General features: G+C 33.2%; 1 protein-coding gene across 2 annotated transcripts; it reads left to right on the forward strand.

The window, feature by feature from the left end:
- The first annotated feature begins 13,756 nt into the window (after positions 1–13,756).
- LOC149158512 (bidirectional sugar transporter SWEET3b-like) lies at positions 13,757–15,812 on the forward strand. Of its 2 annotated transcripts, XM_089437756.1 has the most exons (6): positions 13,757–13,868; positions 14,001–14,037; positions 14,136–14,358; positions 14,745–14,906; positions 14,996–15,115; positions 15,351–15,812. In XM_089437756.1, the coding sequence occupies exons 1-6, from the start codon at positions 13,832–13,834 to the stop codon at positions 15,546–15,548; spliced, it is 777 nt and encodes a 258-aa protein (XP_089293882.1). In that variant the 5' UTR covers positions 13,757–13,831; the 3' UTR covers positions 15,549–15,812. The 2 variants fall into 2 exon arrangements, with proteins under 2 accessions (XP_089293882.1, XP_089293883.1); XM_089437757.1 differs by lacking the exon at positions 14,996–15,115.
- Positions 15,813–72,089: the final 56,277 nt, after the last annotated feature.

Here is a 72,089-nt window from a genome sequence, read left to right on the forward strand (position 1 = left end):
TGCCTAAATTTCTTCCGAACATTCTTTTTCTTTCATGTCTTTGTTTATTAAAATATCCCTAAATGGTGACATTAACATCATGATTAATCTTCTTTTTGACATTACCACTCTAGTTAGAATTGCCCTCGAATCTACTTTATTTTTTCTTTAATAATAAAATTGATTAACCAGGTTGAAAATACATCCCAACCGAGTCTCATTTATGTTGTGAAATTGTAATAAACAATTTTCAACAAATCTTTGGCTTTAGCCCCATAAGAGACACTTCTTATTAGAACCATAAGGTTTTTAAGGATCCACGTCAAAGTCAAACAAATCTCAAATCTCACCTTACCAATACTTTGAGAATTAATGGTTATAACTCTAAGTACATCCAAATGACTTTCTATATAATTTCTCATCCTCAACCCTAACAACCCTCCTTTTAACTTTAGGTTATGGATATTTTTTCTCCATATTAATGGTGTTATTTGTAAAATTACTAGAGTTATGAGGGAAAATGACATTAGGATAGTCGTTGAGCTTTCAAATATGATAAGATGATTATTAAAATATACTAACGATTTTATCAATTTTCTCCAAATCTAAAGCATTTACAAGATTATTTAATTTTGTGGATGGTCTTGTATAAGAAAAATTGGTTTTAATTTACTTCAATCACGCTAAAATAACACATAATATATACTAGTATTTGTATCAGATGTTGCAAAAGAAACATTGTAAGTCGGTAACGCATATGGAAAAAAACATAAATGAAAAAAGATGTGATAATTTATATGATCTAACTATAGCCTAACATGAGCGAAAAATAAATGTTAATGTTAATTGTAATACAATCAAATAATCTACTCAAAACGGAGGCATGTGCAACTTCCTTGCCAAGTGCTCAATCCAAGAGCTTATTTTCATTGACAATTGCATCCTAGAATGAACCCTTTTCTCTCATAATCTCAGCCAGACTAAACAATTCACCCTCATATGGTAATGGTTCGAGATCAAATTTCTCGGTGAGTATCTAGGTGTTTCCATATATACACACCTCCATTAGCTTAATTAAAGGCCTGGTTCTTTGGATAAGGATTTGTGGAAGCCCCAATTTCTTGTTCTACAATCAATTCTACATCAGATCCATCCAAAAAATGTTCCCACAAAATATTGTTGCCTAGGTACTTGAAAGCGAACCCCTCGTGTTTACAAATGCCAGTGTAAACACAGTGTGCCTAAAAAATTCATCAACCTCTGAGAAGAGAATCCAACTATGTGTCAGATGGTGAATGGACCGAGTTAATCCTTCTTTCTTCCTTGCATCCTCAAATACAATATCCTCAAGAGTGTAGTCTCTTCATGAAAGGGTACCTCATGGGGCTTATATTTATAATTCTTTGCCACTACATGAAATGGACCAATGCAATATTTCCCCCAGTCTAAAGACATATGTGTTGTAAATTATCTGCATTAAGCAGGAGGACATCTATCACTTTACTCAACATTCTTCCATTATCTGCACAATTTTGCACCTATGTCTCTTTTCTAACCTAAACAACCCAAAAGAGACGAGTGACATCCTCCAACGGTGAGATCTCTTCTAAATTTTGGTCTCTATCTAAAACATCACATTGAACATATTTCACTTTAATATCTCGAGACCAATCTAGCTTAGCCCTCCTAGAAACCCCATAAAATTCCAAAGTCAGCCAAGCATATTAGACAAAGGAAATAATTATGCCAAGCAATTTCAAACAATTTGTGTTACCCCCGTAACCAAAACCACTCCCTTATGCTTCATGGATTTCTCTCTCGAGCTTTCACTAATGGTTTGGAATTTTATCTACATTGAAAAAGGTGTGAGTTACCCAAATAGAAATCAACAATGCAATATAATGAAGCAAAAACATAAATTCCAAATGAAGTAAGATGCTTTCATTTAACCCATCCAAATACCAATTTGACAAGCACATTAAGATTATGAAGCCTAAGTATGCATTATCAGGTTTCACACATGAATCATTTCTATGTTGTTAAAATACATAGTCGAGATTCACAACCCAAAAATACATATCATACCAAGTTTAAATGGATCTATGTTAATATTCATATTGAGTGCAACGTACATTCAATTAGCCTATAAAGACAAAAAGTGTTTAAATCATTTAATGTCAACCAATAGAGAACCTCAATTTGTGTTCAAGTTTAGATAGATCTCCGTTGATGTTAGTATTCAATGCATTCTACTTTCAATCCACCCACCCATAAATACAGCAAGTGTTTATGAATCCTTCACCCTCACCTTATCGAGCACCTCAAATTGTGTGACCTCAACATATGCAACCTGGACTTGATATTGAACTTGGAGTACATGGGTCTCTCCTAATTTCATTATTCAATGGACCCTAGATTCATTGAACCCAACCCCCACAATGTACAATACATGGATCTCCCAATACAATAACCTAACCCTAAAATCATAAATAATTACAAGAGAAAAGGAAGAGAACATAATACTTTCATTAGTGAACTATGTAACGGTGCAATAAACCTAAACAAGGAATCGTAAGAAATTATAGGATAGAAGCACATTACCATTGGTAAATATTTTTTTCTCTAACTGTGTGAGAGATATTTTAATTCTACCTTTCTCAAAACCTTTCATGGATCATCAAGAAGCCAATAAGAAATAAAGTGGTGTTTGTTTATAAGAAATAAAGTGGTGTTTGTTTGTAGAACTTTATCTGCAATCTAGGTAATTTAACAATAAAAGTATGAAGAATGATTCACAAACACAAAACAAAAAGAAAGATTATTGTAATGACACTCTTCATTGATTTCCCCAAAGTGATCAATCATATTATAATGAAAAATGAATATTGAGACATCAATGAACCACTCACCCCAAGTTTACCAGAGTTTCAAGGACCAATATATTGACTTAGAAATAGATGTGCAACTATAAACTAAAACACTTACCCCATGAGGGCCAAGGGAACTTGTCCAACAGGAATACTAGTTCATTGTGAAGCAGGATGGATGGTAACTTCATGTTTAGATGTTATTTAATAGGTTGAAATTTGAAAAGAATTAACATAAAGACTAATGAGGGACTTATCTCACCTTTTGAAAATAAATCTCATAACATACAAATTTTTTAGTGTCTTAAAGATGCAAAGACAAGTGAAGATCGAAATTTTCAATCTGAAGGAAGGTTTCAATATCTACTAATATTCTCAACCCTTACAAGTATGTTCTATCCTCTTATCTATATTAATTTAGGAGAATACTCATAAGCATCAAAACGAACTAAGAAGCTTCATACATGAGATTTTCAATTTCATAAACAAATACTTGGAACTTGATAATTTTGATTGAATATGATTTTTAACATGAGAGAATAGGCCTTGACACATATTCTCCAAGTTAGGTCTCAATTGATGATAAAAAGATAGTAATAATAACCCTTTTATTGTTTTTTGATTATCCTATAAACCCATGATTTTGTTTCTAATGGTTTGCATATCGATTAAACTTTACTTTTGATTATGAGAGAATATGTTCCATAAATCAAGCTAGGTTTCATCATATGATAAAAATAAAATGATAACAATAGTCGAACATTGTTTTGCCAATATTATACAACTCCATGATTTTGCTTCTTTTGTTTGTAGATTATTGATGTTAATCCATCTCATAGCACTTTTTCCTTCCTCATATGGCATATTCACCATTCCAATAATGATGCAATCTAGTTATGGGGATTGTCAGTTCACGGGTTCTCGATCAACTCCCCAAGCTTTGTCCTATAAATAAAATGACCTATTTGAATGTTCTCAGGGTGAGATTTGAGCATCCAATCCCTTAGAACCCAAGGGGGAAATGTGATCTTCTAGGAATTGAGATGTGTTTGTCTCTGCTGTTGATCCATACAAGGAGCCTCCTCTTGTTACTTCCAATACTATTCTTTCTGTTCTTGCAACTAATTATTATGTAGAGAATCTCCTTAGCGACTTATCTAATGATGGTGGGTCTCTTCTCACATTTGAAGCTCTTACAAAAGATGCAAGACTTTCCAAAATCTTGGCTCCTTTCTGTGGAAAGCATAGAATAAAGTCCCACAATCATATTTTTGCATTGGATAAACACATGTAATTAATAACCCAAAACTTCATGATATTTTGCAATGACCGTCAAGTGATTGACATGTCTCTGGTTAATGTCAACAAGCTCTTCTTTGGTAGAAGCCAATTGATACCAATTGGATTGCATCTCAAACTTTGTGGAAACTAACTCTGATTGTACACTTGCAAATTTTTAATGGAGATAATTGATTACTACTCCACAACGATGTACGGGAACTCAACATTTTTCTCTTGATTCGTAAAAAAATATGCTTACAACTTCATCTCACCACTTCGTGGGAAGATCCTATAAAATCATAACAAAATAAATTCATTAGAAAAATTGATGCAGAGGCACAAGAAATTAGGCAATCGTGGTTGTACTAACACGAATCTTGTCTCTGAAAACCATAAGCCATGGTTAAAAACACAACTCAGTGCTCTCGAACAAATTGAATAAGGCATTCCATAAATCTATTAAAATAAGTTCATCAGATATTGTTTTGGACAATATGTAAATAATAAGTTCCACAAGGTGAGGGAAAGGTTGGCCAAGATTTCTCTTCCCTTAGTACCCCCAATCCCTTATTAGCAAGAAACATACTTCCACATGCCTGTCTACAAATCCTTCACACAATAATTTTGTAAACATAAATAAATTGTTGGGAAGCTACAGACTTCATCCAAACTGAGAGAAATGTTCAGAGAAACATGTGTGTGCTCCATATTTTCTAGAGGATTATCCCAAGAAGTTTCTTTGGGTACACAAAGTGTTTGGACATGGTTATTCCGTAAAATTACTACTGATATGTTCAAGTGCAAAGTGAGGAATATTTGAAATGAAAATCTAATGACAAATGTTTTACAAATGACTTATTACGTAAAATATATCTATTCCATCCTGAAACTCTGGTTGCATATAGATAGCGATGAAAAGGTAAAAAATTAGGAAATAATGGATTCTAAACAAATACGGATGTTAAGAAAGGCATGCATTGGACAAGTAAGAATTCTAAAAGGATGTTAAGGAACATGTTTCCACCATAACATATTTCCTATGGATTGCGATGGAAAGGTTAAAAACTAGGAAATAATGAATTCTAAACAAGAAGGGATGTGAAGAAAGGCATGCATTTGACAAGTAAGAATTCTAAACAAAAAGGATGTTAAGGAACATGTTGCCACCATAACATATTTCTTGTGGATTGCGACAGAAAGGTAAAAAACTACGAAATAATGAATTCTAAACAAATAGGGATGTTAAGAAAGGCATGCATTGGACAAGTAAGAATTCTAAACAAAAAGGATGTTAAGGAACATGTTGCCACCTTAACATATTTATTGTGGATTTGTTTCGCTGACGAACGTTGTTGCTTGGAATCCAGAGGTGTCATCCACATTTGCGCCATTATATACCCAAATTTAAATGTTTTAATGGTCTTCCAAGTTAACTTCATATGTGAATAAAATAAAATGTTGAAGGGATATTGAAATTGGTCACTGTGTAATCTACTTATCATCTATTATAGGGATGCTATTAAATTGTTATTATTTTTCCTCTTCCTCATTAAATATGATTAATTTACTAATTGTAAAGGGTAGTTTTTAATACTACTTTTTGAGTTAAAAGTAGCATTTTTGCAAACTATTAAACCTAACTAAGATATATATATATATATATATATATATATATATATATATATATATATATATATAATCTAAAGTTTTTAGCATGTATTTTTATAATTGGAACTATTGTAAATCCACCATAACAATAATATATATAAAAAAAGAATTACACATCTTCATACTAAGCCCTTCTCATTATTCAGATCAATTTACTTACAAATATATTTCCATAAAATAATTATAATAAAAAAATTCTTATACTTTAAATATGAAGTGATATACTTATTAATATCAATATCATGTCTTTATTATAAGTTAAGTATTGGGTAATATGCTTATTAATATCAATGTTATGAAAATATATAAATATATCAATTCCATTTTGAATATAAAATTATTTATTTTTTATAATATTTAATTTTTAAAATAAATAATAATTTTTTTTATATATTATTAATAATAATTTTTCCTTATTTATATAAAAAAATACAAATGAAATAACAAAACACTATAATAATTTTTATTATTTCAAATATCAAAGTGAGTATATTTTTTTAATTTTTTTATTATTTCAAATATAAAAATGAGTAAGTTTTTATTATTTTAAATATCAAAACAAAAACAAAAGTCAATTGCAACTAGTGTCGTTCCTTTTTTTTCAAAGCACTAGATTCCGTGGGCAGTTGTGTTGAGAATTGTATGTCTCCTTTAGATCTTTACCAGTCGCCGAAAAAAATGTAACGGGTAGTTTATGTCATTCAAATTTCAAGGGATGAGATTTTTATTGAATTTATTTCTTATGCATTGACTGTCCTTGTACTCTGATCACTTTCTTTAATTTTGTTCAGTTATAAATTTAACTTTCAAGGCGATACAGGAATTTTTTACTTATTTACTTTTTATGTTTATATTGCCTTTTTCGGGGTTTATAAAGATAGGTTTGCTCTATTTTATAACTAGCAATTTTATATCATCTTTTTTCTGAGTTATATAGATAAGCTTGCTCTATTTTATAATCCATTTGATTAGGTAACATCCCGCTTCATCCTGTAATTGTTATATTCAACTATATTCATATACTTTACAACTTTTTCAAATAAATTAAATGTGAAAATGTATATTACAAAAAGACAATATAAGAAACTGTTTTAGAATAACTTAAAATATAAATAGATATAAACTCCTCATTCAAATGACCTGCATAACTCAATCTTATTATGTAAAACTCTAGAGACTTAACAAAAAACCATAACTGTCTTCCGCTGCAAATTCAGTTGACTAGAGCTTTATTCAACGCTCTTAGACATAAGCTTAACGCGACTCAAAGCTTTCAAAAATGTGAAATCAAATCAGCGCGAACGCTAAAATGTTGCCTTTAGATTTGTCTCAGAAACGTTTCAATTCGGAGGATGTCAATTCGGAGGATGTATTTGTATAGGAAAAACCAACTCCAACAGATGACTCCAAAATTAAGATGTTTGTCTTTGTAAAACTGTTCAAAGAATAATATAACGATAAATTATTCGAAAATGTAACAATTCTATTGTTAAAATTTGTAAATGTCTCTATTTTATATATTAAATAAATAATAATGAGAAAATTTTGAAATTAAATAATAAGTTATTCGAGAATTGCAAACAACTTCACCTTCTCTACCTCTTAACATCAGAACTACTCTCAATATCCGAGCAACTCCCCAAGCTTACTTTAACTTTATCAACAATAACACTCTGGAAGTCCAAAATGTTATATCTTTTAAAAAAGTATCGAAATCACTGATGGGAACACATTACTTCTTTGTAGTTGTTGTAGATCGATTTTAGCAACGACGATTTGCCAATGACACCAATGCCACATATATCCATTATTAGGACTTGATGATCTTCAGAGTTAAGCCAGGTATGCAGCTGCTTCTCAGCAGATCCAAAGCGGGAACCTATAAAGCTATGACTCTATGCTAACCAATGCTCTAGTAACATCTCTGTCATCAAACAGAAGCAAACCAGAGCAGAGAACAAAGGCAGAAAAAGCAGAGGCAGATTATGCAGATGAAATTTGCAGGTAGATAAAAAACAAATCGAATGCGAAGAAGAACTATTTTTTCATAAAATAATGTCTATGATTGCGGCTTAGATGCACTGGACGTAGCTAGGGAATGAGTGACAATCAATCCCAAGCTAAACATGCAGGGTCACTGCAAATAACGAAAGAGAACACGATTTTGTGCTAAAACCTATAAAGAAAATAAGATTATTCTATTCGTTACAGAGAAGTCGAAAATCGAAAGCAGGTAGCGTTCCAATTTTAAAAATAGTATTAGTGTTCGACATGAATACCTCATCTGCGACGACCAAAACAAAAGAATTTATGAACTAGGCAGAGAATAGTGAAGACATACATAGTTGAAGCCTGGACCGGATCGAGAAGCAGCGGTTGTGGAGGAGGAAAATGATGTTTTGATCCCATTCCTTGCCCTCGCCATTGCTCTGCTGCTTGTTGTTTTTTGATATCGCAGCAGTTGCCCGGATGTATTTAACTAGTCCTCCCCATAAACCAATCTCGCCAGGAAGAGGTCCTAAAACGCCTTGATGTAATTAATAATAATAAGTTCCATATATGAGTTTTAATTTAGCTTTAACAAATTTTAGACATCATATTTGTATACAAAACACTAAGGTCATGAATAAAAAGATTAGTCCATAAAAATATAAAAATTGATTTAAGATCTTAGTATTAACAGAAAAGATAACTTAAATTTTAGTTATAATTAAAAACTAATCAAATCAAATTAAAATTATTATAATATTTTTATTTTCTATTTCAATTATTATAAACTCATTTTATGTATTAACTTTGATTTCATATTTTTTTAAAATGAGATCCATTGGATTTGAACCAAAGTGCTTTAAAAACACAACCCTCCATCATTAATCTAAAGTCTTAAAACAACTTTTTCTTCTTAATATCATATAAAAATAAATCAATAGTAAATTAAGGGGGCTAAAAATTAAAAATGATTTATATATAATAATAACATATCAAAAAATAAAATTATCTTAAAATCTATTATAAATAAAACTATATCTAAATTTATTTACATAAATCAATACTAAATTAAGAAGGCTAAAAATTAAAAATTATTTATATATAATAATAACATATCAAAAAATAAAATTACATCTAAATTAATATAATATCTGGGTTACATTTTCCATTTGGATCAACTATTAATTGTTTTCTCCATCATAATCTAAAACAACTATGGATTGTTTTCTCCATCGCAATCTAAATTGTAAACAATTATACAATTGAAGTAGCCACCAACATGAATTTCAATGGGTATTTAAGAATATTAAAAAAATAGTTAATGCATTGGTTAATTATCTTAGTTAAATTTTAATTAATTCACTTTTTATACTCCGAGTATGGATGGTTATGAAACTATTATTTAGTTCAATTATTAGAAAAATACTAATTTTTTAATTAATATATCAATTATTCTAAATAAGATAGGTGATCACTGTAAATCATCATTAAAAAAAATTCTCTTTACAAGTTTTAATAACTTTATGTACTTCAAGATAAAAATAAAAATAAATTTATTTGGATAATAAACTACACTAAAACAACATGCCATTTTGAAATAACTAAAACTTTTTTAATCTTACAAAATTGTTTTGATTTCCCTGGAGTCTAGCCATATATTGATAAACACATCAAGTCATGCACATTTTGTGCCATCATCAAAGCATTAAACATTTAGTAAGATTTATACACATCCTTACCCAAACTATGGTTCCTTACTCAAACTATATTAACCATAGGACTCTATCTCCATGGGTTACTTACCCAAACTATATTAACCCTAGGACTCTATCTGCATGGGTTACTTATAAGGCAGGTTTATAATGTTTATACTGTTGAATAACGATTCAAGCTAGATGGAAAATAGTGTTAGTGTTATTATTTATAACATATTTACGCTTATAAGTGATGCCTTTACTTTTCAATAATTTAAGTCATAAGTTTATTTTCTATATTTTTTATTTTAAATGAGGAAAAAATTATTTCAAATTATCAAACTAAGTGAGAAGCCATCGCGCTATTATCTCATACAAATTTACTGATCACTATTATTTTACATTTTTAAATAATTTAAGTCATATATTTATTTGTTTGAATCATTTAAATTTTTAAATAATTTAAGCTATATATTTATTTGTTATTTTATATTTTTAATCATTTAAAGCATATGTTTATTTCCTATTAGTATTAGTATTTTTTAATTTAAATAATGGGAAAATTATTTTAAATTATCAAACTGAATTAGGCCATCAATGACTATTATACCATACAAATTTACTCATCACTATTATTTTACATCAATATTGGTTACACAATAATCCACCAGGATATTTTCTTAATATTGCAAATATAAATATATCTTATTATACTCTTTTCAGTACTTGCAGTAACAGCTGTGGAACATTATTGACAGCATTTTTAATCATTTAAAGCATATGTTTATTTCCTATTAGTATTAGTATTTTTTAATTTAAATAATGGGAAAATTATTTTAAATTATCAAACTGAATTAGGCCATCAATGACTATTATACCATACAAATTTACTCATCACTATTATTTTACATCAATATTGAGTACACAATAATCCACCAGGATATTTTCTAAATATTGCAAATATAAATATATCTTATTATACTGTAACAGTACTTGCAGTAACAGCTGTGGAACATTATTGACAGCATGTGGAACATTATTGACAGCATCAATATATGAGTAGTATTCTCATTTTCCTTAATGGAACAAAATATCATGTTAAATATCTCGTCATATCCTTATTTTGGCTAGAATTTAAATCAATTGATGAATCCGATACCCAGACTTTCTGTCCCTTTCGATCATGTTGCGGATTCGCACTTACATTAAGATGTATGAGCACTCATTCCACGCAAGCGTTGCCTTTTAGGGTTATCGTTCGAACTGTTCATTTCCTAAAATCTTCGTCGCCAAATCCATGGATTCTGTACCGTTGAATGCAAATGCGCTCCATCTCTGCTTTCTGAAATAGAAATCAATCAGATCGCGTTACTATTTTCAGCTACAGCGAGCAATGGGACGTGAGGTTGTTGTGCACGGATTACATGTAAATAAAGAAGTCAAGTGGACTGTTTACTGAAAACCCTAATACATGGGAGCTGGAAAATAGATTTTCCACATGATCAACGCTGTTGCAATTAGTTCTGCAGGTAGTTTTCATCCGGCGGCGTGCAGTTTTTATGGAAAGTGAGCAGCCCCACTGCGAGTCGCAAAGAATCCCTTCCTCTGCTTATCTCATTTCACCTAGCTCTCTCTGGACACCACCACCACTTTTGTCTTTTGTAGTCATTGGCAAAGAATCCGTTCGTGCATGTATCTGATTTTTTTCACGTACCTACCTCTGGAAACCATACAATTACAGCTACTCCCCAGCACCATTCCACCCTCAAGGAATCTGTAATTGGATTATTATTCGAATTGCCGTACGTACCTACGAGCTTTGAAGTCAAATTTATGCCCTAAAAGATTTTTTTTCCCTTTGAACGTGGATTTTAGGTGGGTTTTGGCATTTCTTGGGTTTAAAAATAGAATAGGATGTACGATCTGTGAAAGTAGCGAAGGAATGATAAGAATTTACCATTCCCATGTTTCCATTTATACGATGTTATCAGACATTTTTAAATATTTAATTATGTGTATTTTGTGGGTGGATGTAAGTTCGGTAAAAGCAATTTTTTTTTCAAAATATTATTTTTCAATGGAAAGTTTATCATAATTTATAGTTTAGTTGTCAAATTAATAATGAGGAAAGTTATCTCTAGCTGCTAACCCGAATTTATGTTGACTCGTTACGGTTATTCAAAGAAAACGATGCTACCTGGAATAATCTGCAGGTGGCTTGTAAGGGGGCCGAATTTCACTCCTCCTAGATGCCTCTAGATCTTAAGTTGTTAATTGTTTCCTTACTTCCTAAGAGCTCTTAGCCAAAAAACCTAGTATTAGAGCCAGTTCATGTGACATGTATTGTTTATATATATATATATATATATATAATTTTTTTAATTTTAATTTTATAATTTAGATAAGATAATAAATAATTTTACAATTAGAATCAGATTTGTAATTTTTTTCGGATTTATTTTGGATTAACCAAAACCATAACAATTAAATCTCTTTTATAAAAATAAAAGAAATATATTTTCTTAATTAGGAAAAAAATAAAAGATCAAAACCAAAAGCTATACATGAGATATTTATTTAAAAAAAAAATAAAAAATTACTTTATAATGGTTGGTACCATGAAACATAAAAATTAATGTCAAAATACTTTGGAGTGTTAGTTTAGACAAAGAGACATTTGTTTTCTAAAAAAGATAGATTCACTTTATAAGTAATTGGTACATGAAACATAAAATTAATGTAAGAAATACTTTGAAGTGTTATTTTAGACAAGGACACACATTAGATGGATGAATAAAAAACTTTTTAAATATATAAAAGTGTTTTTCTTTAAAATAAAAATTGAGAAGTATTAATATACACTTTTACACATTATTTAAAACATTTTAGAAATCATAGATTAAAATGAGAAATAGTAATGGACACTTTTGCACATAAAGAAAGAAGAAATGATTACAATGATGGGGTATTCATATCAATTTTATGAGATAAACATGCAAAATAAATCACCAGTCATTAAAAATTGCTTAATAAAAAAATGAGATTCTATCAACATGAAAACTAATATTTACATCACATACAACAATAATTTTTTTAAAAATTATTTATATTTCCAAAACATTTAATTTACAAAAAAAATCCATACTTCATAGAGGAAAAAATGAAATAAAATAATGTCATAATAAATTTTTTATAAATACAACTAATTGAAAGCTATTAAATTTACTAATCAAGATATGTTAAAAACATTAATTGAAAGCTATTAAATTTACTAATCAAGATATGTTAAAAACATTTTGGAACGTCACAAAAATTGAATATGGCAAATTAATGGAATTTGAGATATAAAAAACAAAAAAATGTAAAACTACATTTTTATACTTCTTATATAAATCTAAAATATGTGTATAAATTAAAAAAAATTATTTACAGTGAGTTTTACTAATTATTTTATATATTTATTTTAATAATAAAATAAAAGTTTATATTTTAGCTTTTAATAATAATATAAATTTTTATTTATTTTAACAATAAAATAAAGGTTTGCATTTTAGTTTTTAATAATAACCTAATTTTTTTCTTTAAACCTATTAAGTCATTAATCATTTTCAAACTTCTAAACTTTATTTTTCAAAAATTAACATACAAATCTATTCTTTAACACACTTTTATATAATATTATGAAGTCTAATTTCCTTAATTTTATATTAATTATTTTTCATTAACCTGGGAAAAAAAATTAACATACAAACCAACTCTTTGTATAATATTACGGAGACTAAAATCCTTGATTTCAGGTACTGATGGGTAAAATTAATAATATTTTCTTCTTGGAGATAGAATTGATAAAATAAAACCAAATACTATAATTTATAAAAAAAAAATCTTGGCTCACTGAAACTTACCTACACTGAAACTTACCCCGCTGTCACTAATCGATTTTTCATGCTTCTCAGCAGCTACAGGGGAAGCACCTGCACTAAAACGTACGCCGCTGTGACTGATCGATTTTGCTGACATAGAAATAGGTTGCGTGAAAACTGGAGAGAGCGCTTGATGGAATCGACATAAATGACAAATCAAATCTGAGGTTGAGGTTGGTGGAGTGGTTCCCAGTGAAGAAACAAAGGCCACCATTCCTTCTTTCCACGTCGCTTACACATGCCATGACCTCATGTGGGCGGTGATGAAACCGAAAGCGGAACCTCGTGAATTCCTTTGTCTAAATCCCTGTATAAATATATCTGAATCCCTTGGCCTATTGCACCATTCACAAAGCAGCATTGCCTCCATTCCTCCTCTGTCTCGTTACCCAGTCCATTTGGATTCTGTTAGACCTTGCACAGGAGAAAAATGAGGAGCTACCTGCTTCTAGTAGTTGGCATTCTAGGTTCTTGTTCCTCTTCTCCACTCTTTTTAAGTTTCAAGCAAATTTCCATTTGCTGGATTTTAGGTTTCTGGTTTGATCTAATCTGAATTGATGGCTGAAAACGAGAGCACTCCTTGTTGTTTTATGTAACAGGAAACGCGGCATCCTTGTTACTGTATGGAGCACCAATGTAAGATTTGTCACTTTTATTACGAGTATCTGCCTTATAATTTCGGCAAAGAAGTGTATGCTGAATAATAGTTCGATGTTCTGAATTTTTTTATGCAGGGTCACATTTAGGAGAGTGATAAGAAACAGATCGACAGAGAGTTTCTCAGGGTTCCCATATGCGATAGCTCTGCTAAATTCTCTGCTCTACACCTGGTATGGTTCGCCTCTGATCAGTCATGGTCTGGATAACATCTTGGTGTTGACCATCAATGGGGTCGGAATCGTGTTGGAGTTTATATTCGTTTGCATCTTTCTGAAATACGCTATACCCACAGCCAAGGCATGTTTTAATACTCCTAGTCTGTTATTATTTGTTTAGACTTTCTGCTATGGACTTTTAAAGTGGCTAAACCAGTATTTGTATGCTTTTTGTTGTGTTAATCGCACTTTTACACATTAGCTCAGGATATCTGTTATTTAACAGATATTTTTTATGGCTTTCTGCCATTTTTGGATAGATTTACATGATCTACAGATTTATATACTTGAATACATGCTGGACATGTATCTGCAGACTGTCATTTCATTTCCTGATCCATGATTAGTAATTAGTTCTCTTTTTCTCTGATCCATAGCTGCTTTGCTAGGTGAATGAATCCATAAGGATTATATAAGTTTCAAAATAATAGCAGAATCTGTAATATTAGCAGATTCTTTGTTGTGCAGAAAACAATGGTGAGAACAATGGTCGGTGTGACGTTGGTGTTTGCCTGCATCTCAACAGTTTCTCTGGTTGCTCTTGGGGCTCAGAAGGATAAGAAAAAGCTGGTGGGGATTTCGGGGATGGTTGTCACTGCGGTCATGTATGGTTCTCCACTTTCCGATGCTGTAAGTATCTAACTCCTTCCCATGCCCTTTTGTCACTTATCTGCATCTAATGCGTCTTGACATTACTCGCACTGTGAAATGTACAAAAGTGGTTGGTGATACAGACGAAAAGTGTGGAGTATATGCCCATCCATTTCTCCGTGTTTGCACTGATCAACAGTTGTTTATGGATGATTTACTTCCTTCTCGACAACGACCTCATCCTAGCGGTAACACCATATGCTGTCTCTGTACATATGTGTCTGTTTGTTTCAGGAATATCACAATATCTGATAGTCAGGAAAGAACAATTGATTGGTTTCCTCACACTTCGATTCGCCGATATTTCAAAAATCTACAATCTCCATAAAGATATATTGTTGAAAGGATATATGGTTTAAAATATCTATACTAAAGATTCGTTTTTAGAATTTGAGTTTTATACTGTGTTGTGGTCAAATGCAGTGTCCAAATATAATTGGCGTACCACTGGGCATAGGTCAAATAGTGTTATATTGTATGTACCGGGAGCAACCAACTAATGAAGAGAAGAAAATGGGTCGATTTGATCCCGAGGTTGGGTTGAAAGAGAACGCAGTTGCAGAGGAAACGGATTCAACAGATGCAGATGAAACAGCTCCACAGAGTCTGGAAATGGCGTAGGTCCAGACGATAAAACATACCTTCGATTGGGGAGAAATGACAAATGTGTGCAATGGGGTCAGGTTGGAGGGAGTGAGAAAATATAAAATGTTCCGCGTTTTTGAAGTGTGTATGCAACTTTTGTTATAAGTTTTTGCGAGGGTTATTACCGTCATCAGCTATTCTCAAGCCAATAGCCGTGGCTATATCCGAAAGGGAGGATGCGCGAGCATGTACAAATTTAATTCAGAATTTTTTAATTATAAATATTAGTAATTTTTTTTTAATGTGATTCATTGTACCAATTTGGTATTAGTTACATATAATAACAATATTTGTTTGTTAACATAGTTACATTTTGTCTAAATATTCATAAGTATTTAATTTACATAATCACATAAAATTATTAAAGATTAAAAATAAACTCAAAACATTTGATTTGTTTATAAATATTCATCAACCATTTAATTGATGTGGTCTCATAGAACTATTCAATTTCCATATTTTTTTATAACCATTTAACCTATTTTCCTTTTCAATGGTTTGGAGTGTTGTTCACCTCTCATCAAGAGGAAGATGAATCATCTATTTTAAACCATCACTTCTTCCTCTGTCCACCTTATCACATGGTTGACACTTTAAGGCCGATTTTCTTAATAATCTTAAGCTCGCCCAACCTCATATGCCAATGTTTTCTATGATGGGTACTATATAAATTAACGTTTCCAAAAATGGTTTCAGTTTTACACCTTACATCATTCTCTTTAAAACTGTTTAAAGGAATGGTACTTTTTCGGATTTCAACCTTGCCATGACTCTTTTGCCGATTTTGTTGACTTAAAACTTGAATAGAATTGAAATGTTTGAATACTATCTAAATTAACATTGAAAACATGCTAATTATATAAAAGTTACGAAATAGTTTTGATTTTGGTATAACTTGAAAATGAATGGAATTTCTAGATATTTTTATCACGATAAAAGTCGAAAGTCGAATAATGATACAAGTGCATCAGAAAATTATTCGTTTTTTCATCCGTATATTATTTTAAAATTTATTATTTTAATAATTATAAAAATAATATTGTTAAATAGGATTCGATTAAATAATTTAATTTTATTATATAAATATTTTTGTTAATATAATAATAATAATAATTATTTATTTTAATGATATATTTTTTTAATAATAAAGAATAAGTTAGATTTTTTAATAATTTTTTTTTCTCCAATACATTTCATACTCAATATAAGTATGAGTATTAATATTAATTTAGTATATATATATATATATAAAATGAGAATAATTTAGTGGAAGTGTTTTTATACAAATATTTTGGAATCAATATTCATCACAAATTTAATTAGAATCATAGTACTGAAAAAATGATAAATAGAGGATGGACAACTTATTTTAGATTTGAGAACATTTGCAAATTGTTACTCCTATTATTTTGTTATTTTATATGGATGCGAAGTTTGGGGATGTAGTATCTTTAAAGAGTTTTGAAAAAAGATAACGTATATCCAAATATGCTTTATCCTATCATCAAATAAGAATGTCTTTATCCCATTGATACCACAGTCATGAAAAAATTAGAAAAAAATGGAATACAAGATTCTTATTAAAATCTCCTCAAACTCCATCCAACACTACCTTCAATTCAATGGGGGTTGGCATAAGGATGCCCAATCTTGACTAAACCGTGAAGAAACAGAGAAAAAAATCATTCTATAAAGTAAATTTAATATTAAAAATATTGTTATACCACAATTTAAGGAGAAAATGTGCATGTTAGCCATTATCATTATCATCATTAGTACAATTCTATAAGTTTCTTTGTGGAAAGTTTTGAAGGAAAATTCGGATTCATAAAACTAAAGAAAATCATTTGATTCCCTTGAAGAACTCGAATATTTACCTTAAAAACCTTCATGAATCCACTAATGCCATGGACACCATTTTCAATACCCCTATAGAAGATGATATCTTTTATTTGAAGGCATTGAGTTTGGGGTTAAGCAGCTCACTAATGGGAAATTTAAGGAATGGAGGCTACTAACATGAAAATTTAAAATGCGAGATTCTGTGAAGCAAGGCTTCATTAAGCCTTGGACATAGAGCCTGTTTGTGCCTATATTTAAGCGTGGGGATAAAAACATTCCATCTGATTATAAGATTATTATGATTAGCGCAATTTTAGCCAAGTTGGACAGGATTATTCTCAGAAAGAAGATTGACTTTTGGCTTAAAAGCCATGGTAAATAACTAAAGACCAAGTTTGGTTTAGAGGATATCATTCAAATGTACACCATCTTGTTATCTTAGGATAATTGTAGAAGAATGCAAAAATAATAAAATTAATCTCTTCTATTGTTTTCTTGACATTAGAAAAACTTTTGACACTGTTCTAGAATAAAGCTAAGGAAGAGGCTAGAATAGATAATGGTTTCTCTCAAGTTGAGGGTTGTTGTGTCAAGGTTGAATGAGAATGTTATTGCCAAGCTTAGAACCACTAAGTGTTGATCAGAAGAAATTGAATGCAATATTGGAGCCAAGCTAGGGTGTGGCTTATCCCTTAACCATTTTGGCATATACATTGATAAGATACAAGAGTATTTGGAAGATGAAGGTTTTGTTGGATCCACACTCACTCATATGGTCATAACACTTCTCCTTTATGCTAAAGATATTATTCTTTTGGTAAGGACCCATTATGGTTTTAGCAAGCAACTCAGAATCATCCTATTTTTATCCTCCAATAAGGGCATGGATGTTAATACTGACAAAACTAAAGTCATGATAATTAAATACAAAGCAATGAGCTATGATACCTTCTTTTATGACAAATCCTCCTTAGAGGAAGTTCCTTCATACAAATACTTAGGAATTAACATCCATTAGCTCACTTGGAATTATCATATTGAGAAAATGATAACTAAAGGCTAGAAATATTACTATGGGCTTGAAAATAATTGTAAGTAAGAGAATATTTGGCTACGGGATTAAAAAGTAAAAATCCTCTTTGAGAATTTTGTCACTCTTATTTTAGATAGATGTGAGGTTTGATGTTGCAGTATATCTAGAGAGTTTTACAAGAAGATTAAACAAATCCAAAAACAATTTATAACCTACAACCTCTAGATTAAGGAAATACTCCCTACTCTGTCCTTCTGATTGAAGCAAGCTTTCCCACCATTAAAAGCATGGCTATGATTAGGTATCTTATGTAGAAGAGGTTATACAACATGGATTCCAAGAGGCTCCCTATAATTTCTTCTAGCTCCAACCAAAACCCCCCACCATCAGCTCAAGTCAGCATGGCATAAGGATTCCCAGTCATGGTCATACCATTGGTGAATAAGGGAGGAGATCATATTATAGAATTTGGATAATATTAAAAATATATTTCTTCAAAATTTGGGGAGAAATTGTGGGGCAGTAAAGAGTTAGAGGGAAAACAAAAACTACAATAATATAAGGAGGTGATTAACCTTAATCTCGAAAACCAAAATTATCTTTCTACCTTGGCTAGTGTTAAAAATAAAATGAACATCGCTAAGAAAAGAACTAATTCTCATGAGCTTCATAGTGGAAGAGGAGATTGGGAAATTCTCAAAATGCCATGAGGTGGAAGGGTTTGTCACATTTGCGATCCTAAAGAGCGTTGAAGATGAAAAACACTTTGTCTTATATTGTTCATCATGTACTCACATTCAATCTAATTTTCAAAATATGTGTCACACTACCAAACTTTTTGATCTTTTAAGTTAGCAAAACTATGGTGATATTGGAATGCTTCTCTCACTTCCTTTTGACCATAGAAATAAAATGTTAAATAATTTTGATTAATATCTTGCCTTCTTAAGGTCATAGATCACATATGTCCTAGTGATTTTTTTTTCTAGAGGAATCAACAAATGGGTTAGGCTCGTACTCACATGACATGGGGTTGATTCTGACCATTGGCACTATAACCTCTGGATGAACCCATCAACAACCCTACCCATGAACCAGATGGTACAATAGGGGACAGTTAAACCTCAACCCTCAAACTTTACAAAGCCTGATATCACAACAATCACCAATTGAATTACCCCCTAAAAAACAATGAAAATTAATAATAATCATCATATATTTACCTTAAAATAATTATATAAATAAAGTTAATGTAAAAAAAGATTATATATAATTAATTAAGTAAAATAATTATAAAACAAAATAATATACAAATTAAGCTTTATTAAATTTTATGAGAGTAATTCAATTGTGATTGTCTTAATAATGAAGCGCTATGTTCCTTAAAGTTTTAGATTCAAAATCCAAAAATAATGAAAACAAAAAAAATAAAAATGAAAATATAGATTAAAATATAAAATAAAAATTTTATTTATAAAAAACTATTATATTTATTTTATACGTCATAAAACACTTTGGACTCCACAATAAATTGTTATTTTAAATTATAAGACATGAATACTTATTCTTTATATGCAATGGAATTTTTTTAAGATGAATTTGTTAAATGAAAAACCATAACTTTTTTAATAGATATTTTTGAAAAGTAAATTTCAATAACGATGCTTTTATTATTAATTAATTTTTTTCAAAATTTTTAATATTAATTATTTAAATATATAAAAAAATGAAATACAAATTTTAAATAATTTTTAATAATAATTTTTAAAATTAAAAATAAAATTTATTAATAATAAAAAATAAAAATAAAAATTTATTTCAATTTTAAAATTTAATATAAATATTAATAAATAAAGTTCAAAGCTCATTTCGCCAAAAAGTCATATGCCAAAGGTGACCCTTCAAAATTATAAGAATGGGAGAGTATTATGTACTCTCTCTATATATATACATACATAACTATTATATCTATATTTAGGAAAATATTATTTTAAAATGTTAAAAAAAAAATTGCTATTATAATTTAAAAAAAATGGAAATTCAAAATTATCAAAATTCAAAATATTATATTTTTATTAATATACTTAAAATAAATAAATAAAGTATAAATAAATAATAATTAATATTTTTTTATAGCTAAAATGCATTATATTAATGGTTATTTATAGAGTGTACAAGCATGTAAGTTTTTTTATAGATTTTGTTTGGATTAAATATGTTCAAAAATAGAAGAATTTGTCTAAATTGAAATTAGTATAGTGGGGAAGACCATTTACCCAAGATTGGGAAATTAGATGGTGCCTTTGAATGTCGTGTAGAAAAAATTTAACATCAAAAATATACTTAATATATAAAGAAAATGAAACTAAAGAAATCTTTATTAGTTGTTGAGGTTTATTAGTTCTTGAGGGCACTCTTATACATGTTGGATGTTTGTTTTTCCCGTTCGAATTTCGTTCCTCCGAAGCAAGTGATTGAAACCTATTGCAATGTCTCTTCCCTGGGCCTGTCAACAACTAATCCCTTGTTGCTAGTTGCTTGCTCCTTCCCTTTATTGTTTAACAGTCCCAATTTTTATGTGGTCATCCCCCCTATTATTAGCTCCAACTTCTTAGGACTAGGAGGTTAAGCACCATGAAAAACAAGTTCAGGGGACATAGAGAGGGAGAGCCCAAGCTCTTTGAAGAATTGGAAGTTGTAAGAGGTGAGGGAGGTGGGGAGAACTAGATTCCCAAGGCTCCAGCCTAGACACGAGGAGTAGACCTTGTCTGGGAAAGGTGGAAGTCTAAGTCAATGATGATGTTCTCTTCCACCCTGAGAATGTCTTCATGGTCTCTCAGATGCTTTCCAAGAATATTTCACAACACCCAATGACCATCGCATATATTTCCAATTTATTTTTTTTCCATCTCAACAACCATCAGTTTGATACGAAGCTTAAGGTCCTCATCAAATCTAACAGCTCTTGGTTTGTGCCATGGAGGTTGAGGTTGATTGCATCTTTGTCTACCTCCTTGCTTGGGCCGACTCTCCTCATGGACCATGGCCACTAGATGTAAGTTTCCTTGAACGTCGCTGCTCAACTTCGCGTCTCTCTCAACAATACAAATGGCCGTTTGGAGGACCCCCAACAAAATTAACCCATATACCTCTTTCCAATGAGACATTGATTGCAAATACTTTGTCCTCCAAACAGCCTACCTTGTGTAGGGAATATGGCGAGGGGATAAGCTCCCATCCTCCCACCATTAATGCTATGAAGTGACCTGTCATAAATACATTACCTCTAATCTCAACCTATACACTTGGATATGGGGTAAAATGTTTGTGTAAAATTATTAACATAATTACTTAAAAGTTAAATTAATATAAATTCATTTTAATTTAAAAACTATATAATAATGATTATTGGGACAACTTTCGATACTAATCACATGGATAGAGTTGATAATTCGATCGTTAGAGCATAACGGCTAGCTATGACCCACAATATAAAATATTAATTAAGGATGAGGACTCTAGCTAATTTATAACTAAATTTATATAAAAATATATTTATTAAATCAAAATATTACCCTATACAAGTTCAAATAAATATATGTTGACTCTCCTCAATAAAAATACTCAAAATGTGACCTAACAACCATTATTATATATGACAAAAACTTAAATTCGGAAACTACATAATAAATTTATTATTTTATATTATTAATTAAACATTAAATTATTAACCAAACATCAGATAATGATAAATTATAATACAATAAAATACATTATATAATAATTCTAAAACCAACTTAAAGATATAAATGCTAACCATAATAGTATACTATTTGTCGTACAAAATCACGTCTCTCCAAGCAGATTGACTGGCCCAAAATTTCATAAAGCTAGGGACAAATATTTTCTTTCCATTGTCCGTGAATGTCAATAAATACAACGATATGTGAGTCAGACCAGACCAGAAGACAAAGAGACCATAGTTCATGAATTAGGTTTGGCCAGTCAACTTTGTACATAGAATAATGGTCTCACAGCTGTCTTTCCCGTTTCAATTACTGTAACTATACGATTTCATGACGTTTTTGTTGGTGGAATTTGTAAGGTTTTATTTTGATATTTGCCTCAAATGCGGACTGACTTTACTGAGATTCCGTTTGGTTATCGTATGAAGGGATTGTAGATACGGATGGTGGGGTTCATGTTTATCCATTCCTTCCTTCCTGTTCACACTCATGGAATATTTTCGTGTGCGAAAGGAACTCATCTTAACGGTAACATCACTCCACGCAATACGAAAGAAATTCACGTGTCAAAACTGAGTTTTATAATGTGTTATGGTAAACAGCATGCTTAAAATATTCTTTATATTTGTCTACAAATATAGAAATAAATGCTATAATATAGAAACCAAAGAGCCCTGAATGGAACTAACCATTCTTATTGAAGCCTGTCATCATTTCAAGCTTTTTCATCTGAAAGCTCCCAAGTAATCTCTCGAAAACAAAATAGATCTTATTGTACATTTTTATCAATTAAGAAAATGACCCCTATGAGGTGACTTATAAAGAGCACATGGAAGCATATAAAACTCTTCTTAGATTGAACTCCTTTTAGATGGAAAGAATCCCAAGCTCACAAATGCTTGAAACCGAAAGTAATGTGTGGAAAAATGTTTCAAGCAAGCTTGCATTTTTTAAAGCGTTATTTACTATTAGAAATCAAGACAAACTATATGATGATAAGGACCAACCATATCGCAAATGTTTCAAGCATGCTTGTACTCTTTAAAGTGTTATTAGTCCCTGCCATCTGGCATCCGGCAGGGACTATAGTAACCGTTCGGCGGGGAGATAGCATTAATTCGCAGGGTTTTTTAGTGGTATTATCACTTATATTCCAAAGTTTGCAGTGGATCTTCTGTTGGCCATCTTATTTGGCCTCTTCCCCATCTTATTTGGCCTCTTCCCGAGGCGGAAGAGGCCGGACCATATGTTAAACTGATATTTACCCACAATCAAGTGGCCCTGACGGTGTGCGGTTTAGTTTTAATGCTGACATTAATTCCTTAATGTTTAATGTTAAGTGTTCAATTCGTTGTCTGCTAACTTGCTTGTTCTTTCGCTGCTAACGTGCTTGTTCTTTCGCAGGTGTCGGCCGTCAGGTGTTGGCATATTGGCAGGTGTTGGCTGTCCGTTCTCTTCGTGCATGGCAGGTGTTCTGCTGTCCGTGCTCTTCCTGCATGTTCTCGTCCCGGTGTAACTAAATGCGTGAGATGCAGCTCATTAAAACGAAAGGAGTGGTCTCTGCATATGGATGGGGAAAACTTTAATAATCAATGCTTCCGACTGAAATTTTGCTAGTTCGCAATGTCCGAATGACGAAGTGCATTCTGTAGCCGAGATTTCCTTGGCCTTCGCAATTTTTGTGCAAAAATTTAACAGGCAATAGACGCGAAGGAACGGGGAAAGAATTGCTTCTTGAAGTATGGAGATGATTGAGAATTTTTTGGTGAAGATCGAAGAGGGAAAAGAAGAGCAGAACGGCAAGCCTTCAGTCGGCCCTGCTTACCGAAATATATTAGCAAAGGATGGATTCGCGCCTCTGCCGGAAGGGATCGAGTGCTGCTGGGACCTTCTCAGGTGCTTCTGATTTACCCCGCGGACCGCGGCCCATTTCTGTTAAAAAAATGCTAAGTTAGGGTGCTTAAGCTTGATATCGTGTCTATAGGCCGATTCTTTATTTAGTTGACTTGATTCTTGATAGAAACTATAGAAAAATGTATGAATATTACTAATTAACTGATAAGAGAATATGAGACTTGAACCCTACCTTGGATTTGCGTGGAGCGAATTTCAGATATATACAAACGAACGAAAGCTCGAGAATGATTCCAATGCCATTGACAGTCAACACCAAGATGTTTTCCAAGCCAGTACTGATCAGGGATGAGCCATACCAAGTGTAAAGGAGACAATTTAGGAGAGTTATTGCATAGGGTAAGCCTGAGAAATCCCCCGTGGATCTTCTCTTAATCACTCTCCTAAACGTAACGCTGCATATCAATACTTAGTTTTAATCATAGTTCAAGTTACACAAGCAGATTAGTTGATCTCAGCTGAAAATTTTCTGAAAATGATACTTAAACAATTGAAATGCCTTACATTGGGGCTCCGTACAGCAGCAAGGAAGCTGCATTTCCTGATACATAAAACAATACAAAGCGCTCGTGTTTACAGATATTGTTCATGAATGCTTTAACAAGCTCAAATCTATGCAATTGAAGAGCACAATAAACGAACTGAAACCAAAATGCAGCGAATGAAAGTATTTTCAGTGGTAAAACTTAAAAGGAATGAAAGAGAATAGCAAGCATCTAGAATGCCGATCGATAACTGTACGTAGTTAGCCATGTTTCCGCCGAATTAAGAGATGCTGGTCTCAAGCAGGGTTGGGTTGGCTCCTCATCACGCTAGTGTTGGGCTGTCTCCTCATCACGCTAGTGTTGGGCTTGCTCCTCGTAAGGCTTCATGTTGGGCTTGCTCCTCGTAAGGCTGTAGTCTAACTAATTCCCTCCTCCGTCTCGACCTTTCGTGGTTTCTAGTTGATCGTGCAAGCCCCTCTAGTTCACTCATCTGTGGCCGCAGGGTATGTCTGAGGCACTGTAGTAGCACCAAATTATTTCTCAAGCCCTGATTGTGGCAGCGAGTACTATCTGAGGCACTTCTTAGGCCTGGTTTGTGGCAGCGAGAGGTTTCTAGCAACCTGGTATTGAATTAATGGTGACAGTAGGCTGGAATTCCCTCCATGAGTTAGTGAATAGTGGAACTGAGACAGCAAGGAAGTGAGGGATCCCTTCCCTGTAGCAGCAAAGTGGGAACCCCCATTCTGAAGCAGCGAGGGTGCATTTAGGCCCGCGGAAGAACCCCACATGCCTGTACAGGTCCCTTGTGGTAGCAGAGGTCGAGATGCTGTTTCTGAGGTTGCTGGTAGCAGAAATAAACACCTGTGAGCAAACGCGCTAAGTATCGATAGTGGCAAGGCATGTGGCTCTCATGCGAAGGCCCACATAGTCCACTAACTTTTTTTCCTTTTTTTTTATTCCATGCGCCTTTACCTGCCAATGATAATACAATTACATGATTCTGCCTTTATTTTCCGTTTGCATTTTCATTTTCCCCATTGTTAAGAATGCCGCGTTTTATAAACTTCAAATAATTAAATGGCTTTGGTTCTGAAATAAGAAAAATTTCAAACCATTAAATTGCTTTGCTTCTGAAATAAGGGAAATTACAACTTATTAGCAGTAATACTATACATTTAAAAGCACTTTGTAATATTAAATTGACGGATGGGGTTTTTCTAACAAACATGTGAATAATTGAGCCTTTCACTTTCGTAGCAAGAAGCCATCTAACGCCATCATGCAAGACTATTTATTTTAAGTGAAACTCTTATCATTTTCATTCAAACACGTAAAAGCCAGCATGCTTCTCAGGCGTCGAAACCATCCCTCTCTCAATCATCCAAGACGATGATTTATTTAAAATATATAAAAGTCCGGATGCTTATCAAATGCGCAAATTAATGTCATTTTATTTTAAAGTCTACGCAGCATCAGATTTATGAAGATCCTTTCTACGTGCGTGGACCCGCTGATTGCTCATTCTGTAAAAACAAAGGCTGTAAAATAAGAATTTGATGCAAGTGGAGTCGAACTCTGGGTTCGGAAAACTGCTTGATTTTATCAGGGGAGCTATCTTCATTGAGCTGGTAACAAAAAAAATCTCTTCTGCTCTTCTGCTTGTTTTTATTTTTGTTCGGATGTCGGTTTATTAGATGCCAGATTCGAAGTTATGTTACATTATTCCATCTCTATTATGTTGTTATGTTTTTCAATTTAGAAAGAGTATAAATGGATTTAGGCTTGGGTAAATTTTATTTTTATATCACATTATTTATATATACATTTTAAAATATCCATCTATTTGACCTCTAGCTATTGCATTAGTTTGTAGTAATGGCAAGTTCCCTGGTTATCTATTCTCAACCCTGACCAGTGTATCGTGGGTGTGCTGGATTTGGCCTCACTCTGTCACAGCACAGCAGATTGGCTAGTTTAAATGACATGCGTTGTTATGGTGCAGGGAAATATGGCAGCGTGCTGTAGCAGCATCCAAAAACAATCGGCCTGATATCCATATTAAATTGATGCGCAAATACCCTGACATCCCACAATGGTGGTTCTACACTCTCTTGTTTGGGACTGTTGCTGTTGCGTTTGCACTCTGCGAGGTTTACAAGAAAGAGGTACAATTACAATGGTGGGGGTTACTTTTTGCCTGTGCTCTCGCTTCATTTTTCACTCTTCCCATAAGTATCATCACCGCTACTATAAAATATTGTCAAAACATTCCTTTAAATGAAAAGGGAAGCATTTAATTTTGTATCCCCTTCATGCACATTGCTGGTTACATGACTTAGTGGATTATCAAAGCTTCAATTTTTCAGATCAAAATTTGTTACGGCTTTGTTACTTGCATGCCTTGAATCAAGTATTGAGATATGGAAATTCTAACAAGCTGGAGTGAATTCTGTATTGAGCTAATTTATCTTTTGAGCTTCATTTGATGCATCCATTACTAATGATAAGATTGATCATTGAATATTCTTACTGCACATTTTTCCTCTTCATTGTTGCAAAGCACTTTGGGTTATAATCTTTTTATGATATCAATGCTTCTTTCGATGCTTAAGTCTCCTTTTTTATTTCCATAGAAAAACAAATCTTTATATTAATGTTTCCAAGATAGAAATCAAATATACATTGAACATTCCTTCTTGGATCGGTTACTTATCATGACCACCTGTTCATATATGAGCAAAAGAGATGCTAAATGTACTTATTACAGTCTTCCTCCAAAAGTCAAAAAGCATTACAGCTTATCCTGGAAGCTTATACTAACTTTCAGTACCTTACATACATTCATAAATTTGTCCTCCATAGTGCTAATATCATCAAAACATTTGTACAAGGATTTCTCAGATTTTGAAATGAGAGAACCTTCTCTGTACTCATGTACAAGTAGAGTACCCTCTTGCATAATAGCTTTTTTCATATCTGCTCGTGTATTGAATTCAAAATAAACATGAGTAAATGGGATAAACTCAAAAGTGGCCTTTACCTCGTTCACTTGTTTCATAACAGCAATTAGGTCCAGATTCCCTGTGCTTCACTGTTGATTTGCCCAATCTATCATAAGTTTTGTGTTTCCAAAGACTTAGAGATGCTGAGCCATGCAGTTTCTTTCTTGTCAGTCTTCAAGCTCGGCCATTAAGATAACTAGAAGAAAAGTTAGATTTTTATTTATCAGATAACTGGAAGAAAAGTTTAATTTTTTTGAGGAGCTGATTCTCCCTGTGTCAAAAGAACTGGTGTTAGGTTTTGGCTTTTTTTGAGGAGTTTATTCTTTTTGTGTCAAAATAACTGACGTTAGGTTTTAGCACTGTAGTTTATACTATTCTAAACTACAGGTTTAAACAAGTATAAACTACAGTGCTAAAACCTATACTTGTTTAGGTTTTAGTTCTTGAGCAATTTGGTGAACTGATAAAAGCATTGTTTGCTACAAGATCTTCTCTATTTGTTTGGCTTTAAATCTCTCCTCAAACGCTTCAATAGAAGGATGGCACAACCCTCAGATTTGAAGGTATTCCGCTCATTTCTAATTAATTTCTCCAAAATATAATATTATTTTCTATTCTTTCCTGAATCTTTTTCGTCATCTCATCTGTTTTTCTTTAATCTTTTTCAACATTTCTTTCCTGTATAGCTGAATATGGATTGCTTTTTGTAGCCCGGATCCATATAGTGGCGTCGTACTCAGTTTCAAGCTATCATTTTGCGTGGCTCGTCATAGTCGTCCATTCCAAGCTACATTGCGTGGCTCATTATCGTCGTCAGCCAAACTCAAAGAGAAGCTTACCAGAGATGTTGAACACCAGAAGTCGTCTTCGAGTGCCGAACCACGAAACCCTTATTTTAAGCATTTTTGTTTGTCGATGTTGTTGCTTTTAGGTCATAACCACTCAGGGTTTTCACCTGGCCTCCATTGCTTAATGGATCTGCGGTTAAGAACTCAGAGTGATCGATGCTAGTTTTTATGAAACAAAGTCTACCAATCTTCAATCCCATTGAAACATTTGAAAAATGTTAATCAAAATATCCACCGACATTGAAATCTACAGCAGTGCCATTTCAAAAGTAATTATGGCTTTGAAGCCTATAGGAATTACACTCACCCCTTTTATGACTTCGACTTGAAGTTTTATCACTTTCTGATGTTACACAGAAGCTCTTATGTTGATACACTGTTTGAAATGTCTGATGTCTGAAATGAAAAAGGCTGAAGTTTCTAAAGTCCTTGGAGACAAACGCCATTGCGATAAGTAGATATAGACATTTTTGTAAATCTTGTTTTGTGACCAACGCTCCTGTAAGTTTACTGTTTTTTCTCGCAGCTTATTATGGAAATTTAAATATTTGTTGTAAGATATTAGATATGCGACTCTACACTTACAAGATTTCATGTTTAAACTCGCTTCTCCTTTTACTAGTTTCACGGATCACTTTTCATTACCTGAACGAGCAAGACTGGCCTTCCAGCGTTTTTATACTATACATTAATAGTAATGTTAATCTTCCCAATATACCTATGGCATATGGACTCAGGCTTCTACATATATATCATATCCAGAATCTTATGTTTAAGGCCTTACACTAGTTCTAAGGTTGCACCCATATATATTTTATATTAACATTTTAATATATTGCTTGGTCATTGTACCGTGGTTCACATTGGTGTATATTTGTTGTTACATATGTGTCCCAATAATGCGTGCTCCAAGCCACATGGAATACCCACCATGCGCCAACGCATTTCCCTCATATGCTGATTAGTTTCGGTCACTGAGATCTTTGCAAGTGATCAAACAGAGCTTATGTGTTTTGTTGTTTTGTGTAGGGTTGATTAGCTTATTTTCCTTTCATTTATTCTATTTTCATTTTCTTCTTCCATGGCACAAATTTTATGGAGAGCGTGAGGGTTTGATCCATTCCCCTTTGGCTTTTTTGTTCACCCAAGTATTACCTCGACCTTTTTACATGCAGGCGGCCTCTTTTTGGCTGCCTAAATTTTTACCTTTTGAATCCTTATTGTCTGGATTCGTTGTGCCCCTTTGTGGCATGAGTTTTTCCTATGTGTCAGGGTTTTTATTATTGTCTCATGGCTTCAATTTTGGTTCTTTTGTGTCTTATGTTCATAGTCTGATTATGGTGGTTTTTAACTCATGGATCAGGCCTTTGGCCTAGGCAAGAGCTGGGGGTTTTCAGCTAAAGCTACCAAAGCTGAACATCAGGCACTAGATCATCTTGTGTGTTCCTGAGTTGATTAGGGATTGGCTACAGGTCGTGAATGAAGAATTTGCTATTGCTGAGGCCCTCGACCCTCATCCCGAGGTGGATCAACCGACAGGAAGACGTGCTCCAAGGGTCCAATTTTGATCTCTTCAACAAACCCTAATCCAGTAGTATTGCAAACAGCTTCTTGCTCATCCATGTCAGATCGATATGCCCTGCCGCTTCCATATGCCATTTGCACCCCATGTCAGATTGATATGCCCATCATTAAATACTCATCATATTTCATCTACCGCCACAGACTCAAAGGGGCACCTAATTTCGCATTTACTACTGCCGCCACATCCATCATTCCATATGCCATTTCAACCCCATGTCAGATCGATATACCCATCATTAAATACTGCCCTGATCCAATCTGATCTTCAAGATTATTTCTGCACCTAGATCTACCACCAAGATTGCCCGATGTCAGATACATCACTTCTACCGCCAAATACATCATTCGATATCCCATTTGCTCCCCATGTCTTATCGACCACTTAATTGCACCTCAAGTATTTTAAGCTGTCTCGACTAAAAGGAGAGGTTTTTTTGTGCCCGAAATAAGGTGAGTATTAAGTATGGTGGATGGATACCCCCCTCTCAGCTCTCTTCAGCTGCCTCACTATAGCCTTACCCCCGCTTTATCCCCTACCAAGCTAAACTGATTCTACTGAACGACCCATCCAACACCTCCCCGCTTCACATAACATGGAATCCATTAGCATAAGCCAACTTACTGAACTCACAGCATTGTTTCTCTTAGCACTTATTCTCATGATTCTTCTGATCATTGACATCGTAAAAGTCGAAAGACAAAGGAAAAAGAAACCAAAAAAAAACTAACATCTCTTTTGGATTATCTTACACATTGTCTTATTTCCCCGCTTCTTTCTCTATTACAGGTGTACAACGGATGCTTCAAATATGCATTTGGGTCCGCCATCACCGGCTCTGCTCAACTACAAACAACATGTATCTCTCGGCCTACAGTCAATGTCCGTGTCCTAATAACTTCATAAGTTAGATAAGATCTTGAATCAGATCGACTGCAGTGTATAATAGTTTTGTCATTAAGGCTTTTGCCTACCTTTTGCTCTTAGGAAAGCAACTCGATGCAGCTTGAATCAGATCGACTACAGTGTGTAATAGTTTTGTCATTAAGGCTTTTGCCTACCTTTTGCTCTTAGGAAAGCAACTCGATGCAGCAAAAATCAATGTCAATTTGCTATCTCTGATTTCAACGATGCTGTATACAGAAGCTGCATTTTGCTTTGATATGTGTTTTCCTCTACTTTGTAGTACGTAATAGACAGGCTCAACTTGCTTCTTGCTCAACTTGCTTCTTAAAAACTCAGTTCATTGTTTTATGCCATTGACTATATAATGATACATTTTGCTTCCTAAAAACTTCAGTTCCTTCCAATACTCTAAAAGTTTCACTTTCGGATGCACAGTATAAAACTTCTTAGCAGTAATAGACAGGCTCAACTTGCTTCTTAAAAACTCAGTTCATTGTTTTATGCCATTGACTATATACTGATATGTGTTTTCCCCTACTTTGTAGTGCGTAATAGACAGGCTCAACTTCACGCAGGGACTCGCTGCGTCGCAGCTCCACTTGTTTACTATTAGAAATCAAGACAAACTATATGGTGATAAGTACAAACCATATCACAAAGTTTATGGCAGGTCATCATTTCACATTAAAAGAAAGGAAAAATATGACTTTCTAAGAATTTTTTTTTGAGAGACACGGAATAATGGAGAAAGATAGATTGTTCTAGATTATATACTATTAATTGTTTGCTATAGTGTGTTAAGATTATGTTGTTCTATTTAGGATTTAGATCTTATTTTTTAGGGAGTTGTTTAAATCTCTCAGTTAATTTGTATTGCTATATATGTAGATATGTTTGGCTGAAGCGAATAGAGTGTGTTGTGAGCTATGACAGTCTCCAAATAGAACAAGCCTCACCTATTTCTTAGGGAGTTGTTCAAACTTCCCAATTAATCTGTATTGCTATATATGTAGGTATGTTTGGCTGAAGTGAATAGAGTGTGTTGTGAACTATGGCAATCTCCAAGTGGAAGAAGCCTCACCTGAGAGCTGCTCATTTATCTTCTCATACTTTGTTTGTCTCAATTTTAATTATTAGAGTATATGGATTATAATAATATATGACAAATTATTTGGATGGATAAATTGTGAAAATGTAAATTTATAATAAAATTATATGCATGTCATGGAATCAATATAAATCTATAAGAGATTTATATGAATGTTATGACATTTACTAGTTTGGACTTATTGTTGTAACCTTTATTTTTATTTTTTTAAATATTAATATGAAGGTTTACTTTCATTTATATTATTTTTTATGAAATAATTCATTAGCTCATTAGGATTTTCAGTTTTTTCTAGCATTGCCGTGATTTAGTTTGTAATTAGCTTATTAACTATAGCATTGAGTATTAACCAATAAAGTTTCCCTGGGTACAAGTTCAAACAATAAAGAATTAGGAATGGTTATTGATTTAATTTTATATGCGCGGATTATATAAATTGAAGGTACGTTTTAGTAAAGGGAATTGGGAGTTGTATAATCTACATTTTTAGCCATAGTACAAGTTGAATTATATTTTTAGCCATAGTACAAGTTGAAAAGATAAGCATTGAGAGTTGACTCATATTTTTAAAAATGATAATAAGTTGAGAAGAATTAGGGATAAATATTGATATGATCAAGAAATAGGTAGATATGGTCGATATTTTTAATAATATATACAATAAACGATTAAAAATTAATATTGATATAATTTATATTTTTAATAGTGATATTAATTTAAAAATATTAGAAATTGACATTAATATGGTTGAGTTTTTAATCATAAATTGAAATATATTAAGAATTCATGATTTTAGGAATTTACATTAATATGGTTAAATTTATATTTATGATACAAATTAAAAGAAAATGAAAAGGATCTTAAGGAGAAAACATACTTTTTCTTTTTATTATTTTTTAAACTTAATATTTGGTATTATATAATGTTTAATGATTATATTCCATTATAAATATGTTTTTTTAAAATTAAATAATTTATATTAATTATGTTTTGTATATTTATGTGTAATAATTTTTTAAATAAGGTAATTATATAAGTCATTGGCTTTTTAATATTCATTTTTTTATATATTAGAACATTTTTAATATTTTAGAACGATATTTGGTTTATGTCATATTTTTGTAAATCTCTTATTAGAATTACATTGTTTTTTGGAAAGTTGGATATTTGTAAAACTAACTAACTATCAAAATTAATAGATAAAATGACCGTGTTAAAGGAAGGGTTCTCGCATGGTAATGATGGCCTTAAATGGGGCAATGGGGTCATCAAGAATGTGCATCCACACTAACATGTGCACATTGGTAGGAACACACACATGTTCCTAGGCATTAAGACTCAACAAACCCTAAACCATCAACCAAGATACCAGCTAGGGTGAATGGTTAAGAACATTCACACATTCTTAGGAATTCACATGCATTCTTAGGAATGAATGCATTCTTGGTGTGTCATATTATTTTATATGTTTATGGCCCTTTTTTTTCCTCATTTTGGATCTCACAATGGATTTTTGAAATTCCATTGAACCAAAGAATTATTATTTGGTCTACATAAAGTGCCAAGTCAAAAAATTTAATCTTCTTTGGATTTCAGCGAAGCATTCCAATTCATTTTTTTTTATATAATTTGATTTGAAATTGGGAAAAAAATTCTAAATGGTGCTCAAAACAAAAGCATCTTATTGAATTATAGGAGACTTCATTACCATGGATCATAATGAGAATCCAAACACACTGTTTCCAAACCCTAACTCAGAACAACCAAACCACAACCTAGAACAAAGAGATATCAATGCCAAAATGAATGCGTCCTTGACTACTTTGAGGGCACTCATACATGATCTCCAAAACACTAGAGAGACCTAATGATTGTATTTAGAAAGTTTGTAAAATTCAATCATATCATCCATTTCTAATGCCCAAGGCCTATTAATTAATATTTTCTATTACATGGCTAGAATGTATGAATACTATAAAATTGATATAATTAGAAACCAAATTAGAGACTTGAACTTTACCAAATAAGATTTTATCTCATTGTACATTCACTGTAGAAACAACCACCAGATAGTAGTCAACAAGAGAGACATTTGTATGGATTGTTGCACCTACTAAGCATTCTGAGACCATTAAATGGGTAGGTAATTTATGGTTTTTGATAAATCTCATTTTTTTTTTGTAAGCTAAGGAGGGACCCTTCTTTTTCCATTACTTCGAATTGAAACCATTACATTTTCATGGTGGCCTCAACCCGCCCCGAGGGGAAACCGGGTCTGTTGGCCACCTTAAGTTTTTGACAGCCATCCAAAAACAAAAAATACTAATTCTTCTTGTCTAGGCTATATAGACTAAACATTCGAAAAGATTACTATTGCTTCTTGTTTGCATTCTAAACTGAAAATATAAACGAAACTATCCAAACGGCTTTCAAAAAACTACATAGAGCATATACATATCTTCAAGTATTAATCCGCCATGACTTCCTGCTAATCCTCTTCTTTCTTTATGCCTGGGTTGATCTTCTTTATCTGCTGCTGTATCTCTTCCAGTTTTTTATCCTGCATTATCAGAGTGACCTGAATGTTCTGCATTTCTTTCTTCAAATTTGGAATTCCCTGGGACAGTTCTGCCATCTCCATGGCCACCTGTTCCATATCCTTAGCCAGCAGCCTTTTCATAACCCAGTATACATGCAAGGCCTGCTTATACAGAGTCATGCGGCCTCTCGTATTCCCTGGATCCGGTAAGAGGTATTCCCAATCTTCCATTTCTGATCTTGATTGACCCTGGGTTGCTTCTTCCTCCAGTTGCTGAATTATCCTTCTGATGTCCTTATTGGTGTTCTCACAGTAGGCTTGCTCCGCAAACTGTATCTTCTTCTTCAGTGTTTTCCTGTATTTTCTTGCTGGTACTGGTTCATGCTCTTCCCGTTTCCCTTCCACCCATCCTCTTCCTCTGTTGCGTCGGCCTCGTCCCCATCCTGCTCTTCCTCTGTTCTTGTAATTTCCCCTGCCTCCCTGATTTTTCATGCCCGAGGTGCTTCCAAAGTCACCTCCCTCCTCTCGCCCTTTGCTTCTCCTGTCTCCATACTCCCTGTCCTCCTGTGTTTTGTCCTTTGTTGACTCCACGTCCTTCCATACCCTCTTTCTCGGTTGCTCAGCTCTATCCTGGTCCGAATCAAACATTTCCACTTCATTATCAGTATCGTCCTGAACTGTCTGATACTTCTCTGTCGTTTCTCCAACCTCGATTCCTTTCCCTTTCTTTTCCGGGCTTCTCCATCCTCTGTTCTCTTCGTCCCAGTCGCTTCTCATTCTCCTCCTCGTTGCCATTTGAATCTTCCTTCCGGCGTTGCCTGCTTGTTTTCTCAGCCTCCTCTGTCTTTCGGTTAACCTACCTAGTGTTTTTGCCACCCTGTCTCTTCGCAAATCCTCTACAGTTTCCTTTATCGCCCTCCTTCCTTTGTCTCGCCTTCCTCCTATATGATTTCTCCTCCACCAATTCTCCTCATCTCTCTTCTCCCGCTTCTCCTGCCACCTGCCGATTTCATCACCGCCCACCTCCCTTCGTCCTTCTTCTGTGTCGTCGTACCCACGTCCAAACTCTACCGCATTACCTCCACCAGCTTCATCCTTCATTACTTCATCGCCGTCCCTCCTCGAGATGATACCCTTTCTGGTGATCCCTCTGTTCGCCTTCATCATTACCTGAATTCCTTTTGCCTCATCATCCTCCCTTACCTGATGTGTAGTAATTGCCCTGATCGCCGTCATTATCACCCTGATCGGGGGGATAAATCTCATTTTAATTATAGGGAGGCACATCTATATTTCTTGAGGAAATTATGGGCAAAGTTCAAGCTAAGACTCCATGTCGACTACTTTGACATGGGATAATTTTAGGGGTGGGTTGTGGGTTTGCATAGGCTAGAGAGAATGTTAGGAAAAACCTAGCATTAGTTACATATTCACCTAGATGAAGGTATAACCTGCTTTCCCAAAATCCTCTAGTAATGGATAACAATATAAAAGAATAACCATAATAACCAGTAGGAGGTGTTGCAGGAGGGGTTGGACCATTAGATTCTGCAACATAGTTCGACTAGGAGAGGCCACATGGAGGCTTATGTGAACCTCATAGATGTACCCATTGTAAACAAACATCCTATGAGTTGATGAAGCTTAGTTGAAAATAGATTTTTATGGATGGGGTTTCTCTCCCACTCTCTCTCTCTCTCTCTCTCTCTCTCTCTACTCAATTGTCCCTAACTATCATCACATTTCCATACTTTTTGGGATCCAAATTACCTCCACCATGGGACTTACATTATTACTACATACTATAAGGGTTAATCACCACCCACCTCCACCACCTTTTCCATTCTGTCCACCCAAAAAGGTTGCATCCATAGGCCATCCAATAGTACCCCTCCTTGTCACCACCAATAATTCATCCTTGCTGGCTTCTCCACATAGTCCCCATGCAACCTCATGGTTGTCATACAATTATGGGATACAATTGTTGCAATAATATATGTTTCCTTTGAGTAGGTTATGCTCCACCTATTATTGAATGTGCATCATTACTTGATACATTCACAATGAGATTATAAATTTTTATGTATCATGAACATAATTGATTTTAGAAATTTTTCTTTGAATTTCATGGTTTGACTCTCATAACTATTGTAGGGTGGTATAACAAAGAGGTTAGGTTTGAAAAGGAGGAAAATACCCTTGTTGTTGATTATATCATCTACAGTGAGTTTTCTTGGCTTGAATTATAAATTTGATGCCAGCCTAAGCCGGAAATACCCACATTATGCAAATAACATTGCATGTCACTAGTACCAAGCCTTAATCACCTGATCCATGGTGAAAACGTTCCTAAACCAAGGTTTACGGTTCTTAATTGAGTTTTAAGGCCCCTTCATTTAATCTCATGTGGAAACATTTCATTAGAATTTCTATAGTCTAACCCCTCATTAACCTTCCTATCGGCACTTTATTCAACCTTAATTAAACTTTAGTTAATCTTTATGCCCCGCGCATATTAACCAAACCCCACTCTTAACTTCGGTTATATTCAACTTAACCCATAAAAACTTTTAATTCCTTTAACCCTCTTTATTTATTTTATAATCTTCGTATAATAGAAATACACATAAAACACACGTAAACTTACCTTTTCACCTTTTCTCATCCTTGGCACATACTCTGATGTTTACCTTTATTGGGTTCACTCTCCATCGTTGATTTCACTCCATCAGATCAATGGCTATCGCGTGATCTCCACTCATCCTCTGGAACTCAAATAACTTTAACTCAACGTTGATAAACTTTCTGGGTCCACTTTTCCCCAAGCCTTCTCAACTTCAACCTTCGTCGTAGATCTTACCCAGTGACCCGACGGCTAATGTCTTCCCCGATCAACAGAACTACTCAGTGATCCTGTGCTTTTTGATCTGATGGTCCACAAGGATATTGGGTGAGCTACTTGCACGAGGATTACCAACTCGATAAAGAAGTTTCCTCTCTCCTTTGACGTGCTATGTGTCAGATGCTTAATGGAATTGGGTGACTCCCTCCTATTACCACTTACCACTTTTTCTCCATCCAGTAACCTGATTTCACTTATAAATCTACCATCCTTGCCTGGTTAACGCTCAAGCTTATTCATGCCTGATGACTGTAAATCTTTGTCCATCGACATCTACGGCAGCTCCTCCAAATTCCTCTTCCACTAATACTTAAGTTAATCTCCACCATTCATTTCTTTTACTCCATCTACATGACTTAATCCTGGCCTTTTATCCGTAAACAATCTCGTTTGTTGATCTCAAAGATCTAATGGCTCTTATGCATCGCTACACTCTCTTTTGTTTCATCTCTCTACTTTGGTTTTACATCATTTCCTCAGTGTTTTTCTTGTGGCTCAGGTTTCTTCCAATGTTCTTATCTTTAGTTTCCTGTCTGTGTATTTGACTTCACTATATCCTTCTATGGTTTAGTTCTCCAAAATGTCTTCTCATTGATCTCGACTTTCACTTGTGCCTTTATGTTTCCTTCACCTTCACTGTAACAATAAAGGCTTCCTCCTGTACTATCGATGTGTATAAAGCCATATCACTTCTCTATTATTCTTCTCTGTATTTTACCTCCTGATTCTGCACCTGCAATCTATGTTATGCAGAATAACTGAAGATCATGCACAATCTATATCTCAATTACTCAATACACACACATGAACTCAAAGTCAAGTTGTTTGTATTAATAAATAGATATTTACATAAGAGTCTCTCTCTCTCTCTCTCTCTCTCTCTCTCTCTCTCTCTCTCTCTACCCTGATCTTTTGTATTAGTGGCCTCTTTTTTCCTACCTTCCTGCAGGCTTACAATCAAACCTTTAACTCGCACCTCTAACTTGACTTGACTTGACTAACTCTTTCTCTACCTTTTGGCTTACATTTATACAAAAGGATTCTAAAACCAATACATGGTTTAGATCCATAACCTTCTAAACAAAATCCTAAAATCTCTTCCTTATCTCTAAGGATCCTCTTTAATCCAAAAATCATGAACTAACTCCTAATCTAAGATTTACAATTAATTCTCAAATCTCTCAACTATCCTAAATCTCTCATCTTCTCCAACATTCGAGAATATTTTCAAATATGAGTCACTATACTTAATTAAATCCCTATTCTATCTTCTCTCTTTAAAATCACTCAAAACGTTAATAATTACATTAATTCAACACTTAGGAAACCAATTTCATTAAAACATAAGACCCCCTATGTCTACTAAAATATATTGGTTTTTCTTGAGCTGAATGCTCCTGCATCAAACTCCCAAAGTAGAAAATATTCATGATCTCCTGATCACATGTCTTCATATGTTGATAGAAAACCTCTTGGGTCCCAAACTATAGTTTGTAATTGTCTGAAAGCTTTGCACCTTTACTGCTACTGTATGTCTATTGTCTTCTGTATCATCTTCCTCTTCTTATCAATCAGGTTCAAGTTCTAATTGATCATCCTTCATACTGCTGTCAATTCCCTCATCTTGGATTGTTTCATCATCAACTCCCATAATTCTTCAATCTATGTCTCCAACACATCCTTGGACTGGTCCATACTCTACCACTTACTTCTATCTCTTTATCCTTGTTTTAGGTTGTTGTTGTTGTTCACTAACTCTTAAAACTATTGTTATTCTCTTTGAAGTTGTTGAATTCTTACTCTTACTCTTACTTTTTCTTCTATGCTTATTGCCTTCCTTTCAACCTTACCCTCTTTCATGATTATCTATTTTTGCATTGAATCCCGACTTTCTAGCATTCTCTCCAGCAATTTAACATCTTTGTTCCATGGACTAAATTCTTCCACAAAATCCTCTTCTACTGTCTTTACTTGACTGGTCATCTATGCCAAATTTACTCCAGCATATGCAACTAAACATGCACTCACAAAACAATTATTAAAATAAAAAAACACAAGGCCTAAATGCTTCTTCTTCCTTTGGAAACACTTCAGTATGCTGCTCTAATTTCTCCTCTTCTATAAGCACATCAATATGTTGATTCAACCTCTTTAAAGAATTCTCTAAAGTACTCTCAAGACTATCAGTTAGTCTTCCCTCCACATCATCTGCTCTAATAATTTCCTTTTGCTCTTGTCCACTATAATGAACTCCTTCCTCTGCAATCACACTGTCATACTCTCAATTTCCCAACAAATACTCTAGCAACTCAATTTTTCTGTGACTCTTCATAAGTACTTCATCATCACTTATGATTCTTGCATTTATACACAAATTACCAGTTTCAAAATTACAAGGTTCAACAATCTCAACTGTTACTTCACATATTAGTTCTTTAGACTGAATTTCATCTCCTCCTTTCACAACAAACCTTTCCTGTGTTGTCACAGCTTCAAACATCAATGTATTACTAAATTCTTTGCACTACAATAATTTACTACTTTTCTCATTCAAGAGACATTCCCCATCATCCTTTACTTCAGATTTTTTACCTTTTGAAAGATACTCTTCTATACTTTTGATAGCTTCAAAATATTTATCATCCTCTGCAAAACCTTTAATCGCATCAAAATTATTAAATTCAATAATATAAGGTTTTACATTCTCATGTTGATTTTCATTTGCCCAACAGTTCAGAAAATCATCAATAATTCCTTCTTCTTCACCTAGAACTTCACCCTGCTCTAGTTCACAAATAGAAACTTCCATTTCCAACTCAGTTTCTCTGATTTTTCCCATCAGCCATTGTACTTTCTTCTGTTGTAGCCTTCTCTGTAACTTATACCACTTCACTGGCTTCTTCTTCAACACCCAACCTAGTCTTTGGTTTTCCTCAAGTATCATCATTAATACATTGAGTTGTTCCTTCTTCTCTGTAATATCTTTGTCAATTTCCTCTTGACTCATTCTCTTGCCATTTTCCTTGGCATCCTCCTTTTTCATTTTTCTTCTGCTATGGTTTTCCTCAAAACCTCTACAATGACTATCAGTAGTCATTTTATCCTTATTTATCTTCATGATCTCCTCACTCAATTACTATGAGATGCATTAAAACCTCTGCAACAACAAGTCCTCCCCGTTGCGACTTACCTCACCAAGCTTTCCTTTGTACTTGGTCTTTTGGCAAGAACTTGGTTCTTTATCTCTGGAACCTATTTTGAGCACTTCTCTCTGTTCCTTCTAGGCTTCAACTCATCTGCATCTTCTAAGAACACAACTTTCCTCTTGTGTTTCAATCACAATGAAATACTTGGTTCTGACCACCTCTTCTTTCACTTAGAAACTCTTATCAGCTTCCTTCATTACTTAGCAATTCTACCCACATCCTCTATGGAGTTGCCTTTGTGAGCTAGAACAAAACCCCTGCACTAACAAGTCTCCTTCTTGCTACATATGCCTCACTAAGCTTCTCTCCTCCGAGCTCACTCTATTAGAATTTCTCTAGTTCTTTCCTTTCGAATCAATTGAGAACTCCTTGCTCTAGATTGCTACAACCATCTCACCTTCTTATGTTGCTACTTGTGCAACAATATAAAAACCACAAACTCTCCAATCTTAAAATCAAATTAAAACAAAACATATCATCTCACCTTCAAGACATCTGCATGATCTTGTTCTACCATTCACCTGCACTTTGAATGGATTATCCTCTATTTCTTTGCATCTGCAATTCTCCCAATATTCTGCTACACATTATCTTTGTGTACCTACTGTTTGTCAGATTAGAATCTGATCTCCTCTTTCCTGCATACACATCTTAAAAAATAACTCTGTTCTAAATTTCTCAAAGACATTTTACACAAAATTTCCTTATTCTATTCTGGTATCAATTGTTTCAACCAAAATTCTGCTCTGATACCAAAATGATGCCAGCCTAAGCCAACAATACCCACATTATGCAAATAAAATTGCATGTCATTGGTCCCAAGTCTTAATCACCTGAGCCATGGTGAAAACCTTCTTAAACCAAGGTTTAAGGTTCTTAATTAAGTTTTAAAGCCCCTTCATTTAATCTCATGTGGAAACATTTCATTAGACTATAGTCTAACCCCTCATTAACCTTTCTATCAGGACTTTATTCAACCTTCATTAAACTTTAGTTAATCTTTATGCCCCATGCATATTAACCAAACCCCACTCTTAACTTAGGTTATATTAAACTTAACCCATAAAACCTTTTAATTCCTTTAACCCGCTTTATTTCTATTATAATCTTTGTATAATAGAAATACAAATAAAACACACGTAAAATTACCTTTTCACCTTTTCTCGGCCTTGGCACATCTTTCGATGTTTACCTTTATCGGGTTCACTCTCCACCATTGATTTCACTCCATCAGATCAACGACTGTTGTGTGATCTCCACTCATCCTCTGGAACTCAAATAACTTTAACTCAACATTGATAAACTTTTTAGCTCTACTTTTCCCCAAGCCATATCAGCTTCAACCTTTGCCGTAGATCTGACCCTGTGATCCAACGATTGATGTTTTCCCCGATCAACAGAACTACTTGGTGATCCTATGCCATAGATCAAAACCCATTTGATCCGACGGTCCATAATGGTATCGGGTTAGCTACTTGGACGAGGATTACCTGCTCGATAAAGCAGTTTCCTCTCTCCTCTGATGTGCTATGTGTCAGATGCTTAATGGAATTGGGTGACTCCTTCCTATTACCACTTACCACTTTTTCTCTGTTCGATAACCCGCTTTCTCTTATAAATCTTCCTTCCTTCCTTAGTTAATTCCTGAGCTTAGTCGCGCTCGATGACTGTAGATCTTCATCCATCGACGGTTGTGATGGCTCCTCTGGATTCCTCTTCTGCTAACAATTAAGTTAATCTCTGTTGTTTGTTTCTTTTAATCCATCTACTCAAATTAATCCTGGCCGCTTATCCACAAACAATCTCGTCCGTTGATCTCCAAGATCGAATGGCTCCCATGCATTGCCACACTCTCTTTTATTTTTTTTCTCTTTACTTCATCTTTTACGTCATTTCTTCAAGGATTTTCTATGGTTTGAGTTTCTTCCAATGTTCTCATCCTTAGTTTCCTCTGTGTGTATTTGACTTCGCTCTATCCCTGTGTGGTTTAGGAGTTCTCCAAACTGTCTTCTCACTGATCTCGACTTTTGCTTGCGCCTTTACATTTCCTTCACCTTCACTATAACATTAAAGGATTCCTCCTATACTATCGATGTGTATAAATCCACAACACTTCTCTATTATTCTTTTGTGTATTTCGCCTTTTGATTCTGCACCTGCAATCTACGTTACGCAGAATAACTCAAGATCATACACAATCTATATCTCAATTACTCTCTTTTTTGCTAATGCAAGAGTCAGACCTACTATTCATTAATAACAAATATAATACAGTGAGTAGTACAAAATTCTCAGACTCTGAGAAAAAGGATGACTGCTAGACAACATTGCAACTTCCCAGGCCTAATACAACACGAACTTCCAAAGAAGGAAGGAAGGAAAAGGAGAAGGATCGAGAATAAACCCCTAAAATAGCATAAAAAATGGCTAGAAACTCACCCAAAAGCAAAGAAATGGGTTCTGAGGCCCGACAAGAGAACCTCACTTCCTCCGAAGAAGCCCGAAATCAAAAGACAGTCTCGTCCACTAAAAGATTCAACCAAGGGACAATACCAAACCAACAAACGGTGAAAGAACCAAGCCGCCAGAGCAAACAACCCATCAAAAGTCATTCCATCTGCATTGTTGAAACACCCCGCTGAGATCTCACGATGGAGCAAAATATCACACCAACCAAAATATGTGGAAGATAGCGTGTGATCACGGTGGTATACCACCCGACCCCAACGCCACATGTCACCTCCTGTGTGGGATCGCACCCAAAAATCTGAAACCACTTACCACTCGAGCGAGCTACGATCAATGGAAAACCACACCCGGAAAAAGAAAACAGCTCGCCCATAACCGGTCAATCCACACCGTTGAAACACAATAATGAGATCTGACGGTGGAGCACAATATCGCACCCACCATCCTGCGCAGAAGATAGCGAGCGATCATGGTGGTAATCCTCCCGACCCCATCGCCACGTGACATCATCTGAGTGGGATTGCTCCCAAAAATAAGAAACCACTTACCACTTGAGTAGGCCACGAACAATAGGAAACCACGCTAGTTGTAGAAAAAATACCGGGAAATGGTAACACTGGTTTCATAGTTGATAGGGATCCCCTGCTCCCCGACGTATGCTGCTGAGACCTATCAAGATCTGAAGCACTAGGCATACAACTCCCACTTGTTGGCCTCCCTTGAAGCACAATCCTCGTCAATAACACTGTAGAACAACGAGAAACCCGCTAATCCTATCCAAACTAGAATCAATAAACTCCTTTTTGAGCACGCTGTTGAGCTGACCCCTGCTAGTTGACCATACCTGTCTCCAAAGCTCTCTTAAGAAACGAAGTTTTGTCATCAATAACTTGGTTCTGACATTCCATTTTTAGCCTATTGTTAGGGAGATCGCATCAATTCATTACAACCCTATTATCTGTGCAGACAACTCCTTGGTTAGCTAGAAAATTTGCTAGCTTGTTGGCCCTTCTTTTCACATGTGAAAATCTGACTTTTCTCAATCTCTGTAGATGATTGTGAATTCATTAGAAGACTTGAATAGGCCTCCAATTTGAAGAGGCTTTTCTTGGTCTTGTTCCCTAGCTTATTCTCCTAACAGAGTTGATGACGATTTCGGAGTCTGCTTCAATGATAGTGTTAAGCCGATTTTCCTGAACTAGGAATTAGAGACTTTGCTCCATGGCCATTACCTTTGCCATGTTGTTGGTAGTTTTTCCTTAGTTTCCATAAAAGATGAAAATAATCTCTCCTTTGTTGTCTCTTAACACCCCTCCATGGCCTGCCTTACCCGGATTACCTTTGGAGGCCCTATCGATGTTGAATTGGAGAAAGCCTTTTGGTGGAGGATGCCAGAAATCAAGTTCTAGGTCCCTCATTGACCCAACCATAACAGAGCCCTGAGTAACCAATCCCTGCAAGTCTAGCCTACAAAGAATTCTCCAAACTAAGGCCAAGGGAGGGCTTGAGGGGAGATTTCTAATGTTGATACTAACAATTTCCTTAATCTGTTTTAGGATTCTATCAAAGATGATCTGGGAAGAGTTCTTAGCATTCTGGAGTATCCTGTTGTCCCTTTCTTTCCAGACATTCTAGATAATAAAACCTGGAGTAAGAGCCCATGTAGACCCGAGCATTGCATTGTCTGAAAAGTTCTTTCTCCATTTGGAGAGCGTGTTGAAAAGGCTTTCCATATCTCTATTAGAGTGGTGGAAGATGGTTGCAAAAGAATCCGATAATTCAGAGGTGAAAGAGAAATTGTTGAGAAGATGCTCAATGGTATCCTCTTGGGCTTCACAGAGCTCGCATCTGGAAGGCCCTAGAAATCCCCTTTTCCTAATATTATCCTAGGTCAGGATTTTCCTTTGAAGAACCAGCCATAAAAAGAGTTTAATTTTCATCCAACCCAGATGCTTCCAAAGGTTTTGCCAGAGCCTATTAGGAGCATGGGGATCGAGCTCAAGGAGAATGAGTTTAGCCTCTTTAATATTGAAGTTCCGTTCATTGTTGCTGCCCCACCTCAGTTGGTCATGCCCACTAGAAACAAGGATTTTCCTTTGCTCCAACATTTTCCTCAGTCTTTCAGCTTTGGTTGAAAGATGCCTATCCTCTTGGAGGTTTAAATTTCGCCAATTTCTCCACTTCCCTGCATTGTTGATTGGATCCCAAAAATCCCTAACTTGGGTGAGCTCCTTAACATCAGTCTCTGCCTTGAGGTCCTTCAAGTCCTCCTGTAAGAGAATCAGTTCTGATTGCCATCTTTCCTCCCAGAATAAGGCCAAGTCTCCCTCTCTAATTTCCCAGAAGCTACGGTCTTGAACCAATATTCTGTTATCCCAAGCTTTGTTCCAAATATGAGATCCTCTTATGTTCCCATCCATCCGTATGCATTCATTGACAGTCCAAGTGATTGCATATTTTTCTTTCCATGTGATGGCCCATTATGCTTCTGGTTCCTTTATACATCTCCACCAAAGTTTAACCCCTAGAACCTTATCAAGAATCTCAGGATCATCTAATCCAAGGCTCCCATGGTTTTTGGGATTGTGAATTTTGTCCCAAGTAACCAACGCCCATTTCTTCTTGTCCTCCCCTTTGCCCCAAAAGCATAAATACTGGGATTGATTGAAGCAAAGCCTTTGTGAGGACTAATCTGCCCGCCAAAGTTAAAGATCTTAGAGTCCATTTCTTGGTTTTGTCATGCAGCTTGCTGATGACCGGTTCCCAAATATTTTTATGAAGTGGTTTAGTAGTGAAAGGCACCACCAGGTATTTCGAGGGGAGAAAATCTCTTTGGAAGCCCAAAATTCTGGAAATGTTCCTATGAATAGCAATATGAGTATTGAAGAAAAAGATTTTATATTTGGAAAGATTATCTTCCAAGCCAGAAGCCTTGGCAAAGTCCTTGAGGATTTTTTTGTAGGCAAGAGCTTCTTTAACAGTAGGTATTCCTTGCAGCATGGTATCATCGACAAATTGTTGATGGGTTAAGGCTTGACCATTGTCAGAGAGTTGTAAGCCCCTGACCTTACCCTCATCCTTTGCTTCCTTTATGGCTCTGCCTAGACCTTCCATCATTAGAATGAAAAGAAAGGGAGAAAGGGGATCGCCCTGCCTGAGTCCTCTGGATGGGGTGAAAGTCTCTGAGGGAGAGCCATTGACAAGAATTGAAAAACTAGAAGAGGTGATCAAAGCCAGGATCCATCCTACCCAATTGTGATCAAACCCAAAAGTGATAAGAACCTTCCTGATATAGTTCCAATTCAGTTTATCATAAGCTTTGGCGATGTCAAGTTGCATGATCATACCTACTTTTTTCTTACTAGTCAGTGAGTGCACCACTTCATGAGCCTAGATAATATTGTTAATAATTTTCCTACCTTCCACATATCCTACTTGCTCCCTCGAAACTAAAGCAAGTAGGAGGGGTTTGAGCCCGTTTGCTACCACCTTTGATATGATCTTGTAAACTACATTGCATAGGGCTATTGGCCTGAACCTATCTGGGGTTTGAGCCTGCTCCTATTTAGGGATCAGGGCAATGAAGGAGGAATTCAGAGCTTTCAGAATGGTTCTATGCTGCCTTGAGTCTTCAACTACCTGGAGAATATCCAGTTTGACAATATCCTAGCAAGCTTTAAAGAAATTGACATTGAAACCGTCCGGGCCTAGTGCTTTACCCATTTGCATTTCTTTGAGAACCCCACTAACCTCCTCTTCCTTCATAGGCCTGTAAAGGTTAACATTGTCCTCTGTAGTGACTATCCTAGGAATGTTCTTGGTGATTTTCTGGATATATTGATCTCTGTCATAACAAGTTTCCTGAGCTATGTTTCTGAAGTGCTGGAGAAACAATGCCTTTATTTCTTCATGAGAGTTGAGATTGTTTCCTCTTTCATCCTTAATAAGAGTAATTCTAGTATGTTCTCGATTGGCCATGGTGGATTTGTGAAAAAATCAGGTATTGCATTCTCCTTCCTTTAGCCACTGAATTCTAGATTTTTGTTTCCAAAAAAATTCCTCTTGACAACATAATTGCTCCCATTGTTGCTGATATTTGGTAGCTTGATCCTGTCTAGCTTTGTCATGGCCTTCTTTAATAAGGCCTTGGTTAAGTTCCTGCAGTTTACTCTCAATGATCGTTTTTTCCTCAAAGATGTTGCCGAATACAATTTTGTTCCATTCCTTGAGCTTTAGCTTGATATGTTTTAATCTTTTCTGAAGGATGAACATTTTGGAACCCTAAATATTTAAATCTTCTTCCCACCACTTGGTTACATTGCTGATGAAATATGGGTGGGAAAGCCAGATGTTTTTGAATCTAAAAGGTTTGTTTCTAGGATTACCCAAACCCTGCAACTCCATTTGTATCGGCCAATGATCAGAACCCCCATAGGGTAGCACTCCAGCCATTATTTCCTTCTCATTAAGCATAAGATCTTCTGAGATTATGAATTTGTCTAATTTGGAGGCTACTTGAGACTCTCCTCATCTTTTGTTGTTCCAAGTAAAGATGCCATTGTGCATTTCAATGTCCACCAGTTTCATTTCATCAATGAAGGTCTAAAAAGCCACAGAGTCTTTGCCTAGAACTCTGGTTCCCCCTTTTTTTCCGTGATTGATCTAATAATGTTGAAGTCTCCCCCTAAGATCCAGGGTATACCCACATGTCTATTTCTGAGAGTCTCCAGAGAATTAAGAAGCTTTAGTTTAGCCTCCATTCTCTGTGGGCCATAGACATTAGTGACCAGATAGGTTTCCTTAACTCCTACTAGTTGAAAGATTGCAGATAGGTAATCTCTTGATTCCTCTGCATCTATCAGGTCAATCTTTTGTGGATTCCATAGAGTGAGAATCCCTCCTACCATATTCTCTGCCTTGACTTCCAGAAACTCAAATTTATTGAGCCATTTACTATGCATATCTCTTATCTTCTGAATGGAACATTTGGTCTCCTGTATGAAAATCACATCTGGAGATGCTTGTTTCATTCTATTACTCAACAACCTTTGTTTTCTTCTGCCACCTAGACCTCTGATATTCCAAGAAGTGAACTTCATAATTAAAGATTAGTAAAGGAGTAACTGGATAGGTCTTTCATCTTACCTGAATCTATCATCAGCTTTCTGCATTCCATCAACAGCTCATTCTGCTTCTTCCTACCCCTTTTCTTGCCAGGGATTTTGGGTGCTAGTACTGCCATATTTTTCATCGTCTTCACTCCTTCATTGCCTTGTCTTTCTTTGTGATTGAGTCTGTTCACCCCTTTCATTTGGGTCCTCCATAAAAACAACTACTAAACTCTATTGAACTCCTCTGCAGGTAATGAGTCTAGCCCTTCTTTGGTTCCTTGATTCAAAAAACTTTCTAAATCTAGGTTTTCTTTCTCAAGGATTTCCTGAAGATCATGGTCCTCCATTTCTGTCTCACTTTGGGTCATGTCAAAATCCATCGCCTGTTCAGCATTACTCATAATAAGTTCTTTCATATTGTCATTCTCTTGTATTTGCTCCTTTTCTTTTTCTTTCTCCTCCTCCATTGTGTTTCCCGCTTCTGTTTTATCAGTATCTGTAGGATCTTCTTTTGTTTCAAGGGTTTGGAATCTATTCTGGTTATCAGGCTGCTCTTTAGCTTTGCTTGTTCTTGGTCCTCTTTTGTTCCCTTTGCTTTTGTTTACTACCTTGAAGAAGCTCTCTAGATCCTTCGTTGCATTAGCTTTACTTTTCTCCTCTACCTTATTGAGGGGGCATTCTCTAACCAGATGTCCATGCTCATGACATTTGCGGCATCTGAAAGGAATGTGTTCGTAATCTACCCTTTTTGTGCATTCCTCATCAAAAACTTCCAGAATAACCTCATCCAGTAATGCCTCAGAGAGATCCATCTCCACACATATTCTTGCAAAGGAGGTATACTTTCCCCTTCTTGTGGCCTCTGAAACTTTGACAAAACGCCCTAACTTGTTTCCTATTGCTGATAGTGATTCCATTTGCCAGTAATCGAGGGGTAAGGAATAGAGTCTTACCCAGACTGGGACTGAGGTGAACGTTTCGCGTTCCGGAACAAAGTTCATGATCCATGGCCTCATATAGAGGCCTGCAGCTGCAAAGAAGTAGGGGCCTCCTTCAAACACTTTGTCTTTGTCTTCAATGTTAGCAAAAACTACAGTGAAAAAACCCTTGGATCCAAGATGTAGGTCAATGCTGCCTTTTGGTTTCCAATGGTATTTGATCCACATTTGTAAAGCTTTTTCAGTGGGCCATAGCCCCATGAATTTACAAATGATTGCATATGTTTGCATGTGCTCCCTATGCTCCTGCAACGCTGGGTCATTTAAAATAATTCTGGGAATAACCGCCGCTTTGGGTTTGCAGGGTCCCATGTGTGCTTTATCTTTAGTACTTTGCTCCCTGATGTCTTCCACGTTCTCCACTGCTTCATCATGCTCCCTTGCTTTGGTTTCCTCTTGCTCTTCTTCGTTGCTTCTCTCTTTCCCTTTTGAAAACTCTCTTTCATTTTCCATGGGCTTTTTCCCCCTGCCAACCACCGCCTGCTTGAAGGAGGGAGTGGCGCTCCCCCCTGTACATCCTTTCATGGCTAATAGCCTTTGTGATTGATACTAGGCCTGGTTTTTCCTCCTGCCCACTTTTTCTCGAAGTCGCTCCGCCTCGCCCCCATAGCTCAAGAATAAACCCATATCTCAATTACTCAATACACACACATGAACTCAAAGTCAAGTTGTTTGTATTAACAAAAAGATATTTACATAAGAGTCTCTCACTCTCTCTCTCTCACTCTCTCTCTCTCTCTCTGGCCTGATCTTCTGTATTAGTGGCCTTTGTTTTCCTACCTGCCCGTAGGCTCACAATCAAACCTCTAACTCACACCTCTAACTTGACTAACTATCTAACGTAACTTTTCTTGACCAACTCTTTCTCTGCCTTTCTGGCTTACATTTATACAAAAGGATTCTACAACCAATTCCTGGTTTAGATCCATAACCTTCTCAACAAAATCCTAAAATCTCTTCCTTATCTCTAAGGATCCTCTTTAATCCACAAATCATGAACTGAATCCTAATCTAAGATTTACAATTAATTCTCAAATCTCTTAACTATCCTAAATCTCTCATGTTCTCCAACATTCGAGAACATTTACAAATATGCCTCACTATACTTAATTAAATCCCTATTCTAGCTTCTCTCATTAAAATCACTCAAAACCTTAATAATTACATGTCTACTAAAATACAATGGGTTTTCCCGAGCTGAATGCTCCTGTATCAAAATTATTAGTCAATAAGTGTGATAATTCATCGTGGAAAAATTCTTATGAGAATGATGTTTCTTTGTATAATCCTCAGAGAGATGAAGGACATTGAAAGGTAAAAACCTTGAGCTACTTTTTCTAGTAAGAAGAGAAAGATAAACTTCTAGGATGAAAATGATTGTGTTGAAGTTGGAAGTCGTCAAATGAGTGACCAATGAAAGCCATTTTATATATATGGAATAATATGCCATACTTCCATGTTTGGGAACAAGGTGCCATTTTGTATATTTGATAATTGAGACAATTTGAGTATATATATATATATATATATATATATATATATATATATATATAGAAAAGTTTTTTTTATTGATGATGAAGTGCTACATGCTAGGTTGAATTTGCATATATGTGGTGATGATGCACTATGACCTATGGTGAAGTGAGCACTCTGACATGCTACATGGTTGAATATGTTTGTCTTGGTTTTCAAGGAATTTCAGTGAGGTATAGTCTTAGTGATACATGTGAAAAGTATAACCTTGTAAAATTCCCTTTAAATCTCATTATCATCGAGAAAAGTGAGTGTTGCGTTTAACTTGGAAAGTTTATTAGTAGTGGAATATAAATTAAATTTTCCTAACACTCATCATATAAGTTGAATTTTCCATCATTAATAGAATATTATTGTGAATCATTGATAAAGTGACCCTAAAATCCTTTACACAACAGACTAGAGGAATCCCATAAAGTGTGCAACTACTTGTATGCTATCACTAACAAAATTTAAAGACTAACAAAAATAATGATGAATTAAGATTTATATGTAATAAGATAAGAGATAAAAGAAAATTTTCCATTTCTTATTCATATACACATCAAATTATTCTTACAATATCTATACATTCCTACTATGCACCATGAATCTACATGCATATTGTTTGGTTGTCACCAAATGCAATAGATTCTTCATCTTCTCTTTTTCCCTCCATTCCTTTCTAGCTTTACAATCTCCTCTGTCCTTTGGTTGTCCTCCTCCTTTTCTTTTCTTTCCCATTGATCTATATCCATCCTTTCTCTTAACTATCAGTTTGGAAGTTGGAAAATTGTAGTGGTTGATCTTTGCCATTTGTTTCCCAACCCATCATTATTTCCTTAAATAGGTGGCCCACCAATTTTCCATGAAGTTGTATAAGACACATGGAATCATAGAAAACCATGATCCATAGTGTTTTATCAATGTTGGTACACTATAGTAGAAATGGCAGAGTCACAACATCATACTAGAAATGACATAGTCACAACATTGTAACAACAATGATGGAGTTATAACATTTAACAAAAAGGAAGAGTCATAGCATTGCAATAGAAATCACAGACTCGTTATAGCAGTGTAAGAACAATGATGGATTCACAATACTATATAAACAAGGGAAGAGTCATAACATTGTAACAAAATGGTGTAGTTGCAACATTATAGTAGTAATGCTGGAGTCACGATATTGTAACAACAATGGTGGAGTTTTAGAACTATAAAAGCAATGATAGACTTGAAACATTATAACAACAGGGTGGAGTCATAAAACTATAACAACACCCTTATTTCATCATCAATATTAACTAAAATTGGCTCATTCATAATGTTTTAGCTCAAAGTTGCTCCAATATCAATCATTACCACTTATTTTTATAATTCAGAATATGTATTTTAAATAAATGAGGTAAAAACCAAGTGTATAAAATAAAAGAATTAATCATAATAAAAAATTATTATTTAAAAGTGACATATATGTTTTATTATGGAAATTTTAAAACATACATGAACACAACTCTTTGTTTATCTAAAGTATTTTCATGTAGATTTCATCATTAGCTTTTTTTCGGCACTTGAAATTAACTTTATGGGTCTATATTTCATCATATAAACAAATATATATATACTCAACATATGATGAAAGCACTATATCTACTAATGAACTATAAAAGTCAACTATGTGCTTTGTAAAGTGCTGGGTCCTTTCTTCAATAAACACATTTTATTTCAAAAGAAAATTGAATTCTTTACAAATTAGAATATGATACAGTAGTAGATTTAAATCTTCCTAAGCCATCTCCATGCATTGTAGTGACATTGTCCCCTTTCAATGAAATTCTTTCATACTTTATAATACAAAACCTCATGAAAAAATAACCTAAATAATTTTTTTTGAATAACCATTATTGACTATTATTTTACACTTCTAGTACTCTTTATCCATTTTCTATATACATATTAACTAATAAATTAGAAATGTAACTTTTCAAAAAAAAATATACCAAAACATTAATGTCTATTCATTTAATAACATATTATTATTACAGTTAAGAAAATGTTAGTAATTAAATTGATTAACATACTTATATTTTATAAATATTCTTCAACACATATTCACATAAAACTATTAACATATTATGATTTATTTGAAAATACTCCATTTTTATAAAAAGATGCATCAATCTCATAAAACTATTAAGTTTCCAAATTTTTTTATCACCATATTACATAATTATTTTTTCAATGGGTTGTAGTGCTGTTCACCTTATCAAGAGAAATTATCTATTTTAAACCATCACTTCTTCATCTCTAAGCCTGGTTAATTATTTTTTTCAATAAGCTGCAGTGCTGTTCACCTTATCAAGAGGAATTACCTATTTTAACTCATCACTTCTTCCTCTCTAAGCCTGGCTGAGACTTTAAAGTCCGATTAGCTTAATAATTGATGACGATGATGATTAATATGTAAATTAATATTTCCAAAATTGGAATCAGTTTTACACCTTCCATCATTTCTCTGTAAAACTGTTCAATTTATAAAATGAATGACACTTTTTTGGATTTCAATATTGCCACTAATTTACCGATTTTGATGACTTAAATCTTGAATGGTATTGAAATGTTTGAATACTATATAAATTGGTATTGAAAACATGCTAATTATATAAAAGTTGGGAATCTCTATTGGTAGAATTTGAAAATGAGATTTCGGTATAAGTTGAAAATGAAAGTATTTGACATTGATATGGGATACTTTTATCCCATAATTATTTTTTCTAGTTATTTAACAGTTATTATTTTATTAACTATATTCTAAATTATAATTTTATTTTTTTAAATTAAATTAGATTAAATAATTTAAATTAATTATATTATTATTATAAAAATATTATTTTTATAATAAATTTTTTTTATGATTTTTGCAAGTAAGAATATTTAAAAGTTTTTTTGGTTTCAATACAAGTATGACTATTAATATTAATTAAATATTTATCATATTTTTGTATATGACAACAATAATTTGGAAGAAGTGTATCCCATATATTTTGGAATCATTATCTATCAGAAGCTCAATTGAAATCATGGCATTGAAAAGATGATAAATAGAGGATGCAAAACTAATTATAGACTTGAAAACAAGTGTAAATTATTATTCCTTTTATTTTATGGGGATGCAAAATTGGGGCATCTAGTATCTTTAACTATTCTTAAAAAAAATTAAAGAAAATCCAAAATTATTTTATAACCTGTAATCTCATAATTAAAGAAAATACCCTTCTTACAAAACAAATCCTTTTTCCCATTGAGACCAAAATCCTGAACAAATTAAATAACATGGAATACAAAAGTATTATTAAAATGTCCTTAGATTCCGTCCAAAACCATCATCATTTTAATGGGGGATTGTAAGAAAGTTCTAATTCACAAGGCTAAAGAAAACCATTTAATTCCCTTGAAGAAGTAGAATATTGACCTTAAACACCTTTATGAATCCCCTAACAAAATGGACATTGTTTTGAGTCCTACTGTAGAGGATGACATCTCTTCTTTGAAAGACATTGAGGTTGGGGTTAAGAAAATCACTAATGGGAAAGCTAAGGACACTAAAACTTACCATGTTGAAAATTTTAAAATGGGATGACATCTCTTCTTTGAAAGACATTGAGGTTGGGGTTAAGAAAATCACTAATGGGAAAGCTAAGGACACTAAAATTTACCATGTTGAAAATTTTAAAATGGGAGAACTTATCCTCATCCCGCACATACAAAACTTCTTTAATTTGGCAGTGAAGCAAGGCTTCCTTAAGCATTGATATATATGTAGGTATGTTTGGCTTAATGGAATAAAGTGTGTTGTGACCTATGGTAGTCTCCAAATTGAACAAGTATCACTTGAGAGCTGCACATTTTTCTTCTCATACTTTGTTTTTCTCAATTTTAATTATTAGAGTATGTGGATTATGATAATATATGGAAAATTATCTCTATAAATAAATTGCGAAAATATAAATTTATGGTAGAATTATATGCACCTTATGGAATCAATATAAATCTATAAAAAATTTATATGTATTTTATGGAATTTACTATTTTAGACTTATTGTTGTAACCTTTATTTATTTTTCTATAAATATCAATATGAAATTTTACTTTCATTTATTATTATTTCTTATGAAATAATTCATGAGTTCATTAGGATTGTAAATTTTTTCTAGCATTACCATGATTTAGTTTGGAATTACCTTATTAACTACAACATTGCCATGTGCATTAACAAATAAAGTTTGCTTTGGTACATGTTAAAAAAGTAAAGAACTAGGAATGATTATTGGTACAGTGTTATATGTGCAGATTATATAAATTGAAAGTAAGTTTTAGAAAGGGGAATTGAAAGTCATATAATCTATATTTTTAGCCATAGTACAAGTTGCAATTATATTTTTTGCCATGGTACAAGTTAAAAAGAATAAGCATTGATAGTGACATAGCTAGTGTTTTTAATAATGATAATAAGTTGAAAAGAATTAGGGATGGGCATTGATATGACCAAGAAATAAGATTGATATGGTTGACATCTTATTAATATATAAGACAAAAGGATTAAGAATTGGTATTGATATAATTGATATTTTTAATTGTAATATTAATTGAAAAATATTAGAAATTAACAATTAATATGGCTAAACTTTTAATTATGAATTGAAATAAATTAAGAATTCATTAGATTTAGGAATTTACATTAATATGGTTAAATTTTTATTTATGATACAAATTAAAAAAGAAAAAATAAAAAGGATCTCGTGGAGAAAAACATATATATATATATTTTTTTTTAACTTAATATTTGGTATTATATGATGTTTAATGATTATATTAAATTATAAATATGATTTTTAAAAAATTAAATTATTTATATTAATTATAATTTATATATCTATGTGTAGTAATTATGTAAATAAGGAAATCATATAAGTCATTAATTTTTTAATATTAATTTTCTTATATATTAGAATATTTTTAATATTTTAGAACAATATTTGGTTTATGTCATATTTTTGTAAATCTCTTATTAGAAGTACAATGTTCTTTGGAAAATTGGACATTTATAATTAACTGAGTATGAAACTCAATAGATAAAATGACAGTGTTAAAGAAAGGGCTCTCACATGGTAATGATGGCCCTAAAAGGGGCAATGGGGGGTTGTCAAGAATATGCATCCAAAAAAACATGTGCACATTTCTAGGAACAAACACATGTTCCTAGGCATTAAGACTCAACAAACCTTGAACTATCAACCAGGATACTAGCTAGGGCGTCAGGTAAGCATGGTGAAGAACATGCACACATTCTTAGGAATGCACATGTTCCTGGTGTGTCATATTTTTTATGTGTTTGTGGCCCTTTTTTCCACATTTTAGATTGCACGATGCATTTTTGAAATATCATTGAACCAAAGACTTCTTCTTTGGTCTACATAAAGTTCCAAGCCAATATATTTCATCTTCTTTTGTTTCCACTATGCATTCCAATCATTTTTTTTTTATAATTTGATTTGAAATTGGAAAAAAAAATGTAAATGATGCTCAAAATAAAATAATCTTATTGAATTATAGGACACTTGGTTACCATGGATCATAAAGAGAACCCAAACACACCATTTCCAAGCCCTAACTTAGAACAACTAAAACACAACCCAGAACAAAGAAATATCAATGCCAAAATGAATGCATCCTTGACTACTTTGAGGAAAATCATACATGATCTATAAAACAATAGAGAGCCCTCACAGTTGTCTTTAGAAAGTTTTTTAAATTCAATCATATCATCCATTCCTAATTCCCAAGACATATTAACTATTTTTTTATTACAATACTAGAATGTATGAATACTATAAAATTGATTTAATTAAAAACCAAATTAAAGACTTGAACATGACCAAACAAGATTTTCAATCATTGTTCATTGACGTTAGAAACAACCAGTAGATAGTAGTCAACAAGATACACGCTTGTATGGATTTTTGCACCTACTGAGCATTCTCATACCATTGAATGGGTAGGTAATTTATGGTTTTTGATAAGTATCCTTTTGATAATAAAGAGGAACCTCTGTATTTCTTGAGGAAATTATGTGCAAAGTTCAAGCTAAGACTCCATGTTGACTACTTTGACATGGAATGATTCTAGGGGTTGGTTGTGGGTCTATACAAGATAGAGAGAATGCTAGGCACAACCTAGCACTATTTCCTTATTCACCTAGAGTAAGGTCTAACCCCCTTTTCCAACATCCTCTAACAGTGGATAGCATTATTAAAACATAGAACATAATAACTAGTAGGAGATGTCGTAGGAGGGGTTGGACCATTAGATACTGCAACATGGTTTCACTAGGAGAGGCCACATGGAGGCTTATGTGAACCTCATATATGTACCAATTGTATACAAACATGCTATGAGTCGATGAAGCCCAGTTAACAATAGTTTTTTATGGACTGGGTCTCTCTCTCTCTCTCTCTCTCTCTCTCTCTCTCTCTCTCTCTCTCTCTCTATCTATATATATATATATATATATATATATATATATATATATATATACTCATTTTTTCCTCACTATCGTCACATTTCCCTGCTCTTTGTGATCCAAATTACCTCCACCATGGAACCATGGAAAACTTTAGGGGCTAATATTCACAAGTGGGTTAACTTTCCGTGATTTTTCAAAAAAGAATATTTTCCAATTTCCATTTCTTCTAAAAATGATTCACCCAAATTTTACACAATAAAATTATTCTATCCTAAAATTCACTAAAATTATATGGAATCTACCTATAAAATATTTAGAAATTTTCATATTTTTATAAAGGTATCAATAAACATTTTATAGTTTTCATATTACACACTAGTGAGATTCGCCAAGAATTATAAACTTTAAAATAATTTTCCATGCTTAAAATTTCGTCTGCATGGAACTTCTGTTGTTACTATATACTATAGGGGTTAATCACCACCCACCTCCACCACCTTTTTCATTCCATCCACCCAAAAAGGTTGCATCCATAGACCATCCAATAGTACCCCTCCTTGTCACTACTGATATTTCATCCTTGATGGCTTCTCCACATATCCCCCATGCAACCCCATGGTCGTCATACAATTATGGGATTCAATTGGTTGCAACAATTAATGTTTCCTTTGAGTAGGTTACGCTCCACCTATTAGTGAACGTGCATAGTTACTTGAGATATTCACAATGAGATTATTAATTTTTATATATCATGAATGGAATTGATTTTAGGCATTTTTCTTTAAATTTTGTGGTTTGACTATTGTAACTGTTACAGGGTGGCATAAAAAGAGGTTAGGGTTGCAATGGAGGAAAACACCCTTGTTATTGATTATATCATCTACATTGAGTTTTATTGACTTGAATTATAAAGTATTAGCCTATAAGTGTGATAATTCATCATGGAAAAAATCTTATGAGAATGATGTTTCTTCGTATAATCCTGAGAGAGATGAAGCACACTGAAAGGTAAAAACATTGAGCTACTTTTTCTAGTAAGAGGAGAAAGATAAACTTCCAGGATGAAAATGATCGTATTGAGGGTGGAAGTGGTTAATGAGTGACCAATTTTATATGTAGGGAATAATATGCCATACTTCAATGTTTGGGAACAAGGTGCCATTTTGTATATTTGACATTTTGTGTCATTTTAATAAAAAAGTATAATTGAGACAATTTGAGTATGTGTGTGTGTGTGTGTTTGTTTTATTGATGTCGAAGTGCTATATTCTAGGTTGAAATTATATATGTATATATATGTATATATATATATATATATATATATATATATATATATATATATATATATATATATATATATATATATATATATATTTTTTTTTTATTGATGTCGAAGTGCTACATGCTAAGTTGAACTTACATATATGTGGTGATGATGAAATATGACCTATGGTGAAGTGAGTACTCTCACTTGCTACATGGTTGAAGATGCTTGTCTTGGGTTTTCAAGGCATGTTAGTGAGGTATAGTCTTAGTGATACAAGTGAAAACTGGAAAATTTATGCGTAATGGAATATGAATTAAATTTTCCTGACACTCATCATATAAGTTTAATTTTCCATCATTAATAGAATATTATTGTGAATCATTGATGCAACGATCCTAAAATACTTTATACAACCAACTACAAGAACCCCATAGAGTACACAAGTACTTGTATGCTATCAATAAAAAAATTTAAAGACTAACAAAAATAATAATGAATTAAGAGTTATATGCAATACGATAAGAGATAAAAATAATTTTTTCCATTTCTTATTCATATACACATCAATTTATTCTTACAATATGTTTACATTCCTACTATGCACTTGAATCTATATACATATTGTTTGGTTGTCACCAAATGCAACAAATTCTTCATCTTCTCTTTGTTACTCCATTCCTTTCCAGCTTCACAATCTCCTTTGTCCTTTGGTTTTCCTCCTCCTTCTCTTTTCTTCCCAATGATCCTATATCCATCCTTGCTCTTAACTGTTAGTTTGGAAGTTGGACAATTGTAGTGGTTGATATTTGCCATTTGTTGCCCAACCCATCATTATTTCCTTAAATAGGTGGCCCACCAATTTTCCATGAAGTTCTATAAAACACATGGAATCGTAGCAAGCCATGATCCATATTGTTTTATCAATGTTGGCACACTATAGTAGCAATGGAAGAGTCACAACATTATACTAGCAATGACATGGCCGCAACATTGTAACAACATTGATGGAGTCATAACATTTAAGAACAAGGAAGAGTCATAGCATTGCAATAACAATGTCAGAGTTATAACATTGTAAGAAAAATCATGGATTCACAACGCTATAAAAACAATGGAAGAGTCACACCACTATAACAACACTATAACAATAATGGTGGAGTTGTAACACTATAGCAACAGTGGTGGAGTCACAACATTGTAACAATAATGGTGGAGTTTTAGCACTATAAAAGAAATGATGGATTTGCAACATTATAACAACAAGGTGGAGTTGTGAAACTATAAAAACACTCTTATTTCATCCTCTCTATTAAATAAAATTGGCCCATTTAGAATGTTTTAGCCCAAAGTTGCTCCAATATCAACCATTAGCACTTATTTTTACAATTAAGAATAGGTATTTTAAAACAATGAGGTAAAAACCAAGTGTATAAAATAAAAGAATTAATCATAATAAAAAATTATTGTTTAAAAGTGACATATATGTTTTATTATGGAAATTTTAAAACATACATGAACACAACTCTTTGTTGATCAAGCAATAATAAATTGTAAAATATTTTCATGTACATTTCATCATTACTTTTTTTTGGCACTTGAAATTAACTTTATGGGTTTAGATTTCATCATATAAAAAAAATCTACATTTAACATATGATGAAAGCACTATATCTACAGATAAGGAAATTTTTTAGGGGCTAATATTCGCAAGTGGGTTAATTTCGTCTTTTTCTAAAACCGTTTCACCCAAATTTTAGAGTATAAAATTATTTTACCTAAAAAATGACTACAATTTATATAAAGACTATATAAAATTATTATAAATCTGAAAATTTTATAGATGGCATATTATCGACTAATGAGATTCCCCAAAATTTCGATACACTAAAGTAAATTTCTATCCTCAAAATTTTCCATGCTACCAATGAAATATAATAGTCAACTATATGTTTTGTAAAGTGTTAGGTCATTTCTTCTATAAACATATTTTATTTCAAAAAAAATTGAATTCTTTACCAATTGAAATATGATAAAATAGTAGATTTAAATCTTCCTGAACCATCTACATACATTGTAGTGACATTGTCCCATTTTAATGAAATTCTTCCCTACATTATAATACAAAACCTCATAAAAAGATAACTTCAATAATTTATGTAAATTACAATGATTGATTACTCTTTATGAAATATTTAATACGGTTTATTTAACCCTATTTTATACATACATATTAACTAATGAATTAGAAAGGTGACATTTCAAAAATAAATAAATTAATATACCAATAACATTAATATCTACTTATTTAATAAAATACTTTTTTGTTGTTATTACTACCGCTAATAAAATATTATAATTAAATTTATTAAAATACTTATATTTTATAAACCTGCATCAATCATCTCATCAAACTATTAAATTTCGAATTTTTTAATCGCCATATTACATAATTAATTTTTTCAATGGATGTAGTGCTGTTCACCTTTTCAAGAGGAATTACCTATTTTAAACCATCCCTTCTTCCTCTCTAAGCCTGGTTGAGACTTTAAAGTCCGATTAGCTTAATAATATGATGATGAGGAGTACTATATAAATTAATGTTTCCAAAATTGGAATCAGTTTTACACCTTCCATCATTTCTCTGTAAAACTTTTCAATTTATAAAAGGAAGGCCACTTTTTTGGATTTCAGCATGGCCACTCATTCGCAGATTTTGTTGACTTAAACCTTGAATGGTATTGAAATGTTTGAATACTATATAAATTAATATTGAAAACATGCTAATTATCTAAAAGTTGCAAATTAATATTGAAAACATTATATATATATATATAAAATAAGTAATTTGAACTTTTATCCCATATTTATATTATTCTAATTATTTGAAAACTTATTATTTTAATAATTATATTTTAAACTATAAAATAATTTTATTAAATTAAATCAGATAAAATAATTGAAATTAATTATATTATTATTATTATTTTAATAATATTGTTTTTATAATGAATATTTTTTATAATTTTTACAAAATATTTAAAAGTTTCTGAAACAAGCATGATTATTAATGTTAATTAAATCTTGATCATATTTTTGTATATGAAACCAATAATTTGGAGGAAGTGTCTATATATGTCATAAATTTTGGAATCATTATCTATTACAAGCTCAATTAAAATCATGGAATTGGAAACATGATAAATAGAGGATGTAAAACTAATTATAGGCTTGAAAATAATTGTAAATTCTTGCTCCTTTTATTTTATGTGGATTCAAAATTTAGGGATATAGTGTCTTTAACTATTCTTAAAACAAATAAAGCAGATCCAAAATTCTTTTACAAACCTATAATCTCAAAATTAAATGAAATACCCTTCTTACAAAACCAAGCTTTTTTCTCATCTAGAGCATAATCATAAACAAGTTAAATAACATGGAATACACAAGTCTTATTAAAATCTCCTCAGGTTCCATCCAAAACCACCTTCATTTAAGGGGGCTTGTAGGAAAGTTCTAATTTACAAGACTAAAGAAAACCGTTTAATTCCCTTGAAGAACTAGAATATTGACCTTAAAAACATTTATGAATCCCCTAACACAATGTACACTATTTTGAATCCTCCTGTAGAGGATGATATCTCTTCTTTGGAATACATTGAGCTTGGGGTTAAGAAACTCACTAATGGGAAAGAGGACACCAACAACTACCAAGTTGAAAATTTTAAAATGGGAGAACTTATCCTCATCCCACACATACACAACTTATTTAATCTAGTAGTGAAGAAATACTTCCTTAACCCTCAGACGCTTCAATGTTCCCATATTTAAGATTGGAGATGAAATAATTCTCTCCAATTACAAGATCATTATGATTACCCACATTAGTCAAGTTGTATGTGCTTATGATGGAACAAAAGGTTAGTCTTTGGCTTGAAAGTCGAAGTAAAAAGATAGAGGAAGAAGGACCCGCTAAAATCCTGTTATTTTATATTGATGTGAGGTTTGGTGTTGCAATTTATGTACATAGTCATGGTGGAAGATTGGACAGATCCAAAAGAAGTTTATAACCTAAAACCTCAAGGCTAAGGAAATACTCCCTACCCTAAATTTTTGATTGAAGCAAGCTTTTCTCCCATTAAAAGAATGAATGTGACTAGGTATCTTATGTATAAAAAGTTATACAACATGGATGCCAAGTGGTTTCCTAAGATGGCTTCTAATTTTAACCAAAAACCCCACCTTTGGCTCATGTAACATTGGCATAAGAATGCTTATTCTTGGTTAGACCATTGAGGAATAAAGCAAGAGATCATCTTGTAGAATCCAAATAGTAAATTAAAGATATTATTACTTCAAAATTTAAGAAGAAATTTTAGGGCAATCCAGAACTAGAGAGCAAAAAGAAATACCATATTATAAGGAGGCCATTAAAGCCAATGTCGAAAACCAAATTTTCTTTCTTTCTTGACTAACATTAAGAAGAAAATGAACATTTCCATGATAAGAAATAATTCTCATGAGCTTCGTAGTGGAACATGGACTTGGACAATTCCCCATGCACCATGGAAGAAAGAGCTTTTCACATTTGCGATCTTAAGAGGGCTGAAGATCAAAAACACATATTTTCCATCTTATATTAACATTCAATCTAATTTTCAAAATATTTTTCACATTACCAACCTTCTTGAACTTTATAGTCAACAAAAATATGGTGATATTGGAATGTCTCCCTTGCTTCCTTTTGAGCATAGAAATAAAATGTTAAATAATTATGATTAATCTCTCACATTCTTAAGGTTTGTAGACCATATAGGTCTTAGTGGATGTATTTTTGTATTGTATAGAGGAATATACACTTGGGCTATGCTCGTACTCATGTGATAGGGTTGATTATTGCCACTAGCACTATAACCTCTAAGTTAAACCATAAGCACCTGCATGCACAACCCATGAATTACATCAAGGGGTATTTGAACCTCGAAACTAAAACTTCACAGAGGCTTCACATCAAGATGATTAGAATTAAGATGCTGCCTAGGATGATTGTGGATGTTTATAATGAGCATCATCATCATCATATATTTAAATTAAAATAATTATATAAATAAAATTAATGTATGAAAAAACATTATATATAATTATTTAATATTTTTTTGTGGAGTAAAAATTTGTATTTATTTTTAAACAATAAATTACATGAAAGTATTGAAAGTTATAAGTTATTCAATCACTAGGAAAACCCAATAATATCCAAAAAATCACCCTCCTTAGAGAGGAAAAACACATCAAGGTGCTCATAACTTCAAAATTTACAATACATAGACTAAAATATGGGGCTTTTCAGCAATGGAAATAAACTAAAAGAATGGGAGAAGAAGAAACCATGGATATAGAAGAAGACTAGAGAGAGGGGTTTGAATGAGTAGCTATGACCTGGATGAGATCCTTGTTGTTTCCTAGTGCGCCTCCAACTAGGGGAGCAATGCCGAGGTGTTGATCAATGCAATCCAATCACTAATTTAGGTCCCTCATGTGTTAATGCAAGTTTTCAATGAAGTGGAGGATATTTTCACTATGCTCATACCAGTCGAGGAGACCCTTGCCTAAGAGAAATTTCATATGGCAACACAAATCCACTATGTACATGTATTTGTTAAAGTTCACACGTGTATGCTCAAGGTTTGACACCTAACTAGGTATCTCAACTAGAACCTTATTATTCGATAGGTGGTTCTTTTGGGAGGTCCCCTCTCTCTCAACACAAGTGAGCTCATGTTGAATAGGGCATGGAGTAATATCTCTGAATTGAGCAAAATTTCCTCCAATCGCTGATGAGTACGTGTACTACCTTGAGTGGATTATTCTTTGTAATATAATCCTCCCCTATCGACACGAGTGTGCTAATGAGGTGTGATGAGAGTATAAGAGAGTGGAAAGGCCAAAGAGCTGAAAGATGGGCATTAGGTGGAAAAACAAGACTCATGAATGGGAGAGTCAGGTCATAAGGATGAAGCCACGAATGCATCCTAGATAGAAGAGTGAGGTTAATGACTAACAACGGAATTGGGAGGGGATCCTCCGAGGAAAACTGCTTAGTGGGGACATGCTGATAGAGAAGGACAGCCACAAGGAGGAGATGCAATGCACATAGAATCAACTAGAGAGACAACATTGGGCGACCAGATGGGTTGGAAATCAAAGCAATAAGACTATGAATAGGAAACCAAAAAAGGAACCAAAAGGGGAGAGGCATGACCATGCACAAGAGAAAGGCTTCCCGATAGGTAAAATGTTGTTCCAAGGTGGTGGGATGCTTTTTCCAACTTCAGAGATGCCACAACCATTCACACAATGAGTTCCTAGCTAAAAAAAAGTAGATTACCCAATGAGCCTACAGGGAAAGAGTGAAAGATTTATGAAGCAAAGATCTTGAGAAAACTGATAACAATTTTCTTTGGAATTGCTATTCAAATTAGAAATGGGAGGACCTCTGTCACTCGATTTTTGGTGATAAACTAGAGTATTTTGATGCTCACCTAACAAACTTTCATGATTTATAAGGAGATGAACTAGCAAAGTATCCAAATATTTGTTTATAAATTTCATTTCCTAGTAATTCCCACAGAACATAATTCTCTAATGATTGACATCATTAAAAATATGGATTGCCATAACTAAGATTACTTTGACATGCTTAGCATTTGTAGAGAGTGATACTTCACATAGGATAAAATCTGACATATAGTCTAGAGAACTGAGTTATAGTCGAGGTGGATGTGACTGGTGAGGGTTGCAGAGGTGTTTAATGACTATCTTGTGTGTTTGCAAAGTGGTGTCACCTCGTACCAAACCAAACCTTTGACATTTACTATGAGAGCATGTTGCCACATCCCTTACTCACATAGTCAAGTGAGATAATGGCAACACCCCATCCTTTTGCAGAAATAATACCTCATATAAAATATTTATGTAAAATAATTATAAAAATAAAAATAATATATATTTTCAAATAATTAAAAAAAAAATAACAATATAAGCTAGCACTATAACTTTGATATTTTTGTCGGGCCTAAAATACATTACTATTCTATAATTTATAAGACATGAAGAATTACCATTTATGTATTCAAAGAATTTATATTTTCATATTTCCTCAAATGAATTTGTTCCTAAGTAGCGACAACAATTTGTTTTAATAAATGTTTTTGAAAACAAATTTCAATAATAATAATAATCATAATAATAATAAGAAGATACATAAATATTAATTAATTTACGTATAAGGAATATTAATTATTTATTTAGATATAAGGACTTTAATTACATATTTTTCACATGAATTTGTTAAATAATAAGGAATATTAGTTATTTATTTAGATATAAGGACTTTTAATTACATACTTTTGAGATGAATTTGTTAAATAATAATAAATAGTAATTTTTAAAAATAAAAAATAAAATTATTTAAAAAACAAATTTGATTAATGTTAAATAATATAAAAATTATTTATTTAATTTTAAAATTTAATATATATTAAAAAACAAAAGCTAAATTTTTTAGTGGGCCAAGGCAAAAGATGACCTACCTCACAGTGTTTGTGTTCAAATTGGGCTACTTCCGTATTAAATTATACATACTAAAAATTATAATTATATATATATATATATATATATATATATAATTTTATAATTTTAAAGTTTATATATATATATATTAAATCTAAAAAGAACATATACTTGGAAAACACATTTGAAAAGTTTTTCAAAACACATTTCAAAAGTTTTTTATAGGATGTAAAAAATTACAATAAGATTTATTCAACCCTATGGATTGTGTGTAAAATTTTGGCATGTGATTGTGAAGGAATGAATGATATCTACATTTATAATTCTATCATTTAATTATTTGAGATTAGTCACTTCGATGTTATTGAAGGGTTAAACTAGATAGAAATCCAAAGGTCTACTAACTACACACATGTTAATTAATTCTTGTTGTGGCATTTCATAAGATTGTTTTTCTTGCATGTTTAATTTCTAGTTAAACATTGTGTAAATCTTTTATGGGATTTCATTTAAATAAGTGAAGGAATTACTATCTAATGCATTTTTGTTCATAATTTAAGATGATATTTCTTTATTAGTTTCTATTTCGTTATGGACTATAGCATTTACCTTGTGGTTAATTTGCATTAATTGTCTATTATCTTGTGATTTTTTTGTAATTTTAGTCAAAATTTCAGGAAAACACATATTTTCCCTATTATGTATGAATTCCAAAATAATTTTTTAATTTTTTGGAAATCTTATTTCTAATTACTCATTGGCCTAACACCTTCTGATGGTGGAGAGATTTTTATTTTTGGTATTTGTCAGTGCTTGATAACTGATTTAAAGATAAACAAAACTAGTTTTCGAGTGGCCATTTGGTTAGTGAGTTCTCATACATTAACACTAACACTGACATTGTTATGGTACTACTCTTCCCCATGATTACAAAACTAACATGATTGCAGTTCCTTTGCATGGGGGGGATCGGCTGCACAAGTCACTATGCAGAGATACTTTTAGAAATTTCCATATTGTATATCGTATGAATGTTTACGTAGGACGAGATATGTGTGGGAGAATGGGGAATATTATCATATTTCATTATGTGGAGCTTTTACTGTGCAGATTACAAAGCTTGTGTGGGAGAGCATTTGCGTAGAGATTTTGATTTTAGATCCATGTATATTTGCAGAATGATTAATATTGTTAATTTCCATTGTGTGAGGTGGTGCATACGGTATTGTTCCAATGTTTTAATCTTCCCAGGTTATGCAACCTTGATATACTTTCTCGGATCAGCATCAAGCGACAATTGTTGACCTCTTTCTTGTTCAATCTTCATAAAAGTTAATAAGTTAAGCTTGTACAAAGGTGGTTTTGCGGAGGAAGAATGTGGTTTTTCTAAGGTGGTTGTGAAAATGAAGCATGTACAGACGAAATGTGTGCAAAGGAAGTTGTCCAAAGATTAACATTAATTAATTAATTTAGTATTGTTCTGAGCATTAGTGCTAGAATTAATCTTTAAAGAGGACAGGGTATGTTCGAGATATTTCATTGTGTAGAGCTTTTATTGTGTTAAGCTTTTATGGTAAAGACAAAGTTATGACAAGGTACTTTTGGGAGAACTATGATTAAGTATCATATGAAGGTATGTTTAGGAGAATGAGGAATATTATTATGTTTATTTATGCGAAGCTTTTACTGTGCAGAGATTGCTTATGTTTTTTCATTTCTTGAACAAATATAATACTTCTAAAAAAATTCACATCATATATCTTATGAATGTTTACGAAAGACTGAGTATGTGTGGGGCTTTTACTATATGGATAATATGGCATATGTTTGTCGATTTCTTGAAAAAATATAATACTTTTAAAAATTTTCAAATTGTATATCATATGAATGTTTACAAAAGATGGAACATGTGAGGGAGAATGTGGAGTATTATTATGTTTCATTATGCAAAGATTTTACTATGCAAAGCTTTTACTATGTAAAGTAAGAAGTATGTGCAAGAGAAATTACGTAGAGATTTGATTAGGATGGGGTACGAAGTTTGTGTTGGAGATTTCATTATGCATAGCTTTGATTAGGACAGGGTATTTTCAAGAGAACAGGCACATGTGGAAATTAATGAATATGGCGTATGTTTGTCAATCCCTAACAAATATAATAATTTTACACATTTCTTGATTATATATCATATAAATGTTTACACAGGACTAGGTAGGTGTAGGAGAGTGGGGATTATTATTATGTTTGGTTGTGCGAAGATTTTGCTATGTGGAGTACGAAGCATGTAAGGGGAGGCAATTGTGTAGAGATTTGATTTTAGAACTATGAGTGGAGAATATTATTATGTTTCGTTGTGTGGAGATTCTACTGTGCAGAGTGTGAAGTATGAGTTGGGAAGAAATTACGTAGATATTTTATCTTAGAACTATGAACCTTTGAAGGGTGTGTTTGTGGGAGAACATAATGATTAAAATTGTTAATTTTCATTGTGTATGGTTTTTATTGTGGGGTTGTGTGGTAGAACATGTACTGCATAACGAAATTTTGTAATTTTGCTTCTTTTTCATATACTGTAACACAAAATCACTTGTGCTTAACTAGTTCCATATTCAATAAAATCTTTATAAATACTCATTTGCAACGGACTACTGTAACTTTTATGACTTACAAGGGGTGGTGCATAAGGTATTGTTCTAATGTTAATATTTTCCTAGATGATGCAGCCATGATCTGCCTTATTCGATCAATATTAGACAATGCTTATTGATCTCTTTCTAGTTCACTCTAGAAAAAAATTAATAGGTCAATATTGTACAAAGATGGTTGTGTGGAGGAAGCATGTGGTTGCTCGAAGGTGGTTGTGCAAATGAAACATGTATGGAAGAAGTGTGTGTGGAGGAAGTTGTCCAGAGATTGGTGTTAATCAATTAATTCTGTATTGTTATGATAATTGGTGCTAGAATTAAATCTTTGAAGAGGACAATTTTACATGCATGAGATTTCATTGTGTAGAGCTTTTACTGTACTGAGCTTTTATGGCAAGGGAAAAATCAGGACAAGGTATTTCTGGCAGAATTATGATTATGTATCGTATGAAAGTTTCGAAGGGCAAGGTATGTGTAGGAGAATGGGGAATATTTTTATGTTTCATTGTGTGGAGAGTTTTTATTGTGTGAAATATGAAGTATGTGCAAGAAAGAAATTGTGGAGAGCTTTGATTTTAGAGTAGGGTGGGGGTTTTGTGAGAGATTTCATTGTGCATATATTTTATTTTGATGGGGTACTTTTGGGATAATAAGGGTTGCATGTGGAAATTAAGGAAGATGGCATATGTTTGTCGATTTATCAACAAAATCTAATAATTTTACACATTCCCTGATCATATATCATATGAATGCTTACAGAGGATGGGGAATATTATTATATTTCATTGTGCAGAGATTTTACTGTGTGGCTTATGAATTATGTGCGGGTGAGAAATTGTGTAGTTCTTTTAATCTAGAACTATGAGTAGAGAATATTATTATGTTTCATTGTGCATAGATTTTACTGTATGGGGTACGAAGTATGTGCAGGGGAGCAATTGCATGGAACTTTTATTTTAGAACTATGAATCTTTGCAGAGGATGAGGTGTTTGTGGGAGAACATAAAGATTACAATTGTTAATTTTCATTGTGCGGGGTTTTTACTATGGGTTCTTACGGTTTAACGGGTGGTACATAACACAATTTTCTAATTCTGCGTATTTTCCATATGCAGTAATGGACAATCACTTGCGCTTAGCTAGTTCCACACTTGGTAATGCTTTACAATCATGCATTTACAACTGACTATTGTAACTTTTGTGACTTACAATATAATCTTTAATATGGTTTTCACACAAGAAAAAAATTTGTATAGTAAAGTAGGTTTCTATCTTCAGTAGGACTTATTTAAATACTTATTTTCTTTAAGTAAACAAGTTCTATACACTATAAGTGGATTACTTACAAAAACTAGTTTACACTTGAGCATTGCAAAATTAAATATGGATCTTTACTGTGCAAAGTACAAAGTATGTGCGGGAGAGAAATTGCATAGATATTTGATTTCAGAGTAGGATGGGGTTTGTGTGAGAGATTTCATTGTGGAAATTTTTTTAGGATGAGGTATTTTTAGGAGAATGAGGGGTGTATTTGGAAATTAATTTTGAAATATTAATGTTAATATGTTATTATTATTATGTTTCATTGTACAAAATTTTGATTGTAAGGAAGACATGGTATGTTTATTGATTTTTCGAATAAGTCTAATACTTTTACACATTTCTTGATTGTAGATTGTATGAATGCTTATAGAGGATGGGGTATCGGCATGAGAGTATGGAATATTATTATGTTTTGTTGTGCAATGATTTTATTGTGTGGAGTATGAAGTATGTGCATGGGAGAAATTGCATAGAGCTTTGATTTTAGAACTATGAATCTTTGAAGAGGATGAGGTATTTGTAGGAGAGCATAATGATTAAAATTGTTAATTTTCATTTTGCAGTTTTTTTACTATGGGTTTATGTGGGTGAATGGGTGGTGCATAATGTAATTTTGTAAATTTTCCTCTTTCCAACACTTTACAAATACTCATTTACAATTGACTACTATAAGTTTATGACTTACAATATAAGATTTAATATTGTTTTTGCACAAGGAAAAACTTCGTATAATAAAACAAGTTTCTATATTAAGTAGGAATTATTTAAATACTTATTTTCTTTAATTAAATAAATTGTATATGTCTATAAGTAGATTACTTACAAGAACTGGTTTACACTTAGAATTACAAAACGAAATATGTAGATTTTTCATAGTGTTTCGAATTATGCGAGTGCTCTGATAGTGTGTTATTACTGTGAATGACACATTGTATTGTATGGATCTTTTACTGTACTAAGCTTCATATTGGAAACTTTACTTGGTAGGGGGAAAATTAGGATGTGATTTTTCTGGGAGGACACGGTGGGGGTTACATAGATAACTTAATGTTAATATGTTATTATTATGACTATTATTATTATTATTACTATTATTCATTCTAAGGAGCTTTGACTATGCTTAAGATGGGATATGTATGTTGATTTATAACAATACAGATAAATTTGATTCATGGAAATTAATTTTTATTTTCGAATTCAGTCGCAATTCAAAACTTCAAAAAAACATTAGCATTGTTCACTATTGGGCTGTAGAAGCTATTGTAAACTGATTTGATATATTAATAGGGGAAAAACACTAACAACTCTGTAAATTAGTACACATTTTTGATATCAAAAGTGACTTTAGCTTCATTAACTTCTGGGTCAAGTTGAGAAGGGGGGGAATATTGGTCACTGGCCATGATATCAACATCTTTGTCATTAGCGTCCTCTTCAACATTGACAACATTGACATTCTTTGCCTAGGCCAAATTATCCAGACGAAAACTCAATGTTTCATTTCCCAAATGTAGTGGCTACATATTCAATTCCATTAATGACATTTTTCTAACTTAGAAGGTCAAAATGGACCCATGCTTCAGATTTAATCATTTTAGTATGCTTTAAGACCAAATCGATGAGAAATTATAGAGCATCGCTTATTCTAGCTAAAAAAATAGTGAGTTATTGTTCTACAACTCTTAAATCATGTTTCCTAGACTCCAATCTATGTTAACAATGCTAATAAACTGGTCAAATTACTATTATAATCGCTTAATCTATGTTTGGAGTGTCATTCTAGTAATGTAAATATATCATCAAGGAAAATTTCCTTTTTTTTAGTCTTTGTATTTTCCGTTAATGTTGGCTTTCAGTCTGCACAGTGTAAATGTTCATTGTCCCAAGGATGTGATGAGAATGACATATGAGCGAGAAAACAGAGGTGTAGAAGGAGATTTTTGTTGTCAATATGTAATTAATTTTACTAAGAACAAATTTACAATTA

The sequence above is a fragment of the Pinus tabuliformis genome, chromosome 5_2, assembly GCF_031772625.1.
Source record: "Pinus tabuliformis cultivar Carrire ecotype Pingquan chromosome 5_2, CPIR1, whole genome shotgun sequence".
Classification (NCBI taxonomy): Eukaryota; Viridiplantae; Streptophyta; class Pinopsida; order Pinales; family Pinaceae; genus Pinus; species Pinus tabuliformis.

Excerpts from the sequence above, each read along its gene's own strand:
- LOC149158512 (XM_089437756.1), top strand. The coding sequence starts at position 13,832 with ATGAGGAGCTACCTGCTTCTAGTAGTTGGCATTCTAG. Across the intron at positions 14,038-14,135 it reads TTACTGTATGGAGCACCAAT|GGTCACATTTAGGAGAGTGA; the intron begins GTAAGATTTGTC and ends TTTTTTATGCAG. Across the intron at positions 15,116-15,350 it reads ACAACGACCTCATCCTAGCG|TGTCCAAATATAATTGGCGT; the intron begins GTAACACCATAT and ends GGTCAAATGCAG.